Source organism: Macaca mulatta, chromosome 14 (assembly GCF_049350105.2).
Source record: "Macaca mulatta isolate MMU2019108-1 chromosome 14, T2T-MMU8v2.0, whole genome shotgun sequence".
Taxonomy (NCBI): domain Eukaryota; kingdom Metazoa; phylum Chordata; class Mammalia; order Primates; family Cercopithecidae; genus Macaca; species Macaca mulatta.
Window position 1 is genome coordinate 103444569 of NC_133419.1, and position 72089 is coordinate 103516657.

At 39.3% G+C, this 72089-nt stretch overlaps 1 protein-coding gene across 2 annotated transcripts; it reads right to left on the reverse strand.

Moving 5' to 3' along the window:
• Positions 1-2073: 2073 nt before the first annotated feature.
• On the reverse strand, positions 2074-56464 carry MMP20 (matrix metallopeptidase 20). 2 transcript variants are annotated; one of them, XM_077960541.1, is made up of 10 exons: positions 56201-56464; positions 43916-44163; positions 38601-38749; positions 36548-36673; positions 35581-35742; positions 33195-33336; positions 21588-21724; positions 20400-20556; positions 5691-5794; positions 2074-4121 (listed from the first exon to the last, which is right to left on the reverse strand). In XM_077960541.1, the coding sequence occupies exons 1-10, from the start codon at positions 56336-56338 to the stop codon at positions 4021-4023; spliced, it is 1464 nt and encodes a 487-aa protein (XP_077816667.1). In that variant the 5' UTR covers positions 56339-56464; the 3' UTR covers positions 2074-4020.
• Between the last annotated feature and the right edge of the window lie 15625 nt (positions 56465-72089).

Below are 72089 nucleotides of genomic sequence, written 5' to 3' on the forward strand. Positions count from 1 at the left end.
CTTCACAATTCTGCTTCTAGTTCAATTCCAAGGGTCTGGGTGTTGGGAGCAAAGCTGAAATTATGACATTTTGAGTATAACAGGATACCTTTTAAACTGGTTGTGTTGACAAGTCACTTAGGGATTGGAATGAGACCAAAGACAGGAGGCTTGGCAGATGACAGATGATCAGAAGATGCTGTTTCTACATTTTACCCAGACCTACTGGGGAGAAAAGCCGACGATCTTTTGGCCTGGACTCTTCTCAGCTCCATTATGGTAGTCTAAAACACCAACCTATTGGCCAGCAGTATGCATTTCCTCTCAAATGGCACTTCATTGGGTACTTTTAGCTATGAATATTCACAAAGAACCTTCAATATCATTGTCTGTAGAAGAAAACTAACAGGAATAAAGAAAAACATCTGGATAACATATAAATAAAAGCACCCTGAAGACCCTGTGACCATTTAAAAATATTACACGCAGAATTCTGAATGAAAAACTGCAGTTTGTTTGCCATTTGCTTTGTGAAATGGACATCTAAGACGTTTCCCAATAAACATTTGAAAAGAAACAGAAAACCCAAGACAAACTTAGGTCTTTCATTTAGGACTAGGCTAAATGGAAGAGGACTTGGTTTATACCAGAGAAAATTTAATATGGAGCTGTTAGGAAAGCTCCCCACCGAGGTGAATCCATTCATCCTTAGTAGCCTGTCTAGTGCTTTCAAAGGTCTCTGCCCACAAAGAGTCATCACTGAGGTTAATAGGATAATGCACAGAATTCATCAGGAAGTGAACTCTGTTTTGCTACCTCGTGATCCTCAAGGGAGTACTTCAACCACACTTTGTCCAAAACTGTTATTCAATGAGTCATGTTTGCACTCAGTTACTCGGAAGCCAAATGAGTAGTATACGTTATAAATCATTTCTGCTCAAAGTTCTTGTATCACATGAGGATAAATGCTCTATGTTATGATACAATCACCCCTTCTTGTGCTTTAGAGAGACTGTATCTTTCCAAAATACATAATAATTTTATATCTGAGAGCCAAGAGTTTTCTTTTTGAGACAGGGTCTTGCTCTGTCACCCAGGCAGGTGCGGTGGCACAATCTGAGCTCACTGCAACCTCTGACCCCTGGGCTCAAGTGGTCCTCCCACCTCAGGCTCCCAAGTAGCTGGGACTACTGGCATGTGCCACCGTGCCAAGATAATTTTCTGTATTTTTAGTAGAGACGGGGTCTCACCATCTTGCTCAGGCTGGTCTCAAACTCCTGAGCTCAAGTGATCCATCTACCTTAGCCTCCCAAAGTGTTAGGACTACAGGTGTGAGCCATTATGCCTGGCCTAAGAGCCAAGAGTTCTTTAACTTAACAAAAAATGATGATTCATAAGAATTATTTTTTGGAGATGGGGGATAAACATAGTATTTTTTAATTATTTGATTTAATTTGACATTTGGAAGAGAAAAATTTCAGGTCATTGATTATTAATTCTTGTGATATTATAGCTCATCAGATTTTTAGCTATCTTAAGGGATATGTACAAATTCTCCAAAATATCACAAAACAAAATGAACTCTAATGGCTTCAAAAACAACAATTATAGAGCCCCTGTAGAATGCCAGGGACTACTTTGCATATTTTGACTCACATATTTAAGCCTCTAAATATCCTTAGGAGATAAAAACTGCCATTATTCCATTTTTAGAAAGGAAGACACTGAGACAGAGAATGAGGATGAGGGAATTTGGTCAACATCACACAGTTGAAAATAGAAGATCTGGAGTTTGAATCCATGAGCCAGACCTGAGAGCATATGCTTTATTGCTTTCAGTGAATTCGTTGACTAGCGAAGTATCTTCCATATGCACAATTCTGGGCTAGTGCTGGACATGAGGAGGACATCTGACTGGTTGCGTGCAGCACTGAATGTCCTCAGGCTGGTGCTTCATTGTCATGTGGTCCCTGACACAGTTGCCAGAATGCATGACCTCCATGGATCACCACACTACTTTGATCTCCTTGTTTTTTGTTTTTTGGTTTTTTTAATGTAGCAGCTTTATTGAGATATAGTTAACATAACATATAATTCACTCATGTAAAGTGTACAATTTAATGGCTTTGAATATATTCACAGAGTTGTACAACCATCATCATCATCAGTTTTAGAAGATTTTCATTATTCTGAAAAAAAGAACCTCATACCCATTCGTAGTCACTCTTTATAAGCCCCTCTCCCAATTACTAACAAGCACTGGTCTGCTTTATGTCTCCATAGATTTTTTTTATTATGAACATTTCATATAAATAGAATCATACAATATGTGAACTTTTCTGTCTGGCTTCTTTCATTTAGCATGATGTTTTCAAGCTTCATCCATGTTATAGTACGTGTTAGGACTTCATTTCTGTTTATTGTCAAATAACATTCTATTGTCTGAATTTGCCACATTTTATGTATTCATTCAGTACTCAATGGACATTTTTCCACTCTTTGGCTATTATAAATAACAATGCTATGAATATTTGTGTGCAAGTTTTTTGTGTAGATGTGTTTTAATTTCTCACAGGTGTACACTTAGGAGTGAAATTGCTGTGTCATAGGGTAAGACTACATTAAACCTTTTAAGAAATTGCCAGCCTGTTTTCCTCCTTGCTTATTGATAGTAAGAAGTCCTTCTTAGCAGTTTTTGCAAAAGTGACTTTTCTCCTCTATAGAAGCACCTTGACATTAGAAGGCAAGGATGCCAGACCTTGTCTTCAACAAATATTCAACATCTGGTGGACTATAAGTGGCCACTTTTAGTAACAGAAACCAAATGGAAAATGTAGAATAATCTTGAGTAACTACCCCAACCCTTCTTAATATTAGGTCTTTTAAGTGACTGTATGAAACAAATTTAATAAATGATGAAAACAATAGTAGCATCTGTTAAACACTGTAGATGTATCAGGAGGTCTATGAAGTATTACAAGTATTTTATCATTCAATTTTAGAACCACTAAAATATTTTAGAATCTTTACATTCTAGAGAGTAAGATTAAAGCAAAATTATAAGAATGACAGAGCCATAGTTTTATCTATACTGATCACTAGGTAGCGGGAAAAGGTTTAGCTTGAAGTAAGAAAAACTAAAACAAAAAGATGAACTTCCCTGAATGGAAGACTATTCAAAAGACACTCACTTAGCTGGATCACTGAGGCTGTTTTCAGGAAGCAGGAAGTAGAATGAGTTACTGTTATCTTTTTCTGGGTCTGTGTACTTATGATGCTATCTTATGGTTTAATTTTTCTATAGGCACACAGGATGTGTGGGTGGCCAAATAAAGTATTACAGAAGCTGGTAAATATTAACAGAAAAAAGAAAAGAGGAACTGTTCTATTAAAACATTTTATTAGCTTTTGTTAAAAAATTTTCCATTTGCAAAGTGCCCATCTCTTGCCTACTATGAAAATTTGTTTGAATAGGTTTATCCACCTAAGCCTACATGAGAGACCAGTGAGTAGACACAAAGTTAAACACACAAGAAACAACTCTTATGCAGTATTTTGTTGTGACGTCTTTTAAGTAAAAATTGGGAAATTTATATTTATTATAACAAATGATGGCCAAATGATAGCCACGAAAGCCATTGCTGGCAAATAATTATAATTCATATGGTAATGACATTTCCTGTGAAAAGAATTACAATATATGTCGTGGGATCCACCACTAGTCTTCCTTCTGGAAATAAAAATCAAACTGATCAATTTGCTTCAGTATATTAGGTAAGAAAAAAATAATGGTGTCTAACTGCAGAGGGCGTTGTGTTGATTCGGATTTTGTATAGAGGTGTCCATATAGAAACTTTCTAATGTGGATTCTGATTATACAACTATGAAAAAATTTGAAAGTATTATTATTCTCAATGAATTCTAATTTGATTTGAAGGCCATGGGAAGAATCCCTGTCCTACATTCTGCTTTAGTCCTTAAGATCCAGTTAGAAGCTGCTTGCAGTCGTCCTCATTGCTTGGGAAGACTAGGCTTTTCTATTTAGCAACCAATCCAGGAACTAGATTTCACCACACTAACCACATCTTCCTTCTCTGTGTCATACTTGTATGTTTTTGGTCCTGAAAAGAAGTAAATGTAGCCTAAAAGAGACAAAGTTGAAATTGTGGTTACTGAAGATGACCAGCACATATATAAATGGAAGGATTTGTCATTGTCACTTTCTTAAGGTGTCACCAAAGAGGAATTGTGAATTTGTCAGGTGGCAGTTAGCTTGTCTTCTGTCTTCATGCCCTAGAACCCGACTCCTCAACTTCTCAGTCATTTCTGAGCTTTCTCCTTGTTCCAGCTAGGGTAAGGCCTTCTCGTTGGGGTCATCCAATGTGTCATGCTCAGTTATGTGCTATGCTTCTGCTCAGGCTGTTCTCCAGGAAGCCCCTCCCCTTCTCTTTGCCTAGTTAAGCCTCTGGCCAATCTTCAAAACCCATCTGAAGTCTCACTATAAAATTTCCAATGATTGCTGCCGATTCTGATCTTTTAATTCTCAGATCGGCTCTTGCAATTATTGTGAGGTCTACCACATGACTCAATACTAAATTATAGATGGTCTGTTTTCCAGTCATTTCATCTGTGTTGGGTGAACCATTTTGTGAGAGCAGAGGCCACGTCTGGAATGGTCTTTGCACTTCTGAACAGTGTCCAGCCCTGTGCTATTTTTTTTCAGGAAGAGTGTGCTGACTGATTCAGAAGATTCAATTAAATTTATTCGACAAAGTTCTATTCAACTTTCCTAGCTATGTGTTAAATTGCAGGAATTGGATGATGGAGTGGGAAAAAGCACTGAGAAGCTTGAGAATATTTTTTTTTTTTTTGAGACAGGGTATCACTCTGTTGCCCAGGCTAGAGTTCAGTGATGCAATTACAGTTCACGGCAGCCTTGACCTCCTGAGCTCAAGTAATCCTCCCATCTCAGCATCCTGAGTAGCTGGGACTACAGGTGTGTGCCATTATTCCCAGCTAATTTTTTCGTAGAGACAGAGTTTCGCCATATTGCTCAGGCTGGTCTTGAATTTCTGGGCTGAAGCGATCCTGCCACCTCACCCTCCCAAAGTGCTGGGATTACAGGTGTGAGCCACTGCCCCTGGCCAAGACTATGTGTACTTTAAAGATAGAAAAGGTAATCTTGACCCAGGTAGACTTTATGATCTAGCTGACTAATTGATTGAAGCTATACTTTAAAAACTTTCCGTTAGGTGGTCAACATGGTGAAACCCCATCTCTACTAAAAATACAAAAATTAGCTGGGCGTGGTGATATGCACCTGTAGTCCCAGCTACTTGGAAAGTTGAGGCAGAAGAATCGCTTGAACCTGGGAGGCAGAGGTTGCAGTGAGCAGAGATTGCGCCACTGCACTCCAGCCTGGCCACAGAGCGAGACTCTGTCTCAAAACACACACACACACACACACACACACACGAAAAAAACAAAAAACAAAAAAGGTTTCCATTAGGAAAAAGAGAACTACAATACCAGAACTTTTATAGTTACTCTTTCTAGTGGATAATCTGTTTAGATAAACTTATGAAAGGACCTAAGACCAAATATAAGAATCAATGACTGCCACTTGGAAATCCACTTTCTGTTGTGTTAAAGCAGAGCCCAGACTTCTTATGATAGTTTTCATGAAGAAAGTTTACAGTGGAAACACTCACCATTTAATTCTACAGCAGCATCTATTTGGCCATTTACTCCTGAAAATTCTTCTTCAGTATTCTTTGGATAGTCTTTTTCCATTTTCCTTTTCCGTTCATCGTAGCTAGAAAAAGTATTATTTCATAAATAATATTACTAAGAGGTTTTTACTGGTTGTAAATGACACTCTACTGATCAGGCATATGCACACTTATAACTTATTTAGGTTTCTCCCTCTGTCATATACGCATACACATGCACTTATGTTGTTGTTTGTTTATTTTTTCTTTGTTGTGTTTTTGTTTCTTTTGAGATGCGGTCTCACTCTGTTGCCCAGACTGAAGTGCAGTGGTGCCATCATGGCTCACCACTGCCTTGACCTTCCAAGCTCAAGTGATCCTCCTGTCTCAGCCTCCTGAGTAACTGGGAATACAGGCATGTACCACCACACCCTGGATAATTTTTTTTTTATAGAGACAAGGTCTTGCCATGCTGCTCAGGCTGGTCTCAAACTCCTGGTCTCAAGCAATCCTCCCACGTCAACCTCCCAAAGTGCTAGGATTACAGGAATAAACCACTGGTCCTGGCATTTGTTGTTTAAATTGGGCTCTTAAAATACCTAAAAGAGATTATAGACCTTTATCACTATGCTCACATGTCCCTGAGATTCTGGTACCACAAGCTTGGAAGTCACTTGCTTAAAGCAGTCTCCAAAAAATTTCCACATACATTGTTTAGAATTATTCATTCTACATATTATAGCAACATGTTCTGTTAACTCAAAAAAACCTTGCCATTTGAAAGGAACTCTCTATATTTTTTATTGCCTTATTTATTGTTGTAATTAGTTCTCTCTCTCAATTCCTTGGTTCATCAAACAATTGAAAGCCTTTCATAGGGGCTTTTATTCATGAACTTATGCTATGTATCCATGCAGAAAGGGTTGAACAAATAATGCACATTGAACAAATAAACAAATGTGTGAACAATAAGTAAATAAGAACCAAGTAAATATGTAATAATTGAACTTCTGCCTTTTAAACCAATTTACTTGAATTTTGTTGCTTTTGTTTCCTGGAAAGCTTATATGACTGACTGAATAGTAGACCTGATTTCTTTTTCTGGATCAGCAACCAGCATTCAATGATAACTCTGAAGATTGATTAATACATCTCTTTGTGATCTAAATTACTCATTGTTAAAAAAGACTGTGACCGTGTGAGTCAGCATGACTTGTATGAGAATCAGACTTCATTTAAAGTTTGAGAAAGTCCCTTCTTCATTAGCACAGAGTTCCAAATGGGGACACTCCCAGGTGGACACCCCACTCCTTTCCCACCAAAAGGTCAGACAATTTCTCCCAGTGCCTGGGCTACTGAGAAATTTCCTGTGGCAGCAGATCCCACCCACCGTCTCTTGAAATGTGCCTTTTGTGTGGCTATGACTACACAGGACAGGGACAACTCTCTAGTGATGTTGAGCCGGAGGCAAACATTGAAAAAGACATACTCAGGCTGAAACTAAGTGCAAGTCTGAGCTGCTCTACAGAATGTTTGGAGCTAGGGGTGGAAGCTAACTGTCCCAGCATATTATCCATATTAACTATAACAATTAATGTTTCATGTGGACCTTATGTATAGACATTATGCAGTGGCCTGCATAACAAACACAAGGTTGCCTACTTTTCATTTCACTAAGTGAGAACATTACCATTTAACCTTGATTACCTTGATTACCACCTGTTTTCATAATCCTTTCACAAAGAAAAAGAAACGTTAACACCAAAAAGGCAGAAAGGACATAAACTCAGAATAAAAGATGGTTTTTGCCAATAATCTGTTTTTATGCTGACATAGACTGCAACTCCCTGATTTATAATATTGTGCTGTTCTTATTTAGCTGTGAACTGGTGAGAACTTTGTGATGATCTAGCCCTTTGTTTCTGGAAAGATATTTAAGGATTCCTGTTACAGTCCAAAGAGCTCAACATGTACAGTCTGATGGTACTGGGTTTGAATTTCTGACTCTGTTACCTGCTGACTCCGTGATCAGGAGAACGTACTTTGAGCTCTGAACCCTGGTTTTTCTCATCTGGAAAACAGTGGTCATGAGGGTAAGAGACAATTTACACACACACACACACACGCACCACACACACACACACACGTGGCACATGTAGCACCAAGAGCAGGCCCAAGCCAGCCGACTTTATCGTTTATTTTGGCCCCAAGAACAATTAACTCTGACTTGTCAATATAAGGTTGAGTGAACTTCGTGGTTTGATCTGGGATCCTAAGTCATTAAGGAGTTTAATCTTTAAACTTACTTTACAAGGTAATATTTGTGGTGGTAGGCAAGGTTGAGAAGGAGTGAAAAAGGAGGGCTAAAAAATGTGGGAGGCAGTCTGGAGAAGCAAGTCAGAGAGGGGATTAAGATGAAGTAGGTCTGCTGGTGTGGTGAGGATTTTGCTGAGAGAGTAACAGAAAAGGAGATTATATGATAGGATGAAGATCATGGGCATTTTGACTAACAACAAATAAATGATGAAGAGAATTGAAGAATGAACATATGTGGTGGTTGGGAAGGCCCACTGAATTTGGATTCGGAGGACACGAAATGCAGCTTCAGATGGACCACTGCAGGTGTGTGATCTTGAGTGAATCATGTAACCTCTCAGAGACACAATGTTCAATGGAAATAAAAGAAATACCTACTTCTCCAGATTGTTGCAAAGGTAGATGGGACAAAGAGAGAATATGAGAAAATGCTCAGCATGATTCCTGGCACATAGTGAGCCGGTCGTCAAGAAATAGTAACTGAATTTCAATATTAAGGAAATAAATGCAATTTTTATTGAGAATCAACTATATCTTGAGTATCTGCTAAAATCATTGCATATATCCTCTCATCACTGAGGTCTTATTTGTGAAACCTAAATACCAAACTAGAAATAGTGATCTGAATTATGTTTATTTCCTTTGTGGGCATTTGTTACATCATTTAATATTGATTCAAGGTATTTACATTTAATATATATTAAATAAATCATTGCCTACAACAGATATGTGATGTAGTTTTTCAAATATGTTATCTTACTCTCCACAATTGTATTCTAAGGACTCAGAGTCTGTTTTGATAAAGTGCCTGCATTTTTGTTTAACCTCATCTGTATGCTTAGAATTTAGATTTGTTAGGTATTTTTGGTGTTTTGATTGTGCTGATTTCAGTCATATGTCAAGGGCATAACTGACTCCATTCCACCCTCTTAGAAGCACTAAATGGGGATCTGAGTTTGCAAAAGGATGCTTAAACAGAATGCAAGAAAGGGCGGCAGAAAGGGGAATTTACTGATAAGGTTTCTGAAATGGTTTCAGGGAGTTTTCTCAAGGTGACCTTTCCAGTGTGGGTCAGGAGGGACAGGGAAATAGAAATCTGAAATTCCAGTTTGAAGTTAATGATTTCAGCCAGACATCACATGACTTTCATGAATGAAGTGGCCTTTGTGATCTATACTAGAGAAGGGCAGGTAGGAGAGTGATCGAGAACGAAGGGAAGGCAGGAGAGGAGGAAGTTGCCATGTACAATCCCAGATGAGAGTCCGGAAACAGGACCCCATGAGGAAAATGATTGTGAGGAGATTCTGGGACAAATAATTTATAACAACATAGAAAAATATGTATCCTACAATATTAAGTAGAAGAATGTCAGGACACAAAATTGCATATGTAATTACTTAAAAATGGGGAAAACTGCCAGGAAAAAACTAGAAGAAAAACATTAAATGAGGATCAAAAGATGTTGCAGGTGTTGGCCATTGAAGAATTTCTTTCCCTTTCATATATTCTGTGTTTTCTGTAACAAACATCACGTGCTGCCCTTGGACTCCATCTTCCTGGGCAGGCTTATATCCTCACATGGCCTCAATCACCACCTGATTACATGATGAATTCCAAGCTTATCTTTCCAGCCTGAGTGCTCTTGAGTTCAAGACCTGTATGTCCAAATCTCTTTTTGATATTTTTCTTCTCAGTTCTCACCAGCATGTCAGACTCCATATGTACAAAATGAAACTGCTTCTTGTTCCCCTAAATCTGCTTCATTTCTTAAGTTTACTGTCTTGATAAATGCCAAAATTGAAAACCCATTTGTTAAGGAAATTACCCCCAACTAGTCAGTCACCCACACCTATGTTTTCTACCATTTGAAGAACAATCAAATCTACCCCAACTCCCAAACTCATCATCTTTGGCAGAATTCTTGCAATAGTTCTCGCTCTTATTTAAACAATTCAGTGGTTTTTTAGTGCACAGTCATTTGCCATATATTGACATTTCAGGAAATGACAGACCATGTACATAATAGTGGTCCCATAAGATTATAACACTGTATTTTTACTATACCATTTCTATGTTTAGATACACAAATACTTACCATTGTATTACAATTGCCTACAGTATTCAGTACAGTATCATGCTATACAGGTCTGTAGGAGCTATAGGAGAAATAGGGTATACCATATGGCCTAAGTGGGTAGTAAGCAATACCATCTAGGTTTGTGTAAGTACACTCTATGATGTTCGCTGATTGACCAAATCACCTAATGACACATTCCTCAGATCACAGCCCCACTGTTAAGCAAGTGATGTATGACTATAGTCACAGAATTGTGCTACCATCAACACAATCAATTTTAGAATGTTGCCATCACCCGCCCCCACAAAAACCTTATACCTTTTCACTATAAGTCCCCATATCCCACACCCCTCCATCTCAACCACACCTAGACAATCACTATCTACTTTGTCTGTTTAAACTTGCCTATTATGGACATTTTATATAATATGCAGATTTTCATGACTGACATCTTTCATTTAGTATAATGCTCTCAAGATTCATCCATGTTGTACCGTGTACCAGCACTTCATTCATTTTTGTGGGCAAATAATATTCCATTGTATGAATTTATCACATTTTATATATCCATTCAACACTTGATGGAGATTCGGGTTGTTTCCAGCATTTGTCTATTATGAATAATGCTGCTATGAACATTTGTATACAGCTATTATGTGGACTTATGTTTTTACTTCTCTTGGGTATATCCTCAAGAGAAAGTGGAATTCTGGGTCAAATGATAATTCTATTTTCTACTTTTTAAGGAGAAGGAGACTGCTTTCCAAAGTGACTATACTAATTTGCATTTCTGCTACTAATATATGAGGGTTTTGATTTCTCCATATTCTCACCAACACTTATTATTATCTGACTTTTTGACAATGCATTCTAGTAGGTGTGAAGAAGTATTTCACTGTGGGTTTCATTTGCATTTTTCTCATGACTATTGATGTTGAAGCATCTTTTCATGTGCTTACTGGCCATTTGTATATCTTTGTTGGAGAAATGTCTATTTAGATCTTTTGCCCATATTTTAACTGAGTTATTTTTGTTATTAATTGAATAGTCCTTTATATATTCTAGACACAAGTTCTTTATCAGATATATGACTTACAAATGTTTCTAACCATTCCCTGGGTTGTCTTTTTACTTTGTTGATAGTATGCTGTGAAGCAGAAAAGTTTTTAATTTTGAGTAAGCCCAACTTGTCCATTTTTCTTTTTGCTTATGCTTTTGGTGTTGTATCTGAGCATTCATTGCTAAATCCAAGCTCATGGAGATTTATCTTTATATTTTCCTTTAAGAGTTATGTCATATTAGCTCTTATATTTAAGAAATTTGATCAATTTTGAGTTAATTTTTGTATATGTTGTGAGGTAGGGGTCTAAGTCCATTCTTTTGCATGTGGCTATCCACTCCTTCCAGCACCATTTGTTGAAGGTACCATTTTTCTCCATTGAATGACTTTATATATTTGTCAAAAATCAGCTGCCCATAGATATATGGATTTATTTCTGAACTCTAAATTTTATTCTACTAACATATACGGCTATCCTTATGCTAATATCACAGTCTTAGTTACTGTTTCTTTGTAGTAATTTTTGAAATTGGGAAGTACGAATCCTCCAACTTTGTTCTTTTTAAAGATATTTTGGCTATTCTAGGCCTGTGAGTTTTGAGTTTCAAGAAAAACTTATGAATTTCTACACAGAAACTAGTGGTATTCTGATAGAGATTGTGTTGATCGATACAGATCAATTTGGGGACTACTATCATCTTAAAAATATCCTGATTCATGAACATGAGATATCACTCCATTTAGATCTTGCTTAATTTCTTTCAACAATGTTTTGTAGTTTTCAGACTACAAAACGAAATTTTCCATTTCTTTTGTTAAATTTATTTCTAAGTATTTTACTCTTTTTGATGCTATTCCAGGTGGAATTGCTTTCTTAATTTCATTTTCAAATTGTTTGTTGAGGTGTATAAAAATGCAGTTGATTAAAACATTGAACTCATTCCTTTCAACCTTTCTGAACTCATTTATTATTTCTAAAAGTTTTTTTAGAGTATTCTCTAGGGTTTTTCTATTTAAAAGATAATACCATATGCAAAAAGAAATAGTTTTACTTTCTTTCCTATCTGGATAATTTTTATTTCATTTATTCTTGTTTAATTCTCTTGTTTAGGTCCTCCAGTACAATGTGAATGGAGAGATGAGAGCAGAAATTTTTGTCTTGTTTTTGATTTTAGGAGAAATGCATCCAGTCTTTCACCACTGACTATGCCATCAGCTATGGGTTTTCATAGATGCTCTTTATTGATTTGAGAAGGGATTTTTTTATTCCTAGGTTGTTGAATGTTTTTTATTATGAAATAATGTTGAATTTTGCCAAATGCTTTTACTGCATCTATTGAGATGATTATATGATTTTTGTTTTTGTTCTATTGATATGGTACATTACATTAATTGATTTTTGGATATTAAACCAATCTCGAATTTCTGTGACAAATCCCACTTGGTCTTGCTGTATAATTCTTTTTATATGTTGCTGGATTTAGTTTGTTAGTGTTTTTGGAGGATTTTTGTAGCCATATTTATAAGATATTGGTCTGAAGCTTTATTTTCTTGTGATATTTCTCTCTGGTTTTGGTATAAGGATAATGCTGACTTCAGTGAGTTAGGTAGTGTTTTCTTCTTTTCTATGTTTTGGAAAAGTCTGAAAAACTGGTATTAATTCTGTTCTCTTCTAAGGTTTGGAGGACTTTGTAAAAAAAATGATATTAATTCTTCTTTAAATGTATTGGTAGAATTTACCAGTGAATGCTTCTGGGCCTGGGCTTTTCTCTGTGGATAGTTTTTGATTACTACTTTAATCTATTTTCTTATTGTAGGTATATTCAGACTGTGTATTTCTTTTTGACTCGGTTTCACTAGATTGTGTCTTCTTAGGAGTTTGTCCATTTCATTTACGTTACCTAATTTATTGGTATACAATCGTTCACAGTATTCCTTTATGACCCTTTTTATTTCTGTAACGTGGGTAGTAATGTCTCCTCTCTTATTTCTGATTTTAGTAATTTAAATTTTTTCTTTTGGCCAGGTGTGGTGGCTCACGCCTGTAATCCCGGCACTATAGGAGGCTGAGGCAGGCAGATAACAAGGTCAGGAGATTGAGACCATTCTGGCTAACACAGTGAAACCCCGTCTCTACTAAAAAATACAAAAAAAATTAGCCAGGCATGGGGGCGGATGCCTGTAGTCTCAGCTACTCGGGAGGCTGAGGCAGGAGAATGGTGTGAACCCAGGAGGTGCAGCTTGCAGTGAGGGAGCCGAGATCGCACCACTGTACTCCAGCCTGGGGGGGAAGAGCAAGACTCTGCCTCAAAAAAAAAAAAAAAATTGTTTTTCTTTTTTATTTGGTCAATCTAGTAGAAAGTTTGTCACTTTTGTTTATTTTCTCAAAGAACCAAACTTTAGTTTTGTTGGTTTTCTCAAATTGTTTATTTATCATCTATTTTATTTATTTGCATTATAATGTTTATGTTTCCTTCTTTCTTCTTGCCTTAGGTTTAATATGTTCTTGATTTTCCATTGCCTCAAAATGGAAGGTGAAGTTATTGATTTCAGATTTTTCTCCTTTTTAAATATAGGCATTTATAGCTATAAATTTTTCTCTGAGTTCTGCTTTCACTGCATCCCATAAGTTCTGGTATGTTGTATTTTAATTTTCATTTATTTCTAAGTACTTTCTAATTTCCCTTGTGATTTCTTCTTTGACTTATTGGTTGTTTAATAGTGTGTTGTTTAATTTCCACATATTTGTCAGTTTTCTAGTTTTCTTTCTAGAACTGATTTCTGGCTTTATTCTATTGTGATCAGACGAGATACTTGTATGACTTAAGTTGTTTTAAATTTGTTGAGACTTGTGTGGTGGCCTAACATATAGTCTATTCTGGGGAATGTTCCATGTTCACTTGAAAAGAATGTGTATTCTGCTCTTTTTGGGTATAGCATTCTATAGATATATGTTAGGTTTAGTTGGTTTATAGTATTGTTCAAGTCTTTTATTCTTTGTTGATCTCTCTAGTTGTCCTATCCATTATTGAAAGTGGGGTATTGAAATCTTTATTATTGTTTCATTATTGAGTTCTCCCTTCATTTCTGTCAATTACTGCTTCATACATTTTTGGGGCCCTGTGTTAGATGCACATATGTTTATAATTATATCTTCATGGTATATTGACTTTTTGTCATTATAAAATGTCCTTCTTTATTGCTAGTAGCATTTTTTATTTCAAAGTCTGTTTTGCCTGATAGTATAGCCATTCAAGCTTTCTTATGGTTGCCATTTACATGACGTATTTTTTCCATTCTTTTACTTTCAATCTATTTGTATCTTTGAACCTAAAATGTATCTCCTATAGACAGCATATAGTTGGGTCTTGTTTTTTACAATCCAATCTGGCAGTCTTTGCCATTTGATTAGACTGTTTAATTTATTCACATTTAAAGTCATTGATAAAGTTGGATTTATGCTTGCCATTTTACTTTTTGTTTTCTATATAACTCATGTCTTTTTGGTTCCTCTATTCATCCTCACTGTTTTCTTTTGCATTAGTAAAAATTTTCTAATGTAACATTTTAATTTCTTTTATAATTGTTTAACTATATTTTCCTAAGTGATTTCCTTAGTGGTTGATGTAGGGCTTGCCATATACATGTTAACTTACAAAAATCTTAAGACTTATACTAAATTAATTCCAGTGAGATATAGAAACATTACTCCTATATAACTCTATTTCTCTTCCCTTCCTTCTGTGTTATTATTGTTATACGTATTATATCGATATACATCTGAAGCCCCAAATTAATTATTACAATTATTATTTTATATAATTTAATGTCTTCTAAAGAAGCTGAGAAGAGAAAAGAGAGGATGTATATATTTGCAGCTTTTGTTATATTAATTGTCTTATTTGCCATTTCTGGTTCCGTTCTTTCGTTCCTGTGAAATTTAGTTACCATCTAGTGTCATTTTTTTTTAAGTCAAATACAGTTTTGCTCCCACCTACTTCCTTCATGTTATTGATAAATATATTTCTTTCTACATGTTGTAGCCTTAACAATACAATTATGCAATAATATGCACATTGTTTAATATAATTGATTTTCCATTTTTAAATTAAGAGAATAAAGAAGAAGAAATGTGCATTTATGCTATCTTTTACATAATTACACTTACTGATGCTCTCTGGATATTTGTGGGGGCTTGAGTTGCTATCTAGGCTCACTTACTTTCAGCCTAAAGAACTTTCTTTAGTATCTCTGGTTAGGCAATCTGCAAGTAACAAATTCTCTCAGTTTTTGTTTCTCTGGGAATGCCTTTATTTCTCCTTCATTTTTGAAAGATAACTCTGGTGGATGTAAGATTCTTGGTTGAGTTTTTTCTTTGAGAACTTTGAGTATGCTTTCCACTGCCTTTTGGCCTAACTAGTTTTTCTGGTTTCAAGTCTCATTTCCCTCTAATTCAGTCGCATTGCTGGCAGAGTGTTATTTTTATAACATGAATCTTACTGAGTTTCTCCCTTGTCGAAGATATTTAACATGTCCCTCTTCTCTGCAGAATAAACACTGATCTCCCTAGAAAGGCATTGACCCTACCTGATCTGTACCCTGGTTTCCTTGGGCCACCGTTTTGATTTTAGTCTATATTCTAGTCATACTGAACTGCTTGAGGTTTTCCCCATGCTCACATGCTATTTTGTGCATCAGTGCCTTTGCTTTAACTGCTTTCTCTGCCTGGAAGCCACCCACCTGCACCTCAGCCTCTGTCTGGGAAACTCCTACACAACTCTCAAAATGGAGCTCAGCCATCACTTCCTCTAAGAATTATTTCCTGATAATTTTGCTAAGTTGGCCATATCCTCTTTGTTTTGACCCACTGATCTCCTTGAAGTCTTGAGTCAGGGCACTTTTGGCACTTGGATTTCTGTTAGTTATTTATCTGTATATTTACCCTCAACTGTAAGACCTGTTCACCCAACATGAACTGAATGCTTATTATGTGACAGGCATTTCACATTTTTCTCTTTCAATGCCATAATTCTAGGAAGTGTTTAGTATTTCTACCCCTATTTTGCAGATGATGAAACTAAGGCAGAAAGGTGATCCAAATTGCCAGATGATTGTTGATAGAGTTAAGATGAACACTAGGACTCTTTTACTTCTGCCCATTCTTAACCAGCAAACTCTACACCTTCTCTTGAATATCACTAGTACACAGGCTGACACATAATATGTCTAATAAATGTAGGTTGAATGTGGTAGTTTAGTCATAAATTTTTTAAAATTTAAAACATGAAAAAACAAGATTTTTTTAACCCTATTTCATCTTACTTCTTTTTGTTACTTATTATTTATTTATTTATGGTGACTATAAAATCCTCAAATAAAAACATCTATTTCTAGTATTTCTGAGGCATTCAGGAAGGAGAGAATGTGGAAGACATATTCTACTTTGCAGCAATGATGTCCTCAGTCTGACTGTATAGAAAGAGTGATTCAGGGTAGAGGGGCAATATGATTGAAAAGGGGTAGGACCTGCAGATTTGCAAGTCACTTTGCATAAAATTCAGAAATCATTGATTATCTTGAAGAATTATGGAGGTGTTGACATCCCCTTCCCCCAGAAATCCATTGATGTAGCCACTGCTGTGCTACTGGTAGGCGAGGGAGAACATCTAAAAGAAGAAATTAGCCATAGGAAGTGGAAATAATGTAAAAAATGAAAAACTGATTGAACCATTAGGGCCTGCTAGAAAGAGAAAAGGAAGGAATAAAAGTAAGGGGAAGTGGCTCTAGTTGGCAAAGTTTAACCAATATGTCATTTGCTGATGTAGCATGTAATGGCATCAACATAGTAGAGCCTCCTATTTGGATTTGACATTGTGGTCCTCTGCGTGCTGCTCCCCTGTAAGTAACCACCACACAGAGACATGGGTTCTCCCTTTTAGAGTCTAATCCAACCTGTCCTCAAGCCAACCTTCAATCCTCTGTGGAGGAAGTTCCTCAGTCATTTCCTCATGGCATTTCATTCACTAAAACTGGGTCCAAACTCTGGGAGTTCTTGGAGAATTTCCAGAGACTTTTCTTCCCTTGGCACATTCCTCTGTCACAGACTGAACTAGCATGAGGGGCAAGGAAGAACCTGATAAATGTCTAAGATGAGTAAGACCTAACACACTTTCAGTGGATGTCAATGTAGTGAAATTCTTATTCCGTAACTTGAGGCTTGGGACCTTCCATATTTTTTAGTGTGGCCATGTGCTTACCTACAAAACTTCATTTGTCTCCTTTGTCCTTTCTTTGCAGTTGCATCCTTCTACAGTAGGGATGTAATGACTAAAGCTCCCCTGGCCACCACGAGTCATGAGGCAACCATGAGAATGGAAGTATGTGTTAAGAATAGCAGAGCAAAATGTTTAAGGGAACTTGGGTCCCTGGTGATCACCAGTCAGCCATACCAAACTGTCAGACTTTTTACATATATGAGAAAAACAAACCCTCATGTGTTTAAGCCACAATTATTTTGGGGTTTCTGACACTAATGGCTAAATTAAATTTCAAACCAATAGAGGACTTCACATGACAATAAGATGTCACACATATGAGGCCCTGTAAAGCACACTGTGCAGAATTCAGGGGTGTTTATGAATAGGGCCAGTACAATAGCTTTCTCTACACTTTTGAGCTATAGGTCAGGGTTGTCTTACTCCTTGGTGCATACACCAGTGTGTGTGTTGGAGTGTGTAAAGTAGAAGATTCCCATTGCTGATGGGAGTGTCTATGTTTTGCCAAAAGCAGCAATTTCAGTCCAATGTTTGGGGCCTTCAGTATTTAAAAAGGAAATTCCCTTTGATGAGATTTTTGACTGAATCGCTGCTCAGAGAAATATTGAGGTTTAAGCAATTTGCTAAGCATCACAAGTTGTTAAGAAATTATTTGTTAATTACCATATAAGTTCCTCCTGTTGCTGAAGAATAACTTTTTGAGCACCTACTTTGTGCAGACACTGCTAGGTGTCTGTGTCTGCATGCATTGTATCACTTAACACTCTCCATAACCTGGGAAGGTTAGAAGTGCCTACCATGGTTTCCTTTCTTAACCAGAAAAATGAGCTTGTTAACATTTTAGTTAATGCTCTAGACCAACTTTTTGGTGAATCTATTTATCTAGATTATGAAAGACTTCTCCTTAGTAGATACTCACAGAGAGCCAGTTGGAAAGGTACAGTATGATTTTCTCTGGGAGCAATGAGCATCACTAAAATCAGAGAGCCTTGACCTCCCCATCCTAAAACTTACAGAGAATTTTGAACCTCTGCCCACATCTCTTAACTTAGCTGTTAGGCTTCAATCCAGCCTGACTGAAGGTATATGCTTTACTGCAGGTGCTGGTGGGTGGTAGATTAGACCAAAGATCAGGTGATAAATGGGCAAGAGAGACAATGGGAGAGTGGTTAATTCCCCCATTGAGAATCACACTGTGAATACCCTTTAAAACATTAACTGAATAATCCTAACATAAACGCCCTCATACTCCAACACACATGCTTACACATGCTTCTCTTGATTTTATTCTCTGAAAATTCACCAGGAGAATTGGATTTCTCAATACCTATCTTCCTGTATATCTGCTCTGTGACTACAGCCACCTTATCTTAAAGAAAGACTTTAGAGAATCATATTCTGTCCTGCAGATATTAGGGCCTCAATAAGTGATTTCCTGTTATCACGTTTTAAAAAGGAAGGTCTGAGAGAAAAATAGCTGGCCTAGTGGTTTAAACACTGGTCTGGAAGTGACAGCTCATGACACCACATGACACTGAGCAATGCTTCCATGGCTCTCAGTGGCCCAGAAGAGTCAGCAGAGTCCATATTTGTTTGCAATTCTTTCTTTATACAAGAAATTTGTTTTCTTATGAAATATATGTGTGCCTCACTTATATTATTTTCTCAATTCCAAATTGGGGAAGAAAATATGAATCAGAATAAGATGACAAATATCTGTTTTAAAATTTCTTTTATATCACAAAAATGGTTATTTAAAATATGTGATAGGAAATAAAATGAAAGCTCTTGGAACAAAGTTGGGTGCTCTCCTGTTTTCTTCAAGACCCTTTCATGAGCCTAAGGTGTCTAGCATTGTCACCTGCTTAGAATCTGCTTTTGCTTTTCTCTTCGGATGTTTAGGTAAACAGGCAAAAAGAGAAAACTGGGAACAGAGGGAAGGTGTGCAGAGGCAGGGGTGATCTTTGAAGGGGCTCCACTCGTTCCTCAACATGAGTCAACTAAGGATAGAAACTCAGTAGCTAAGATAAGGTGTGACCCTATGTGCAGTGATTGGATGACAGATGACACCTGATTCAGATTTGCTCATACAAAGCCCCTGAGGATAGGAATTGAAATTATATGGTTTCCTTTGGATAAGATGGATCCTCATATTCTAGGCTGGATAAAAGGACTAAGAAATACGGCCTTTTCCTTCCAGCAGAACTATACTTCAAAGAGACCCACGGTCAGGACCATCTCCATTTTGCCCTAAATCATGGAGTATTGTGGAATGCATTTTATGCTCACATAATAGCAAAGTCAGGCATTCTCAGAAGGTACTTAGGGATTTGGTGATGCTGCATCTACTCTTTTAGGCCACTAGGTGTCCAGTTAATGAGTGCATTGAAAGATCGGGATGTGTCATGTCCTAGAGATCAAACAATGGGATTGTTGAATGAAGGTTTCACTCATTATTTGGATGATTCCATATCTTGAAGACAGTCAACCATCTGTCATTGGCACCCCAGTGGCTGAAAAGAGTCAACGGGCCTATTGCAAACTTGCCTTGCACTGTTTCATGGAAGGGTTTTGTGGTTTTTTTGTTGTTGTTGTTGTTGTTGTTGTTGTTTTTTTTTTTTTTTTTTTTTTTTTTTTTGAGACGGAGTCTTGCTCTGTCGCCCAGGCTGGAGTGCAGTGGCGCGATCTTGGCTCACTGCAAGCTCCGCCTCCCGGGTTCACGCCATTCTCCTGCCTCAGCCTCCCGAGTAGCTGGGACTACAGGCGCCCGCCACCTCGCCCGGCTAGTTTTTTGTATTTTTTAGTAGAGACGGGGTTTCACCGTGTTAGCCAGGATGGTCTTGATCTCCTGACCTCGTGATCCGCCCGTCTCGGCCTCCCAAAGTGCTGGGATTACAGGCTTGAGCCACCGCGCCCGGCTGTTGTTGTTTTAATCCTTCTCATTGAATACATATAGACAGTCAAAAGGAAAAAAGGCATACCTGTAGTATTCATCTCCCACAAAGAAAAGGGTCTTCTGTGGCTCCCTGAGGTAGACAGCAGCATCTATTTGCTGCACGTGCCTTGGAAATCCAAAGTCATAAATAGTTCGAGGAGGACCTTGCATTTGGAATCCTCTTGTTATCCAGTAGTGGGGACCTGAAAACAGAAATTAAAGTTTATGAAAACTCTGCACCACATGTTGATGCACTTCTCTCATAAAGATTTCTATGAAGGCTCATAAATGGTGTTAGTTTATGGGATATTTGCCATGGCTATAACCCAACAGGAGATATAAGCTTCTAACTACTCAGTTCAGTAAAAGACTTCAAACTTCCCTGGAGGCAAAATTCCCTAGTTATGCCTTAAGAAAGCAATAACATTGATACAATTGTGTTTTACATTTAACATGTTATGTCTTTCAAGATATCCTTCATTTATAATCTCATTTCACCTTCAGAGATCTACGAGAGAGAATGGGCAAGTGACATGCAAATGCCATGATTTTTACTTAAACTGGCACTTGCTTTCTAACTTTATCTCTCCGTATCAAGAACATATAAGCTGAAACTGCTAGTTATTACCTACTGGATAACTTCCATTGACTAGCCATTGTCACACCACATCTTCAAGGTTTGTATTGCCATAATCACTTTGCGGAGGAAGAATTGGAGCTCAGAGCCATTAGATAACTTTGCAAAGTCACTCAAATAGTAAAGGCTAGAGCCAGAGATTGGTGTGTGTATCTACCTCCTGAAGTCAAAGGTGTCCTCGTCTCCTGGCTGCTTCTGACCACAGCATAGAAGGAAGGGTATTGTTTACCTCCCACTGAGTTCCGCGTTGGCTTTTATTTATTAAAGTGTCCCAGTAGAGTATACGCTGTCACTCTGAGCAGAGGTCCTGTGTGGCAGGGACCAGGTTTTTAGCTCTCTGGGCGCTATCACCTAACACAGTGCCTTACTAGCCTAACAGGCGTGGTTCCGAGAAGCTTAATGGCCACTGCCATCACTTTCATTGTTACACAATGTCGGGTATAACAAATGTAGGTGGCATTTCATACCCAACCTGAGGACAAAGAGCAACTGAAATGTGCTCCATGATGACTGGAAAATGCTGGCAGGGCTAGATATGCCAAATGGAGGGGGCACTGCAGCCCTGCCATTTCTTTCATTGAGAGATCTGGAGGGTACCTTTGAAGAAGTAAGCAGTGCCCCTCTCAGCCACTTCGTAAGCTGCATCCACATTGGACATGAGCTGGGGGAAGGAGCTGGTAATAGTGCTGGGCCGAATTCCTGTCCGCAAGTGAACCTGCCGTCTCCAGAAAATCCTATGGGACATATCAAAAAAGAAAAAAAAAATCAAGATCAATGATTGATATACATATAAAATTACACTTGAACTGAAATGTACTCAGAGGCCACTTGCTAAATGCCCTTTGCCCTCGCCTTGCCTTGTTTTTTTTTTTTTTTTGGGATGGAGTGTCTCTGTGTGACCCAGGCTGGAGTGCAGTGGTGTGATCTTGGCTCACTGCAACCTCGGCTCACTGCAACATCCACCTCTCCAGTTCAAGCGATTCTCCTGCCTTAGCTTCTGGAATAGCTGAGGCTACAGCTGTGTGTCACCATGCCTCGCTAATTTTTGTACTTTTAGTAGAGACAGGGTTTCACTTTACCACGTTGGCCAGGCTGGTCTCGAACTCCTGACCTCAAGTGACCCACCTGCCTCGGCCTCCCAAAGTGCTGGGATTACAGACATGAACGACCGTGTTCAGCCCACTCTTGTCTTGTTTTTAAGGAAGAACACAACTTTTTGGACCTTGGTAAACAGTTTCTACTCCCTTTTCATTGTCTTAGCATTTCTGTGATCCCCTCTCCTTCATTTATTTAAGGATGTTCAAAATAATGAAAGAATATAGCAAAGTAATAGTATCAGTTATTTACGCATTTAAGTTATGCATCCCCCCCATTCCAAATATCACCTGATATAAATTTCTCTTTCCTTTTCTGATCTTTTAAAAGTTAAAATCTTACAAAGGTAACTATGATCCGGAAGGTGGACATTACAGATAGTATGTAAATGAACCAGAAGTCTGTGGTTGAGTCATGCTGATTAGACCCTGTAAAAATAACAAAAACATTAATAATCATAAATTATGGTGTTGCCTACATAATTGTCTTCTGGAAGTGCTTGCATGCATGAACCTGATATCTAGTTAACAGAAAATCTAGTACACACATATTAATTTAAGGTTTAGCAATTCATCTATCCAATTACCCAATATTATAGTCATAAATTTGTGGCAGTATATCTGTGAGGGTACATTATTGAAACTGACAATGTAAATGTGCTCTATTTTATAGTTTGAAGATGAAAATCATTTTGATAAAACATGAATAATTTACTTGGCTTCTTAGGAACCCAGAATTAATGCACAGGATTGTTTGGGAACTGGGAAACTGTAATAAAATTTTGACATTGAACTTTCTTAGTGGCTAGTTTAGGAATTCTCCAAATTTTATGCTGAGTTTTCCTATTCAGTTAATCTAACAAATATTTATGGAGCACCTATCATCAGGCACTGTGGTGGACATCAAGAATGAAACACTGAGGAAGATGTTGGCCCTGCCCTCAATATGTTTGCACTCTAGTAGTAGAGACTGATTAGTAATGATCAGAGTGATTGGTGCTACAAAGAGTTAAGTTCAGGATACTCTGAGAACACACAAGAAGGATATATGCCATTGCATTTAGGGGCTTAATAAAGGTATCCCCGATGAGGCAACTTAAGCTGATGATAAAATCAAAAAGGGGATATATTGAGAAAAGATAAATATTTCCTCATGTTTCATAAGAGGCATCATGGTGCAGAAGGAAAAGCACATTGTGTTTCAGAAGATGTGGACTAAAGTTTTAACTCCACTGCTAACCAGCCTCTCCAAGCCTCAGTTTAATCATCTTAAATGGGAAAAATAATTTCCTGGCCAATATCATGAGATCATTGCAAGGACCAAATGAGATAATGAATATGAAAGTGTATTATAAACTGTAAGGTGCCATATGGATAGATACCGTTTGTTTGAAAAGGTATTATTTATTTAGGCCTTAATTACCCACTAATTGGGCACCCACCATAGTTGATACACAAGCTCCAAACATCACAGCCTTATCTAAAACGCATGTATTAACTGATGAAAAACTGAGATCCAGAAAGGCTGCTGGGCCCAAAGGTCACCAGGTGGTGAGGGGGCAGACAGGGCCTGGCTCAGGCTTCAGCTGCCTTGATGTTGGTCACATGTCTAATCTCACCCACTTGCTCAAGCTCAGTGTTGTGATCTCTGGTTTTTCTTTGTTTGTACTTTGACCCTTTGTCCAATCAGACGTGGACTTTTCTGAAGTCCAGAGGGACCACTTCCCTTTTCTCTTTTCTCTCACCACCTCGTAATGAACACAGTTTTGGGTATCCGGAATTCAGCAACTACTTCTTGGATTAATTGAGAACCTGGGATGAAACCTGAATAGCAAATGTGTTCCAATTAATGCAGTTCAATACACAGCTCTGAAATGTTGTCTCTTATAAGTTGCTGTGCTAAGACACAAAGTGTGCATTTCAGAATATTATAATGATGAGGCCATGTGGGGAAAGTGGGGAGGTAGAGGAGCAGATATGTCTTCCCAAAACTAGGCTCTGTCTGAATGATCTCTGATGAGGTATAGTTGACTTCCAGCTGCTTTCTCTTTGATCACTCTAAAGCCAGATGCATTTTCTTTCATTTCTCACTTAGAAATCAACAAGCAACTCTAGGCAAAGCTAAGTCCTACTTTTTATTTGAAGTTATGGGACAGTGATGTCCTGAATGACTCAACGTGAGAGGTAGTAAAGCGTAGTAGTTAAGAGCTCAGGCAAAGGGAAATCGTACTCTTGAAACTTTTCACAAGTGGTAGACTCTTAAATTCCTCACTAAAGAAACTTTGATGTAGGATATTGTGAGGACTAAATTGAAGTAGTCATTCTAAATCAAGTGTGATTTTGCACCCCGGGGTACATTAGGCAATATCTGGTGACAATTTTGGTTGTCATAGCTGGGGATGGGCAGTGCTATTGGAGTCTAATGCGTGGAACCAGGGATGCCACTAAACATCCTAATGCAAAGGACAGCTCAACACAACAAAGACTTATCTGGTTCGAAATACCAGTAGTGTCAATGTTAAGAAACCCTGCTTTAAACACCACTATGACGTAGTATAATGTATATAGTGTGCACATAGGATAGAAATAAATGCTATCCATCACTTATATAAATTATCACAAATTTGTTTCTTTTCTTTTTTTGAGATGGAGTTTCACTCTTGTTGCCCGGGCTGGAGTACAATGACGTGATCTAAGCTCACGGCAACCTCTGCCTCCTGGGTTCAAGCAATTTTCCTGCCTCAGCCTCCTGAGTAGCTGGGATTACAGGCATGTGCCACCACGCCTGGCTAATTTTGTATTTTTAGTAGAGATGGGGTTTCTCCATGTTGGTCAGGCTGGTCTCGAACTGCCTACCTCAGGTGATCCCGCTGCCTTGGCCTCCCAAAGTGCTGGGATTACAGGCGTGAGCCACTATGCCTGGACAAATTATCACAAATTTCAAAAATAATCTGTAGTCATGAAAAACTTCAGTAAACTAATGAAAAAAATGATGTGGCAATAAAACAGTAACATACTCAGAGAATTTGCATCCTTAGAGCTATAGATTGTAGTAATAAGTGAAGTAAAACTCATAAAAACAATTATAGCAAGTAACTTCCTTATACATCTGTGAATGGATTTAAAATATAAACAAAAAATCTATAAACCTCTTGGAAAAGAACAGCTGCAGGATGTATTGGAATGAAAATAAATAGATTATATCACTAGTCCATAATTTGATCTTTGATGAGGAAGGCAAAACAATGGAGTTTATTGATGTTTTAGATCTGCTGATTAGACATTTAGCTGCATTATTTACCTTCATGTACCCACATCTAATGCTGTGCTGGCACATAGTCAGGATTCAATACATATTTGTTGGCTAAATGAATGGGTGCCAGAGAGATGACTGGAACTTACTTGATCCGTTGATTTTTCATTCAAAGTTTCATATTCTTTGAAATTTTAATTCGCTTTTACCAAAGAACAGTAACTAACTCATCAAATTTGAGATTCGGTCTCTGGTAACTTTCACCTGGCCTCTTGCAGCTCTTTTCTAGTTCCTTGAACTCCTCCTCCAGCATCATGTGTTATTCATCTTTTTATCCTTGGGCTTAGCATGGTGCCTGGTGTATCCAGGGACTTGATGCATGTTGTCAAGCCTTAAAGGTCTTCTTTTGTTATACCCAGCCATCATTCTCCACCTACCTAAGCTGATCCCATTAGTCTTTCATTTTCAGGAGATGCCTTCACCCTTTATTTGCTGGACAATCAAGGCAACTTAGCACAAGCTGAATGAATGGCCCACTTTTCATCCTCTTTAGTCTCACACTCTCCTAGATTCTGATCTCTGTCATCCTCTTTCCTACTTGTGGGAAGGGGTGTCTTTTCTCCACCTTTTTTTTTTTTTTTTTGAGATGGAGTCTTGCTTTGGCCCCTAGGCTGGAATGCAGTGACGCAATCTCAGCTTACTGCAACCTCTGCCTCCTGGGTTCAAACAATTCTCCTGCCTCAGCCTCCCAAGTAGTAGGGACTACAGGCACGTGTCACCACACTTGCCCAGCTAATTTTTGTATTTTTTTCAGTAGAGACGGGGTTTCACCATGTTGGCCAGGCTGGTCTCGAATTCCTGACCTCAAGTGATCTGCCCGCCTTGGCTTCCCAAAGTACTGGGATTACAGGCATGAGCCACCACACTGGCCTCTATCTTTTTGATGCTCTATTTAATTACTGCTCACTCCCCTGAGATCAGGCAATGTGATGCAGTGAACAAAACAAGGAATGCTTGAAGCCTTGTTTTATAACTGGCTGTATGACCTCGTGTGAGTCATTCAATTTTTCTGAGACTCAATTTCCTACTGTCAGATAAGAGTAAGAATAATATCTGCACAAATACTTCAAAGGATCATCTGAGATAAAGCATATGAAAGTGTTTTATAAATTCAGGACTACCCTTATTTGTAGATACTTTAAAAAGACATGTTTTTACTCTACAAATTTATTAATAGGTGATATGCAGAATATAAACTTAGAGTTTATCAATATAGCTAAGTTTCCTTCTTAGTTTTTTTTCGCTGGAAACTTTGAAGTACAAACTGTCATGTCATTGGCTGAGAAGCCATTCATTCTGTGGGACTCATTAACCAGGGTTGCTTAGTTCAGGATGAATCAGAATCCAAGAAATCAATCATGCATCATCCATCTCACAGAACCCAAGAAAAATATAGCTCATACAACTAAAAACCCATGTGTAGCCAGTGGTGTAGATTAATGGTAGTCAAAGCTGTGTATAGTGTCCTTAAATTAAGAGTGTTTGTACCCATCTGAAGAGCCTGTGAAAATCCATATTCATAAACCATAACCTGTGAACATGTAAAGGGCCCCTCCTCTCTCAGAATCAGGTGGTTCAGAAGAAATGACAATGAGTCAGGGATCTTAGTTGACCTCTGCTTCTTTATCTGAATTATTAATAGATCACAGAGAACTGCTCTAAGTAAACACAATGCCATTTGTTGGCTTTCAGGGAAGCAACCTTCCAGCCAGAAAAGACACATCGCCAGGGAGAATGAGAAGGAGGAAGACTTCCTCCTGTTCCATGGTGGGCTTACCTCAAGCCCATGGCATCCTGGAAATTCCCAATTTCAAATCTACTCTCCAGAAATAGTGGTTACTGTTATTGTTTCCCTTCCTGTAGCATCTCGTATTTGTTTTTCTCCACTGTCTTCAAACATGAACAGTTTCCTCTTTGAAATCCTCTCTTGGCCCTGCTGTTACTGCCAACTATTATGTTAACTTCTTTTGTGGTCAACAAGCTTCTCAAGTGAATGCTCTATCTCAACTCTTTTGTTTCCCCTCATTTGCTCTTATTTATTTATTTTGAGACAGGGTCTTGCTCTGTCACCCAGGCTGGAGTGCAATGGTGCAATCTCAGCTCACTGCAACCTCCTCCTCCAGGGTTCAAGTGATTCTCCCACCTCAGCTTCCTGAGAAGTTGGGATTACAAGGCACCTGCCACCACACCTGGCTAATTTTTTGTGTGTGTTTTTAGTAGAGATGGGATTTCACCATGTTGCCCAGGCTGGTCTTGAACTCCTGACCTCAAGTGATCCACTTGCCTCTTTCCCAAAGTGCTGGGATTACAGGTGTGAACCACCGCACCTGACCCCATTTGCGCTTTAATCCTTTTCCATGATCTGCTTTCTTCCTCATTGCTCTGCTGTGACTACATTCTAAATTATCCTGGCCACTCAGTCCCTTTTCTTCAGTCCTCAGTCTGGTGACCTTGGCAACATTTTCCACTGTTGATCACTTAAAAAAAAAATACACCTTTTTTCCCGAGATTTATTTGGGATTCCACTACAGGCATTTTGTCTCTGATATCAAACAGAACTAAGTTATAATTCCAGCTTAGGACAATGGCAGTGTGGATTAAATGAGTGAATGTCTGTAAAATGCTTAGCACAACACATAGCACATTGCAAATTACCATGAAGTGTTGGCTATTATTATTGTTATTATTTTTGGAGTGCTGAATCTCTCTGGTTGTTATTGAATCTTTTTCTCCCATTTCCTAGGCTCATTCTTTAGACTTTTTTTCTTTCTCCTCATTCTCTCTTCAGAGCTGTTTTTCATCTCTACATCTTTAACTATCTCCTTTATGTGGGAGATTCAAAACTCACAAAGCCTCCAACTATGACCTCTTCCCTGAGCACTAGCTTATTTCTATGAAACTCCGTGAAAATTGTCATTGCTTTAAATCTGATACATCTCACCCTGAGTTTTACATCGTGTTCCCAACAAATCCTCTCAATTTTTCTGAGAGAACAATGCTGTATATTATACTCTCAGCCATGAGGCTTCTACCTGCTTTAACTCTTCCTTTTCTATTGTTCTTCTCACCAAATTAGTGTCCTAATCCCGCTGGTGAGTCCTTAGAATGCCTTTTATTAATATATCCATTGTTCTCTCCAATTCCTACTTGCATAACCCTTAAAAATGTTTTTCTTTGCCTTCTAATTTAAGATACATAACATCTTTTGAAATTTGACAATTAGTTACAGATTAAAAAATATATAGAGAATCCTATTTTGAAAAAAAAAAAACAAATGTGAAGAAACATATTAGACATTCTTGGGAAACCTAGATAGTCTATGAACATCCTCCTCTTTGTGGTTGGTTACCCCACCTGCAAGCAGAGGGCGTGAAAGCAAAGGAACAGCTTGAAAGTGCTCTTCCTACTAACTCAAATGCGTAACAGTCAATGGGCATATGTTCATTCAGGTTAAATTTCAGTGCTTTTCTTGGTAGTTCCATTTCATAGGCAGAAAGCTTTCTATATTAGTGCTAGGATAGACTCTGGACTGGAGTCAGAAGACCTGGGTCTCATGGGAGGGTCTGCTAGGGCTAAAAGACCTGTGCCTATTTTCCTTATCTCTACACTGAAGGACTTGGACATGATCGACCTTTATGCTTACTCTATTTGTAAAATCTATTGTACCTCTAAGATTTATAGATGATTATGTGTGATATTCTTGATTTTACCCTTAAAATTATATTGGGCCAAACGCAACATAATATAATAGATGCAAATATAATTTTGGTATGGTTACAATTCCAGTCATTTCTCTCTTATTTTCCCTAAGTGACTGAGGAAATCTGATATAGCCTTAATAATTTTGTCACCTATTATAAAAAGTAAGTGTGTGTTCATTAAGTCTGTCTATCTATCTATCTATCTATCTATCTATCTATCTATCTATCTATCCTTCAACTTATTATAGCTAACACTTATTTCCCTTCACACGGAACGTATGAATGTACGTTTACACGCTATGGAGAATATCTGACAATCTCACGGTTACTTTAAAAGGTACTGCATTCCATCTTGCTTTGGAAACAAACCATGTGGTTATTATGCTCATAGCTTGAAATGTCCCATCAACAGACTATTGTTGGTGACGGGGAATTCCAGGCTGTTGAGTGGGAGAGAACAGACTGGGAGCTCTTTCATAATCAGTGGCTCCCTGGTTGCCATTATAACTGTGGCTTGAAAGAATTCTTTGTTCTTTGTCCAGGCTTAGCAAGCACTCTGGGACTTTTAGCGGCAGCTGGTAGGGGATCGGAGCTAAAAAGTCATGGGATTCCAGCTCTGGACAGCATCTTAGGAGGTAGTACAGCAAGGTAGTTAGGAGCACGGGCTCTGAAGTCTGCTAGTTTGGGTTTGAATTCCAGCTCCACCCTTTACTAGCTGTGTACTCTTGAACAAGTTGCTTATCCTTTCTATCACTTGTAAAAGGAATGATATTTCAGGCTTCACAGGGGAATTGTAAGAATGTGATAACGTAGTGCTTTGCATAGTAAGCACTGAACGCTTTGCATAGTAAGTACTGAACACTTTGCATAGTAAGTACTGAACGCTTTGCATAGTAAGTACTGAACACTTTGCATAGTAAGTACTGAACACTTTTAAGTCACTATTAGTAACAGAAAACTCCCTCACTTTATAGAAAAGGAAGAGAAGCTCCAGGTGCCACGGTGAGTTAGTGGTCCAGCGCTGGAAGGGACCACTCCTGACTCCCCATCCTGCTTATAGCTTGTGCTAGTTCTTTGGAATCATCTGCCCTACCCCAATAGCTCATTGAATCTGAAATGGAAGAAGATGAGAAGGTGGTGACTAAGCAGATACATACGTGGTAGCAGACCATCTCTCCTTCTGTAGCCCCTCTGCTGATTTTTTGTTTCTAGACGTCTCTTGCACCAATGCCTCACTTACTAGTCTGTTACTACCCTCAGTATTTATGAACAAGACTATGTCAAAAGATGTATCGACTTCAAGTTGTCATTAGTAATTGCTAAATGCTCACAGTTTGATAAACAGAAGGCTTTTTTTTTTTTTTTACTTTTTTAAGAAAACAATGATCATTGAATGAAATGGTATCATATCTTTGACTTCACTGTCTCCTTTGCCCCCACAACCTCTGATATTTACCAGAAGAATAAGCTACACCCTGCATGATGGCTAGCAACTCACTGCTTTATCACTGAATGAGTGCTACATGCTATTTCAGTGTCTGGGAGAGTGGAGCCTGAATGATATCCCTTAGATGAAGCCAAGGTTACTAAGATCTGTGCTCCAAGCTCCTCCTGCCCTACCTGGTCTACTACTTCTGGGTCGTTGCCTACCAGTTCCATTTGATGTACTTTTTGGTAATACTCAAGAAAAAGAACATCAATGGTCAGTGTCTTAAAAATAAATAATCATCAGAAAATTAATAACACAAAAGAATCAATTGGGTTCTCTAAATACCTGAAGCTGTTTATAAGCCTCCCTGCCATTATAAATATTTTTTGATTCCCACTCTTAAGAATAGTGACTGCCATTTATTGACACTATGTGTCTGGCATATTACTTGCTGGGGATCACCTCATCAGTAAGCGGTAGGGCCAGAACTTAATCCCACTGACTCTGCTGTGAAAGCCTGGGTTCCTGGGCCTGGCTCTAATTTGCATTTGAAAAGTGAATGTCTGTCCATTGTCAAAGATTTAGTTCAAGCTCTTTCTAATTTTTAAAAATTAGAAATAATCCAGTATGGGACTGATTAAATAAGTAATGATATATCGAAGGATGAGAATTAAAATTCATTGACAGGAAAAAATAAAATTTTGTGAGTGAAAAAACTTTATAAATCAACACCACTAGTAAAATTCTATTTTTGTGGAAATCATTGCACCCCACTCCCATATGTACAATATCTAGCTCTCTATCCAGAGAAAACGTCTGGAGGGACACACAACAATATGGTTAACAATGGGAATGCTCTGCGTTATGTGCCCTCCAGATTCCTATGTTGAAGCCTTAACCCCCAGTGGGATGGTATTTGGAGATGGGGCCTTCAGGAGGTAGTTAGGGTTAGTGCTAGAAGAGAACATTCCTGACTCATGAGGTCATGAAGGTAGGGGCCCCATGATGGGACTGGTGCACTTATAAGAAGAGAAACTGGAAAGCTTGCTCCCTCTTTCGCTGTACACGAAGAGGTCGTGCGAGCTCACAGCAAGATGGCGGCTGCCTACAAGCCAGGAAAAGAGGCCTCAGAGTGAAACTTACCTTGCAGATACCTTGATCTTGAACTTCTTACCCTCCAAAACTGTGAGGAATAAATTTCTCTTGTCTAAGCTACCTGGTCTATGGTATTAGAAAGCAGATCAAAGAGAGCAAGTAAGTTTCCCAAGGTGACGGTTAAATGGCTGAGCTAGGACATCAGCCTGAATTGACCTGATGTCCACTTTATCCCTAGTGAGTGTGCATAGCAAATGCTCAATAAATATTTGGTGAATGAGGGTTGGCTAGCTGGACGGATGGACAGATAGGAGACTGGATAAAAGGATGGATGGGTATCAATCCCGCAGACTGATACACTCCAGGTGGTGGGATTCTGGGTAAATTTTGCTTTTTTAAAACTACTTTGTTACTTTCTGTGCGGAAGGAGCAAAAAGTATTCTTACAATAGTAGCTCAGCAATATATCCCCAAAAGCATACAAGATAAGGAACATCACATTTCTCAAACGTCACCTCCTTGGGAAACTCTCTCTAGATCTTCCCAGATACTTGCTTCTTGTTTTGTTTCATGGGCCTAACTTTTAGAGCTCATGTCTCACTATCTTGCAGGGCTTTTGGAGTCATATACCTGAGGGGTATGTAAAGGTGGGGGGCAGGTATCAATCCATCTTTATACCCCTAAAGACTACACTGCTTGAAAACCACAATGGGCTCCATAAACACTTTTGCAATATTGAAGAAGTAGAAGGAATAACGCCGCACATGAATGCTCCTGAGATGCCTCTGCCTATTCTGGTGTGATTGAATTCTGTCTCCAGCAAAGGGAGGAATAGGGTGAATGTTGCTGTGTTTCTCTTTGCCTCCATGGGAAGAAGTAATTAGAGTAACCAGCATCATGGAGAAAACAGCCATACTCCCCAAGAAGCCAGAGTTGGGGGAGAATAGGGATCTGCCTTCTCTGTGCTACCTGACGGGTGAAAGGCCCAGAGGCATTGAAGAGGAAGAGTTTCAGAATGTTGGCCTTGGAATTATCCACCCACTTATCTATCCATCTGATCATCCATCCCATCCATCCATCCTTTTATCCAATCTCCTATCTGTCCATCCATCCAGCTAGCCAACCCTCATTCACCAAGTATTTATTGAGCATTTGCTATGCACACTCACTAGGGATAAAGTGTTAAACAAAACGGACATCAGATCAATTCAGGCTGGTGTCCTAGCTCAGCCATTTAACTGTCACCTTGGGAAACCTACTTGCTCTCTTTGATCTGCTTTCTTTATGTGCACATTAGGGATTCTAATCTCTACAGTGAAAAGGGTTAGAATAAATATTGTCCATTTATGGAAATCACTTAGCACAGTAGCAAGACCACAGTAGGTGCACCACAAACAGTAGCTTTGGCAGTTCTCTATCTCCCCCAAAGACCCCTGCCTACCACCCTCCTGCTGCATAGGACAGCATTTCTGCATGATCTTCATACACGGCAGCAACAAGGACCTGTGGGACGACATTTATCTGGGAGTGGAGATGAGGCCCAACGAGAGTCGGTGGCGCGTCTGAGGCTTACCGGCCCTTGAAGAGCAGGAGCTCCTTCCCCAGCATTGTCACTGCGTCAAAGGATGAGCTGGAGTCACAGAGGTCGGGGGTGGATGGCTTGTGATGGGGGGCATGGGGCACCATGGGCTTCCCCAGGAATGGTTTCCGAGGTCCTAGGATTCAAAATGACTTGGTCAAAATGGTAACGGGAATTTGGAGTTCACACACTTCTGTTCTAGATAGAGCCCCAGGGGAGGTTGTACACTTTCACCCTGGACATGTGATCATGGCCATGGCTGTTGAGGGCAGGTAGACCAGGGTTTGAGTCCTGGCTCTCCTGGTTGCTGAGCCGTGTGATTTGCCGCACATTATTTAACTTTTTAAGCCTCAGCTTCCTCACTTGTTAAAAGGGAGGGATGAAAATAGTACTCACCTCAGAAGGCTGTTGTGAGAATTAAATAATTCCTGTAAAGCGGGTAGCAGAGTGCTTGGCACATAGTAAGTCTTCTAAAGATCATTATGTTATTATAGAACTTCTTTGATATCTACAAGTGTTCCAGATTAGAAATGTAATTTAAAAATTGGCATGGATTATTTCTTTGTAATTAAGTTCTCTTTTTCTCAATAAGAAAATTTTCTTATGTGTTTTCCTATTATTTTCATAGACTCCTTGGCATCCTGCCCTGTGCTTTTGTCTTTTACTAGGCATCCAGGAAAAACTGAGCGAATTCTTGTGGAATTGAAGTACACTGAAAGTGTTTGTTACTTAAAGGTATCTTCTGGTGGATCGTCTTGGAAAACATGGACCCAAATCTTGCGAGAGCTGTCAGTGAGTCTCCCCTCCTGCTCTGCATCTCTGAGGACCTTGCCCCAGCTCCAGAAGAATGAGTCTGCACAGCTTGGACTGTCGCCTCTGGCGGGTCCCTGCTCTTTGATGAGGCCTCGTCATAACCACAGGTGAGAGGGAAGGAATGAGGCACAGGGAAGGGAAAGGTTCCGGCCTCTGATAAGGGTCAGATGAGGTTTGAGATCAGGGATGGAGTAGGGTTAGCAGCAAGGCGAAGATCGGAGGCGGGGTAAGGCTTTGGGAGAAGATGGAAGCTGGAAATTGGAGAGGGTCAGCAGCGGCAAGCGATCATCTGGGTGATATGAATGCTTCCTTGTAACATAAACCCATGTTTTCATGTTTCATTCACCTGTGTCATAATAGCTGTGCCAAAATATGTGCTTTGCCTCCTGGCCGAGTAACAGTGGCCATCCGAAGGCAGTGACTTTCCAGAGCACAAGGACCTCTAAAGGCAAGTGTTTGAGCTCAGCCCTTCTCGATGGCCCACAGAAATTGCTTCCCATTGGAGCACTGCCACCAAGACTCTGGAGCTGAGTTTGTGACATTCATGGTGTTTTTCCTGTCCCTCAAGGGTCAGGCAGATCTGGTGCTTTCCCCCTCCTGGAAATGGATAGAGCTGGCTGAAGACTTCTTGGGATGAAATTTGCCTTTTGTGCCTCAGGTGAAATCTGACTGATTTTGAATGGTGTGCCCATTTCTGGGCTTCCCACCCTCCAGATCTCCTGGGGCCAGATTCCTAGTGCCCCAGGAAGGTGCTGGGGGATCTGGGTCTCTAGGCACTGAGAAGATGGGGAGAGGCTCTGATAAGCAGAAGCCTAATAACCAGGTCTCCAGGGCTCAAGGGAAAAGCAATTTCCTAGATCTTTTTGCCTTTTATCCATTAAAGAAAAATTGTCAAGGTCTAAGGATGTTTCAAGATTCCTTCTGATGGATTAATTGGTTTGTTTCCCTTAAGGAAAATTGGATACAGAGTTTCTAATAATCCCTCATTACCTTTTAGAAGAATGCTAATACTTGAGGTAGTTTATCTCAGGATACTTACTGCCTTTGAACCTCAGCTTTCTCAGCTATCAAACGAGGAAAACACTTCACACCCCACAGGTTAGTTGTGAGGCTGGTGTAAGACTACACACATGAACCTGTTTTGTAAACTGCAGATCGGCTACATGGCTGGGCGTGGAGTTATTTTAATCATGATTGCTATTTTTAGGGAGATAAGGTCACTTATCTGCAAATGGGTAAGCACCACGTATATGAACTATAAACTACATCCATCCTCTCCCAATTTGTAAATTCTAACCTGCACTCAAAGGAAAAACACAAACAGACAAATGACTATATTTTTTAAGGCTATCCAGGACTAATATGCTCTAAAGGAAAGGTGTAAAATTTAATCACACATCACACACACATTTATAACTGGCAAATGAGCTCTTCACAAGAAGGCATAGTTGGGGCTATGGTTTCTAGATTGATCTTTACCAATGCAGATAAAATGCACTTTCTTTAAGTTGGAGACTGAATGCCTGCCAATTTCAGGGTTAGTGGTCAAAGAAGGTAATAATCTTACCATATAATGCCTGGATCCCTTTCACATCATCTTTGGGGAGGTGGAATCCATAGGGATTCTGGTACTTATAAGTTGGGTACATCAGTGCTGATGGGTCTGTGGAATGGGCCAGGCCCAGGGCATGACCAAATTCATGAGCAGCAACGGTAAACAAATTAAAACCTAGACAATATGACAGAGAAAAAACAGTATCACCACAGGTTTTTGTTTTCTCCATCTTCCATCTTTATAGGATAATTTATGCCCACATCACAGTTAACTCATCTCCTTTTCCTAACTGGATTATTCAAATTTTGGTAAGTTATTCTGGCACTTAGCTTTGGTGACTTAAATTTTCCCCCTCTTGGCTAGAAGGGGGTTGGAGGTGGGGGAGGATGGAAATGCACATCAATCCATTTTGCTCATCATCAGTGATGTTTGGTAGACTGATAAAGGAGAGCCTTGGAGCAAATAGTGGCAATGATATTTGGGAATAATTCATAAATTTAGACCACAAATGCCTTAATAGTTCCCTGCTATTACAGCCTACACCTTTTGATCCACATGTTTCACACTGAAGATTTCCAGATGACCTGTATGATATTCTGGAACCTTTATTCCCATCCCCATCACACTTCTCAGGACAGTACTGATTCTCTTGGGTCATTTCTGAATGTAGCCTATTTCCAAGAACAAGTAAGAAATCATAAATACTAGGTTGTTGAAGGAAACGAGAGCAGTGCGTTGAAAAGGGGATGACCATTTCTTCAGATGATATGCTATGAAACAGATCAGACAAGTCTACAACACAATTTGGGGTGGATTTTTTTCCCTTATGTGATCCCTTTTGGATTTTTGGCTTACTTGTTTTTCCTAGCCAGCCCCCCTAGTTAAAGGGTGGCTTGGGACGTTGAACCTCAAGGTTTCATGATGGAGCCCAGAAGAAGGTACAATATTTTCCAGGTTATGGTGAATTGTGCATATATACCATTCGTTCCCATAGTCCACTTCTCAGCATTGTCGAAATGTGTATCTCCTCCCAGGCCTTCTCCAGGAGCAAATGCATGGGCTAGAGTCCCCCGAGGCCCATCGAATGGATAGGAATCCCCATGATCTAAACAAGTGGGGAGAAAGGCCAACAGGATTGAGTCCTTCTAGCAATTTTGAGGGCACATCATATTACAGAAAATGGACATTTTGAATAGCATTGACACTTCAATTTACTTTTCAGTATTTATTTGTTATAATAGGAAGTTCACTTGTCAATGAGTAACTGCCCATTGAAAAATAAAAGAGGCTAATTCATACTGCAAAGATAGTAAGCATTAAAAATAATAATTAAAAAACACCTTTTTTGGGTTATTGTTGCTATCACAACATCTGTTAACTGACACATAGGATACTGTGGACTTTGCACATGCCATGGATTACAAAAGGAGAACTAACCGGGGGGCATTGGATGGAAAAACCTACTCCACTGATTGAAATGTGAACCTGTTGGCAGAATGACCTTTCAAATTTGATTCAGCTGAGATAGTGATAGTGAATTGAACAAGTGTGTGCTTTTTGTTTCTATAGCACAATACAGTTTAAGAAAGTGTCAAAAATTTATCTGTAATTTTGACATACTTTCATGTGGAAAACTTATGAAAGTCATAAAGGCATTTATAAAATCCTAACTTTTGAAGCTTTTTTATGTTTTTGTTTAATTATCTGTTTTAATTAACAATTCATTACAGATTTAATAGAAGAGGAGGAGGAAGAACAAAATGAGGGTTATAGTTTACCACTTTAAAAAACCTTAGTAAGGATACCCAGTTTTAGTTAGTTGTTTTTTTTTTTTTTTTTTCTTTTTTTTTTTTTTGAGCCGACAGAACAAAGTTCTGGTATGCCATTTCTCAGGTTTCAGTGACATGCAGTCTACTCAGGTGCATGCACACAGGACTTCATGCAATGGCATCACAACTAAGTAGACTAGCACAGTCCCTGTGTTGGCTTATGTATTAGGGGACAGACTGCAAGCTTGAAAGATCAAGAGAGAGCCAGACATTCATTCCTTGGCCTTCAAAGCTACCCCAAGTCACACTGCCCTCCCTGCCACTTCACCAGGGGTGGCCTTTGTCCTTTGGGAGGAATAGGACCTGCCCTGGGCCAGGTTGCACCCAGGACCATTTCTAAAGGCTCTATTCTCAGAACTTGCTTGATCTTCTCTCTCCTAGCTCCTAAGCGTGCTTTCCCCCCAGTGACATCAGATTCAAATTAAGATCTGGACTTGAAATGACAAGGACACTTAGAAATCTTATCTGAGGAGGGGAATAGATAGTAGCTGTCACTTACCCTGACTATTACGAAGCTGAGAAGGAAAAGAAATTTCATGAGCCATTTGGCCCTCCCTTTATCTATTTCCTAGACTTGCTTCTCTGAAAAGGGATCAGAGCTCTCACCAATCCCTGTGCAAACTTACGCCTCTACTCCTTACCAGGGTGAGCAATGGAATGGAGAAGAAGTGGGAAAGTTGGAGGCAGACCTCTCACACATCTCCCAAAAGGTGGTCTGCAAGTGTGGGCAAGACAGGAACGACACTTTCCTAACCATTGCTGCAGGGGGAAAGCTGTATCAAGGTCACTGTGGAAGGTATTTCCTTCAGTGAGGATTCATGGTGGGATATTCTTGGCTAATATGGAGGGGGGTATATAAGTGATAAACACCATCATGGGAATGGATGAGGTCATGTGGCTAACGGGAAAGCAAAATCTGCAAGAATTTGTCCCCTAGTGGGGCAAAGTCATAATGAAAGTTTGTTACAGTGAATCTACTCTACAGCTGTATCTGATGATGACAAGACATGCTAAGAATTCCTATTTTCTTGATTCTATTTTCCGGCCAGAGGAAGATCATGGCTTTGTCATGGTCTTGGCCTTGGCCCATCACAGTACGGTGTGAAGGAGAAGTGTGTGATCACTCGAATTAAAGATGTAGAAGGAACAGTATTGGGACAACTCTCCTTTGAATTAGTAGATGGAATCCAAGTACCACAATACCTCCATTTTCAAAAGATATCATAATATCCGCTTCTCCTGAGTTTATTCTGACAAAGCTCAGAGGGACGGCGCTACTCCAGGCCTGCAAGGCCATCTGCACTGCTTTTTCCACCTCGGCAGAACTCATGGAGGTTGTGTATTTAGATACTCTGTGAAAACGGAAGAAACATGTTTTCTTTTCAGTAACTGCTCCAAAGAAGGCAAGAATTATATGTTGTATTCAAAAATTGTTAAATATAAATCTACAATTTAGATTTTTTCTCTGAAGTGATAACTCTTGTTTTGCTTTATTATATGTTAAATTGCTTTATGTGAAACAAGACAAATGAAAGGGAGAGATGAGAGAAGTTGGGATAATCTGGTACTGAAACCGTTTAACTTTCTTTGTTATTATACTACCTCTGACTTAAAAGAATAAAATTTGTGGCCAGGTACAGTGGCTCACGTCTGTAATCCCAGCACTTTGGAAAGCTGAGGCGGGAGGATCACTTGAGGTCAAGAGTTCGAGATCATCCTGGCCAAGATGGTGAAACCCCATCTCTACTAAAAATACAAAAATTAGTTTGGCGTGGTGGTGCAAACCTGTAGTTCCAGCTACTCGGGAGGCTGAGGCAGGAGAATCATTTGAACCCGGGAAATGGAGGTTGCAGTGAGGTGAGATCCGGTGATTGCACTCCAGCCTGGGTGACAGAGTGAGACTTTGCTCAAAAATAAATAAATAAATAAATAAAACTTGTGAAATGTCACAGGTAGTAAGTAGTCAATTTTTTTAAAGTTGTTTTCATTGAGAGAGGACCTCTTTTTCCCCAAAGGGACTGGATGTTTTCAATATGAAAAATAGAAATGTAGAGTTTTGAAGTTTTGCTAATTCTTATTCAGAGCTCATCAGGATTTCCCCAGGGCTGTTGGGGAAGATTTTTTTCCTCAGAATAATGCATTCTTTTTTTCTTCTTCTTCTTTTCTCTCTCTCTCTCTCTCTTTTTTTTTGTTTGAGACGGAGTTTTGCTCTTGTCACCCAGGCTGGAGTGCAATGGCATGATCTCTGCTCACTGCAACCTCCGCCTCCCAGGTTCAATTGATTCTCCTGCCTCAGCCCCCTGAGTAGCTGGGATTATAGGCGCCCACCACCACACCGGGTTAATTTTTATATTTTTGGTAGAGACAGGGTTTCACCATGTTGGCCAGGCTGGTCTCGAATTCCTGACTTCAGGTGATCTGCCCTCCTCTGCCTCCCAAAGTGCTCAGATTACAGGTGTGAGCCACTGCCCCCCAGCCCAAAATAATGCATTCTTTTTTTTTTTTTTTTTTTTTTTTTGAGACGGAGTCTCGCTCTGTCGCCCAGGCTGGAGTGCAGTGGCCGGATCTCAGCTCACTGCAAGCTCCGCCTCCCGGGTTTACGCCGTTCTCCTGCCTCAGCCTCCCGAGTAGCTGGGACTACAGGCGCCCGCCACCTCGCCCGGCTAGTTTTTTTGTATTTTTTAGTAGAGGCGGGGTTTCACCGTGTTAGCCGGGATCGTCTCTCGATCTCCTGGCCTCGTGATCCGCCCGTCTCGGCCTCCCAAAGTGCTGGGATTACAGGCTTGAGCCACCGCGCCCGGCCAATAATGCATTCTTAAAGAGGAAGGGCTAGCTTTAAAAGTGGAGGCTCACTGGAACTGAACAAAAGGGTGAGACTTTCAGCAATTACTGGTATGACGATGACACCTGAAGGCAGAAAAATGTAGTGCTTTTTGGACTGTGAGTGGAGTCAGAGTTGGTGATTGTTAGAACTTTCTGCTCTGAAGCCCAGGGTCTGGGGATTTCTGGCAACATACAAAGGAAAGGCAGGAAGGGCGACTTCTACCTGAGACCTTGGGCTGGGCTGGAATATGTTGAAAGTGAGAAGCTGTGTCTGTGAGAGCCAACCCCATGAGCAGGGACCGGCCCTGCTTTCTCTCTCTCTATAGCTCCTAGTCTAGTGCCTTGCACATAGCAAATGCCTAGCAATTGCTTGATAAATAAATGAATGAATTAAATAAGTAAAGCTAGCTGTTTTCGGGCCCACTCAGTGGCTCTCAAAGTTTAGGACCTGTGATAATTACCTAGGAAGCTTGTTAAAGATACAGGTGTGGTCCAGAAGTCTGTGTTTTGAAAGGTATCCTAGGTTATTATAATGCAGATGGTGCAATTTCAATGAGAAACCAACAGCAATAATGCTGGGGTCCCAAGTGAAAGGACGTGCCCACAGAAAGGATAGCAACTAGCTCAATTCAGGACTTGAGAGTGAAGGAACAAGGAGCTCTTCAACCCCAGGAGTTGGGGCCAAAAGAAGAGAGCTATAGAATTGAAGGGGGAGACCAGAAAGACCCTCAAAGGGACTATTTAATGCTTTCAAAATATACCAAGCCCACTGTGTAATATGAGTCTGCAATTTATCACAACTAGGTAGACTTACTACTTTGACATGCCCTCGCATTTTTGATAAGTCAGCTGTATCTTTGAGCTGACAGTGTGTGTTGGCCTGAGAAGACAGGGAAGGAGAGAGGGATAGCACCAGAGAAGAAGAGAACATGGAAAAATCCCCGACTCAGGGTCTGGAGCTTGATAAAGCAATAATAATACTAGCTAATATTCTTTGAAGTCACACTATGTGCTGTTGCTGCATACACTTTTTAAGTGGCATTTATTTAATCCTTACTATGACCCGTAAGAGGAAGATCATCTTCATCATCTACATGTTATGATTAATGAGGTTTAAGCCCAGTTCTGTCTGACTCCAAAGCTTATGCATATAAGCACTATGCTGTATTTTTTTTTTCCTTTTTGTAACCCTTTGGGTTATATTGTAAGAAGTTATTCTGAAAGTCAGTAGCTACATGGGCAGAGTACTGTGATAGCGTCTAGTGTCCTTTTTCATGGGGAGGGGACGGTGCAGTTGTTGGGGAGCAAGAGTGGATGGACAATGTGTGTGTTGAGGGGTTTTAAGATTGCCCACCTTATCGCAAGAATATTATACTTCCCTAAGTATCACATTATCTTGACCCATGCTTCTCGTCTTTGTTGTATGTACATAGTCATGGACTAAAATTCCGGAACACAGTTTAAGAAAACTATGAAAAGACTCTGTCGATGCATATACATTTTTCTTGCCTTATTCTTACTATCTCAGAATCACTTTTGTGTTCAACTCCCTATGAGGTTTTTCTTCCCCAATTGCTTTGATGTTTTTGTTCAGCCTGCCACCTTATGGATTTATTGGCTGATAGCAGGTAACAAATGGCCTAGGGGATTCATGACTGTTCCCTGGGTTCTGGCCCCTCATTTAATCAAATGGACTCACTGGTGTGCCGGAACAGTTTAACAAGTGGCTCCACAAGGAGGAAAAAAAACCCCTTGATTTGTATGACTTGCTGATTTCTGTGTTGTAAATATTCTCACTATGGCTAATTCAAGCTACCAATTTACCATCACTGAATGCCAGGTTGTGAAGAGATGAGCATGAATGAACCATTCAGATTATACAGATGTACATAGCCTCATGAGCAGAGAAGATAATAAAATGTAGTGAAATAAGAGGCAATATGTTTTTATTACCTTTGTTTTTAATATACTTTATTTAATATAATTATTTAATATAATTTACGAAGTAATTATAAATATTAAATAATATAAAATATAATATATTTTATTTATTGTTAGAAAATAATATATTTTAATAATATATTAATAATAAACAATATATTTTATTTATTACTATAAAATAATATATTTTAATAATAAATATAAATATTAAATAATATAATTATTTAATATAGTTTAATATAGTGTAATTTAATTTAATATAATTTAATGTGATTTATTTAATTGTGAATTTACATAATTCAACAATGGCTGTCTTAGCAACCAGCTCACAAAATTCTTGGGAGCTTAACAAGTGGCTGCAACCTTCCTGACATTTTAAGGATTGGCTTCAGTGAGCTATTAGGAGGCAGCTCTAGCACACCACTGCTTGGACTATTGCACAAGTCCAGCCTTTCCCCATCTCCAGTTATCATCTAGACGTGTTCATCTTAAAAGCGAAATCTGATCCCCGTCCTAGCTCTCCACTGCCCTGGAGATAAAGTCCAAACTCCTTAACATTACGCTCTAGTTGCCCTTAAAGCTGCCCCTCCAGCTTATTTCCTGCCATTGCCCTTCCTGGACCCTCTGCCGCAGCCGCATGCCCTAGGCACTGGTGGTGGGAATGCTGCCCATCAACATCCAGTCTGTCCACTCTCTGCTGCTATATGCTTGGTCTGGTTTTCTTCTTAGAAAACTCCTTACATGTGCAAGGCCTGGGGCAGGACCACAAAGAGTGGAGGTCACTCTTCTTTTCTGACCTGCACCCATCTGGCATGCGTGAGGCCCACGCAGGCAGGCACCGTCCACCCCTACCTCAGGCTGAGGGGCAGATACCATGCATAATTTGCCCTCGATTGTACCAACCTGGGGAGGAAGTCTGCCCTGGCCCCAGAATCAGGTCTGGCTCTGGGAGAGGGAATTCCAGCCTCTGTACCCTGAGCACTGCAGGGAGGGACAGAGGTTCTGGTTGGGTGTGTTCCCTTGGTTTACACAGGATGAAGTCAGAGGATTAGTTGGGGGAAGAAAGAGGGCAGGGAGGGTGTGAGGGGAGCTTGGGGCTAAGAGTGGAACTACTTCTACTTTGCCTTTGAATCAGGCTCAAATGTCACTGCCTGGTCCCTGGGCCACTTGCTAGCTCTCTCCATGTGAACTGTGGTCCCACAGTTCACTGCTTAGAGCTATGATTTTGCACGTTTCACACAGAGCTACAGCTGTCTGTTTGCATGTCTGTCTCTCCTTAAAGGACTGTGAGTTCCCTAAGGTCAACAAAGTTGACCTGTTCACCTTTATGTCCCTCAAATGGAATGCATTTTTTGAATCATCAATAAAAGAGTTTTGGAGTCAATGAAATAAATTACTTTATTAGTAAGTTACTTTTTTCTTTCTTATTAAGCAGGTTGTTTTAAGAAAACTGGTTTTTACTGCCAGGTCATTAATCCTAGACTAGATTAAAGATAGTTGTGTTGTTTCTAACTGATGAAATTGTTTGAAATGCCTAAAATAGCCAGTCATTATGATAATCCTAAGACCATATTTTCTGGTGAATTGCCCATTGTCATTGCCTGACAGATGGACGTAAACAGTTCTTATTCTTTCTTGCGGTTGTGAGGCGTCAGGATTTTTATACAGATGAGAAGGAAGATTTTTTTCAAGAAAAGGGAAAAAGAGAGAGGGGCTGTTTTTTCTCTGAATTTGGAAAGACTTGATCTCATTACCTGTATGTCAAAATATTTTTTTTCCATTTGGGTTCACCAGGGAAGAGGCGATAATTGGCCACATCAGGAACTCCACAGCGCGGCTTCTTGATCACGTCCATTGTGGTCTGGTCTAACTTCCCGGTGACTCGGAGGCCAAAGAACGCTTGTAGCTCCTTAATCTTCCTTACCATGGAATTGCCTCCTCTTGCAACCATCTCACCAATCTGGTGTCCTTCTTTATTTGTGTAATATTTGTCAAGATACGCCTGAAATGGAGAGGCAGGCTGACATGTCTACAGTGTAGTCTGGGAAATACTCATGCTCAGGTAAGGCAGGGGACAGCATTCCTGATGTATTAAAAGCAGTGTGTAGAGTATTTTCCCATTTATGAAAAAGGCAGACATATTTGTATACATATAGCTTAGCTATACTCCAAATTATTAACGATGATCGGTTTTGGGTAGTGGGGATTACAGATTATTTAATTATTTCCTTTCATCCACCTGCATTTTATAGTTTTTCTACAATGAATATAACAAATATGCATTTTTGCTTTAATTTTTTTAAAAGAAAAAAATTCAGGGAAGGAATCTGATGTGAACATTATTTCCGTGGATCACTTATTTGTCACTGAAGTTCTTTACCCAATTTGCAAAACAAAGGCTATCTGGTTTCTTTGGTAAGCAGTTATTGGTATCATCTTTCCATTGTACATAATGCAAGATCAGTATGCTTTTAAGTCTTGGAGGCATTGTATTCCAGCCTGTCATACTTTACAAAGGCAGAGGGTCCACCTGTTTTTCAGCTGAGGATTTTAATGAGTTCAGATGTGTTCAGTATGTGGGCTGGAATTTGTTTCCATGAGACAACTTTCCTAGGCAAGGCTCTTTGTCCCTTGAAGCAAATAAAATAAGCCATAAATTATAAGGCTTTCATTTGCACAAAAAGACATAAAGCCCCTCAGTATATATTGTTCAAAACACTTTTCTATGACTCATGGCTGGGATTAGGGTTAAACGAGTGACGCAGGGGCATGCAAATACAGGGTTGAGGCCTGCCTTTGGCCCAGGAATTTCACCTACCCAGCTGATTTTAGGAAAATAACCAAAGAGCTGCTAAGGGTTCAGTCATCCTTTCATATCCATGGGGGAATTGGTCCCAGGACCTCTCTCAGATACCTAATCAACAGATGCTCAAGTCCCTGATATAAAATGGCATAATATTCACATACGACTTAAGTACAGCCTCCTGTATGCTTTAAATCATCTCTAAATTACTTATAATACCTACTATAATATAAATACTATGTAAATAGTTGTTACACTGTATTGTCTAGGGAAAAGCTACAAAAAATGTATGTTTTGAACATGCCTTCCCTGAAACAGATGCAACCGTCGATTTTTTTCTTGAATATTTGCAATCCATAATTGGTTGATTCCATGTGTACAGATCCCATGGATACAAAGCACTGATTGTATTTAATTATCTACAATTTTGTATTTATATAGTATATATTTATTTATTAGATATAAATTACATACTATTCACCTATATATTAGCCATATATTACCACATATAAACTATGCAAATTGTTTACTTACATATCATGCACACGTATTTTTAACATATATATAAAGATAATAATTGGAAGTAACCTTAATGTCTTATGTCAGGGGATTTAGTATATATATTATCCTATATTCATATGAGGCAATACTAGGCCTCTAGTAAGATCAGTTTTGAAAAATAAATATTTAATGTTATGAAAGAATGCTCTTTATGTAATGGCAATATACTGAGAAAAGAAGAGAAGAAATCTTTATAAGGTTACAATAATAATTTTCTGAGTAAACCATACATATACACACATGCACACACACACAATAATAAAAGGAAGTCTGCCTGAATATTAATGTTGATTATGTCTGGGTAATGAAATTATGGATGACTTAATTTATTCTTTATTCCTTCCTATATTCCACATTTTTTTACAATGAGCATGAACCGTTACTGTTGGGGAAAAAATAAAAAGGAGTAAGTCTCACTCATATGTTTGGAGAGGATACTCTATTTTTTCACTGCAGGATCAGCCGATCCTTCACTCCCTGCCCTGCTTGTGAGAGAAGATCACTTTCCCTGTTGTTGTCCCTTATAAACACCTTAGGTGAGATGAGAAGCCAAGAGGAGGAAAAGGGAAGGAAACATGGGGTGCCCAGGCTCTGAAATCTAGCCTAGGTATTCTGAAACAAAACTGTGACTATTTGGTTCCATTCCACCTCTAGTTAGACCACCTTAAGTAAGTATTTATGTTTCTCATCCTTTTTTTTTTTTTTTTTTGGCAAGATGAGGTGGATTGGATGAATTGTTCCTGTCTGTGCACGTTGATGCTGTGATAATGCGATGCTTGTGGTAATGTCTGAATTATACTCCTCAGGGTTAAGCTCCATGTATAAGACCAGGTCCTCTGTGTCTCTGAGATCATTGATTTCAAATATTTTGTTCTCCTGTTAGATTATGTGTTACACTCTACGTTCTAGTTTTTGTCTCACAAAATAGGTTATATAAGGGAAGATGCGCATGATAAATTAAGTGGAAAACATGTTTGCCGTGTTTACCACTGCTATTACAGTATGAGCCATGTTTACAAACGTAAGTGATATCTAGTCATACCATCCCAGTCATATCACCAGGGCTGAGATGTGGCCAGTGGTGGTTACCAAAAACTCTGTAATCAAGATAATAATTTAATGCAGAATTAAAAAAAATAAAATCAATGCCAAAAAATCCGTGATAAACAAAATTTCAAAATTTTAAAAACAGGATGCATTTCCTGCCTAGGTTGCCTCACACTAATCCTGGCCTTGAATCATAGAAAAGTGTTATGAAAGATACAGTCTAAGGGACTAACAGTGGTTAAACCTTAATAATGGAGTTAAGATGATATATTTTTAAAGACAGGGTTTTTACTTTTTTTTTTTTTTACTACAAACCTGCATAATTTTTATAACCAACAGTTTGTTTCTTTAAAATATGCACAGGATGTTATTCTGAGAGCACGAAAGGTTTATGGCTGGTCATACAGGAAGGATTAAAACAGTACCTTTTAATGAAGTAAAAATAAAATTAGAAACTATTCCTTCTTAAAAACAAAAATTCATCACTGCAGTGATATAAACAAAATCTCTCCCTAGTTGGTGCTTCCATAAGATGTGATTCTTGTACTAGTAAAACACGTGTCTCATTGCACTGTAAACCATCACTTCCTACCAATTTCTTATTGCTCTCACCTGCTTGTTTGCAACCTCCTTCCAATCAGGCACCGTTTTGCCTTCACAGATACAAACCCTGTGTTTGACTCAGTTCTAGGCTCAGAGTAGATGCTCAGTTAATGTTTCAGCTCTATTTCTTTAGGCAAAATATGAAAGTGTGTTTCCTTGAAGAATTATCAGATATCCTGAAGTACTGAAAGCTTAGAACTCTGGGCACTTTCCTGCTAAAGTTACTGACAAGGTTTTGGCATACTTTTCACAGTCACAATATTCTATCAGGCACTTAGGTGTGTGCTTAGAATTGCTTTCATGTGATACCCTAACGCTTGCATACTGTTGGCTCAGCACTTATTGTTGGCGCTGAGACAAAGAATTCAGAATTTACCAGAATTGTCCCATTTCCTTCCAAGCTTCCCCACTTCCTCATTGTTAAAATTATAGAATATTGAGATCAATTATCAGGTGATCCTCTCTCCACTTCTCTTCCAGTATCTGACAGATAAAAGTACAGGAGGCCAGGGGTTCCATTCCTGCAGGCTAGCAGCTTAGGGCTCCCTCCCAAGCCCTCATTCAGTTCATTTCCTTAGTGTCTTTCCTGAAACTTAAGAGTTTAAAACTCAGTTTATGTACGCTCCAGGACAGGGTGAAACTTAAGGTACATTTCGTCAACATTTTTCTTTTTTGGCGAAGTCACTGTCAGGTTCCAGGGTCAGGTTTGGGGCCACCACTACACCAAATGCACTGAGTACACTGACATGCTCAGTGTCAGGTTCCAGCCCATGCTGAGGTCTGAGGGGAATGGGTGGGTGGCAGATAGCTGAAAGAATCCTCAGGGAGGGGGTGCGGGCATAGGCAGATGAATATGGTTTTATTCAGCAGCTCTCTCTTCAGCAGCTTTCTCACACTGTCCCCCCTGTTTCAGCTGCTAGAGCCGGCTGCTCCCACACACAGCTGCGTGGCTGGCGCGCCCTTCAGGGTCAGCAGCTTAACTCTTTCTCTCTCTGGGCACAAGCCGGTTCCTGGCTCCCCTCCACCCACCCGCAATATGGATAGCTTTGGCTGGCTCTCTATTTCTCTGGGTGAGAGGACTCCTGTACAGTGTCAGCAGGGCAATTATACCTTTTACAGACAATAGTGGCTTAGAGCTAAGTGATGGCCTTCCCCATGTTGTGGCTACACGGCTGTGATAACAAGTGGAGATATACGCCTGCACCCTAAACTCACCGAGTCACACAGAATGTTTACCTCGGCCTATGCCTGCTTGGCTGCAGCACAGCCATGTTCCTTACAGTCACACAAATAGATTTGTGCGAACTTTTAAAGCTGTCTGAAAAATCCTAGGTTCTAGTCCAGGCTGTGTCACTAACATGCTTTTGCAATTCTTTTAATTTCTTGTGGTTTCAGCTTTCTCATCTATAGAGTGGTTTCTGCCCTACTGGCTACACGAGTGTGAGGATCCAATGAGGTCCTCAATGTGAATGCTTTTAAATGTGTCAGAATACTTTAAAATGCCCTTTTACTCATTAAGTCCATGTCTGGAAACCTATCCTGAAAAAATAATTGTTTAAATTAGCTTGATGTACAAAGATGCTTATAGAAGCTTTATTCATATGGAAGTAATCTATTTGCCAAATAAAGGAAATGGTCAAATAAATTATAACTTATATTCTGGAATATTTCTGAGTGTTTAAAGTGATGTTATGAAAATAGTATAAAATCAAAATTTTCTTATTACATAATAGTTAGAAAAGTAAAAACCACATTTTGAAGACAATAACAATTTTAAAAAGTCTTTATCATAGAGAATAAAATGGTAGTAAAACTGCCTGAATTAACAGTGTGTATTTTCATTTTCTTTAGTTATGAGTTCATAATAATGGGGTAATTAAAATTTTTGTTATTTTTAAACATAATTTAAAAAATATGTTTTAAATGTCATATTAATACTCATTTTTTTTAAACAAACAAATCCAGAATAAAATCCTGGATTATGAAAATAGGTAAGCATTTTGCCGTCTCATCATTTTCAAAGCACTTATGCAAATTAGCAAATCAGAATTTAAAGGACACAAGTGACATTAAATAAATCAAGAAGCTGTTTATCTTCTCAAGTACAGATTTTTTGGTGGGAGGGAGAGGTGTATGGTGTTTGGAAACATGACCTCTTTGGTGTTTCCAGGAACCATTTGTTCTTTCTTAGCGAGTGACCTAACAGATCACTTAGCAAGAAGAGAGCATCTCTAAGCATTCTCTCTGCTTAGCGTGACCCAGGCCACCAGGCACCAGAGGACCCGCTGGCTTCGCCTGTCCTTGGGACCCTCTTCCCTGACCTCTTGGCTCTAGTCACATGGGCCTGATGATCGCATTCCAAGCAGCTGCTGTTTCCTCTGCCAGGACTGCCCCATCTCCGGGTCTTCATGTGGCTGGCTTTTTCATGCAGCTCAGGTTCATCTGAAAGGTCACTTCCTCTGAGCAGCCTTCCTGGACTACTTCATTTAAAAATACTCCCTCCCCAGACCACTTCCCCAGTCAGTAACTCTCTGTCATCCTGATTAACTGCTTTCCAATCTCACCGATCACTTTGTGAAATAATCTTGTGCACTGATTGGCTGACCTGTTTAGCTTCTCGCAGCACCTTCCCACCAGCTCCCTCGTCCTCATGGAAGCAGCATAAGAACAGCGGCTTCATTTGTTTGATTCCCTCATGCTTCTCCAGCACACACCACACTGGAAGCATTCAATACATGAACTTTTGCTGCCTATTTTACTGCTTTTGTTCGTGACTTTATGAGGCTGATGAGGTTGTTATATAACGTTTCTATAAATTATAAGGTAGGATGTTATTAAATACTTCTTTCTTGTCACTGTGATCCTCATTAGAGGTTCGGCCAGATCATTCCAGACTCCTACGGAGTGATGAGTGTCCCTGCCCAGAGCTGAGGGCCAGGGCCATTGCAGGCAGAAGGTGCTGTGTGCCAGGTGAGGAGATGTGGACAAGTTTCCCTGCTCCTTGGTCTAAGATCTTTCTAAGAGTATGTCATAAGGGAGACAGAGAAGGGCTGATTTATTTTGGAGAGGAAGAAGTAAGGAATCATTAAATGTCCCCAACATTCCCAGGCCATGCCATTGTTTCTAAAGATGCCCAGCTGACTCCTGACCAGCTAGAACAGCAAGAATGGCTCCACCCAAGAGTGTGTAGCCCAGGGATCCGCAGCTCCTGGGCTGCACGCAGGAACCCGTCTGTGGCCTGTTAGGACCCCGGCCCCACAGCAGGAGGTGAGTGGCAGGCCAGCATTACCGCCTGAGCTCTGCCTCCTATCAGATCAGCACAGGCATTAGATTCGCATAGGAGCAGAAACCCTATGGTGAAATGTGCATGTGAGGGGTCCAGGTTGCACGCTCCTTTTGAGAATCTTAAGCCTGATGATCTGAGGTGGAACAGTTTCATCCCCAAACCATCACCCCCCAGCCTCCTGCTTCCCATGTCCATGTAAAACTGTCTTCCATGAAACTGGTCCCTGGCTGGTCTAGCCTTATTCGTTCATAGACTAGTCAGGGGTGGCTATTTTTTTTCTGCAAAGGACAATAATTAATATTCTTTGCTTCTAGGCAAACCTCTGCCATTGTGGCACAAAAGCAATCCTAGACAATCTGTAAACTAAGGGACAGGGCCAACTGTAGTTTCCCTGAACCGTGGATTAGAAGATTCCCAACACCTCAGATCCATTCTGGCCTCAGCATGGCTCTCCTTCCGGAGGTCACAAAACCCCTTTAGTTTCAGAATCACAGTGGCATGAGGCAGGGTAGGGAAAATTACATTTGGGAAGAAGGCACCTAAAACTAGGTGGCACGGACAAAATACAATTGAATAAAGATCCCAGTATCCTGAGTTACTTTGAAATGAGTTCATCTAAAAGTGAGCTAAAGTCAAAGGAAGTTCAATTCAATATGGCTGTGCTGGGCATCGGCTGTGCTGTTCATCTGTGGAGCTGATATTTAAGTGTTTAATGACTGGTACGGCTGGGGAACTGACCAGTGAATAAGGATGAGTAGCAGAAACAATCGGTAGGGACATGCCATTGCACATGGGTGGAAATCAGCTCTATGATGCAGACAGCCAAGCGGTACACGGGTGCAGCCTGGCAGGCAAGAAAGCAGCCCTGAGGCAGAGCTAGTGATCACAGGTATGCTATAATGTTGGCAGACTCTTGAATAGGCCTGTGTACAAAAACATTTCCTCTACATATCTTTCACTAATGTTGGAAATTCCATCCTTAGACATCCATTTCTTAAGGTTAAGGATGCCACCCTTCTTTTAAAAACAAAAAACGCTTGGAAGCATATATATAATATATATATTGAATCATTTTGAATCAAGTAGTCTTTGCAAAATTTCTAATATGAATCATTTCTATCAGACCCTTTCCAGCAGTCATATAGGAGAGATGTTAAAAGAGGAAAATACACAAAGTTTAAGCACATAAACTTTGTACTTTGTACTTACTACATAAACTTTGTTATGTACTTTGTACAGAAACTTTTACTTCGTTGGGGAATATGCTTTAGGGAGAAAAGGCCCTCAAATGAGAAGTGGGTTGGCACCCAGGAAGAACTTAGTCCACTTTAAATTTTGATCAGGGTTACCTTGAATATAAGAGCCTTTTAAAAAGTGCAAACAGAGGAAATCTCTTCGTTGTGACTGCTAAAGCTTAGCACTAAATTCACAACCTGCCTCTAGCGTGTGGATTATTCCTCGGTTTTTATTTTTCTGCTTCTGTTTTTCATCCTACATCATTCCTGAGAAGTACTTGTTTGGTCCTTTTATATTGTATGGTTTTCACAAGCCACCTGGAATTCTTTATGAAGCAAGATAACTAGGTAGATATATATTTATGTATTTATTCAATCATGTAACATGATACACCTAATATGCACCAGACACCAATCTAGATGGACAGAAGATAGCATCGATCATACTTCAATGGACTCACATAAAATGATTTTAAAAGAACAATAGAATTTTTTTCTTATTTTCTCACTATGCCCTTTTAGGTTTTCTAGGGCAAAGGAGCAAGAAGGAATTGGGCAAAAGTTCACAAACCTGTGCGAGGCGGTAGTTGTTCCTCCAGGTCCTGGGGGAGGCTGCAACTAGGGAGGGGGCTGCAGTGGAAAACTTCAAAGCCATGATGAGGAGGACAGCAAGGCCAGATGCAGGGAGCACCTTCATCCCCTCACAGTAGCTTGGTAATTATATCAGCCTGGGGGATGGCAGACAGTGCACGTTTGCACTTCGACCTTGAGCTCCTTTTATAGAGTCAAACAGGTCTGGACCCTCTGAGCAAGGATGATTCATGTCTCAAACAGTAATTATACAGCTCATTTCTCTCCCTGATGATGGGGTAACACAACTGTACACAGAAATCAGGGAAAGCTTCATTTTTTTTTTTTTTTTTGTTATTTGCCAAGTGGCAAAAGGAGAACAACAGTCACTTTTAATGAAGTTTGTCAGCTAGTTAAACAAATTGAAGTAAACTTGATTGATTTGAACCCAATTCAGCTGAAACATTTGATTAGTCTTAATTTGGGGACCTTTTGCCATTCTGATTACAGAAAAGATAGATGATTACAGTATAATTGAATTTGTCCTCCAAGTAATCCCAAACTCCCCATGCATTCAACTCAATCGCCTCTATCTTCTGCATTCACTTCAAAATTTTTCAGTAGCAACTGCTGTTCATAATGACGGCTCTGAGACACATAAGATCCTGAATCATCAAGGCAAGATTACATTATACTGTGCTGACGCAGGGTGGAAAGCGAACCGATAACTGTTAGAAAGCCTTTGAATAAATTAAGACAAGAGTTATGTCTTAGTTAACCAAAACATTAACCAGAACTCCCCAATCTATGCGCACTCTGGTTAATTGGAGTCATATTGTTTTTTTCTGGTCTGATTAAGATGGATTTTGATCCAGAGATGATATGGTGAAATGGTGTCATATGGTGGGAAAAGCACTTAGAGTCAGACAAAGCAAAATTAAATTTTAAAAAAGATATTTCCTAGCTGTGTGATGTGGGGCATGTCATTTAATCTCTGTGAACATTAGTTTTTTGAAAATCTACAAAAGACTGACAATACTACCACTAAGTATAAACTTTTCAATGTTATGGAGTAACACACATAGCATGACATCTGCTAGCACCACTTGGCATCTCTTAGATGTGGATTCAAATCCTAATTTTGATTTTAGACTAGATTCAAAGTTATTCCTATAGTGAATATAGTGAATTCCTATAGTCTTTCTCACTCTGTTGCATTTTCATATACTTTCTTGTATGGAAGACAAAGTGATGGAGTTATAGCCAATGTGTAGTATCTAGTGTACAACCCCAGGTACTCAACAAGAGTTTGTCACATATTGATATGGTTTGGCTCTGTGTCCCTAACAAAATCTCATCTCAAAATGTAGTCCACGTGTGAGGAGGGAGGTGATTGGATAATGAGGGTGGTTCCTCCATGCTGTTCTCATGATAATAAGTGAGTTCTCAAAACATATGATGGTTTTATAGGTGAAAGTTCCTTCTTTGCTCTTCTGTCTCCTGCTGCCTTGTCGAGAAGGTGCCTGCTTCCCCTTTGCCTTCCGCCACAATTGTAAGCTTCCTGAGGCCTCCCCAGCCATGTAGAACTGTGAGTCAACTAAGCCTCTTTCCTTGATAAATTACCCAGTCTCAGGTATTTCTTTATAGCAGTGTGAGAATGGACTAATACACACATGCAAACAGAATTTCTGGCATGTACTGTGAGATACACAAAACATGTGTTTCAGAAGAAGAAAAAAGAAAACCACAGATTAGATTAATTCAACTAACGAAATTGTAAGCTCTTTGAAGATTGTATTCTAAAAAATGTCACTTAATCAAGTTTGTTAAGAAAAGAATGAATCAATGTACAAACATATACTAATCGTCGCTTTTTGGTTTCAGGAAAGGAATAGGATATTGCAATACTTTTTCAAAATTTGTGTTTATTTGGTCTCCTGTCTTCTAGAGCCCTATCTTCAGCAGCTGCCAAAATTGAAGAACAAAGAGAATCCTTGAAACTTCCCTTCAACTAGTCATCCTCTTCCCTTTTTTTCTCCTTTAAACACTGTTCCAATTCATTATGAGGGCCCCAATGCAAAAAAGACATGGAAGTGAACATTGGAGTGAAAGTAATGATGGTAAGAAATTCTGGGGCCAATAGAGAGAAAATATTCTCACCTCTAGGACTCTATAGAGTAATCTAAGTTCTGTTTTTGGAAGCACATGGAAGTTTAATAACTGCCTGTAGGGTGTGATCTAGATACTTCTAGAAGGTTCCAGTATCCACTTTTCTAACACATAAATGCAATCAATCCCAATATTCCTAAGTGCAACATTTTAATTATCAAGTGCAAAACTTTTGAAGAGGAATAGCAATTTATGTTCTTATAAGTCATTTATATATTAGTGTGACTAAATTTCACCTCAGAGTCAGCCCTAGGCAACATCTTTGACCTTTCCAGAGAGAGGATAATAAAGTAAATGTCTGGTAGTTCCTCACCATGATTTTCCTTTCCTGATTTTTCTTTCTTCACAGGGGAGCAAAGGTCTGCTTTTTTTCTATCATTCTTGTATCAACTCTAAATTAAAACCCAAATCACTGAAGTCTAAAAAATCATATCAAAGCAAGTCAATGACTAAAAGAAAATGAAATGAGAGATCCTATCAGAGAAATATGAAAGGGAAAATACCACTGATTAAATAACAGTTAGGGGAAAAATAAATCATTATACCATTAAATGTATATGTTGACATACTATATGTTGTTATGTGCTTATTGTCTTTCACCAGTAGAATGTAAGTCCCATAAGGGTAAGAACTCTATATATTCTGTTCACAGCAGCATCTCTAGTGCATAGAACAGTACCTAGCATAAAATAAACAGCTGTTGAACAAACGAATGTATAAATGAGTGATTAATTGAATGATTAAAGATAGAAAGAAGAAAAACAAGATTGTCCTTAGAGGGATAAATTTTAAATCAACCCATATAATGGATCAAATGAAGGTGTATAGCATCACTCTAAGAAACTAGAACCTTTATTAAACTCACATTATATGCCAGACATGTAGCCAAGTACCTTATGTACATTTTTCACACAACTTTGTGATGCGCTATTTTTCAAGTAAAGAAATGGGCTCATGGAGGATAAATGATTTGTTAATTTCACATAGCTATTAAGGTGGTGGCTCCAAGATTTTCACCCAGTTCTGTTAGACATCGAAGCCTGTGTTCTTTACAGGAAGTGTACGTTGGTGCCTTTGTGGAGCAGTGCCTTGGGAACATGGTATTTCAAGTTGGCTGTCAGGGAGATCCCTAGGCTTATTCTAGCTCCCCGGCAGCTCCCTGGCACTCCCGTGTATCTGGACTGAGCAGAAGTTGGGCCAGCTAGACCGTGCAAGCTCCCTGGCTGGTGATGATGTTTCTTATTGCAAATGACTCCTATGTTACTCTGGTTTCTGTTTTTCAACCTTTAGTGAATTTAACTTTCATAAATGATTAAATTTCTGGATTTCCAAAGAATTCAGTTACAACCTGGTAAATTTTTCAGAATAAGGGATGCTTCTCATTGAAGCAGGATTCTGAGTGATCAGTCACCAGCTACATTTTATTCTATATCCAACCTTACCATGGCCATCCTTTCAAATGACTCCAGTAAATATATGCCACTTTGAATGGCTGACTCTAAAAAATGTTTATTTATGAATGGCTGACTCTAAAAATTGTTTATTTACATAACTTGTATATCACATCATATTCTATTTTGTAATGGTATTTTTTAAGTTTAGAAATTTATTATTAGAATACAGAATAACATGAACCATATTCTGAATTTCTAGAGCACACATATTCTAGAATCAGATGGAATAAAAATAGAGAAAAGAAAAAAGTGTATTTAAAACCAAAGACTACCCCCAGAATCTCATACAAAAAATGAGTGAATGATCTTACCTCATTTGTGAGAATGAGAAGCTCAGAGAGGACCTTGGCAAGCTTATATCCAGAAGCCAACTGGTTTATTTTCACCAAGAACAGAAAAAGAAAGAGAAAAGGGAAGAGAAGGGAAGAAAAGAAAAAAAAACCCAACATCTACTTTGTACTGTAGGTAATTTTGGTTAGAGAGGAAGAAGCAAACAGCCTTCTGATTCGGCAATCATTAGCATTAAAATGAGCTATTAAAGAAGGTTGTGAGGTTGCCTTCAGCAGTCTTTGAGTACAGGGTAGAGCATCATGCTTTTAGAAAAGATTGGGTTCAGTGGGGTTCTGCCTGTCTGCTCAGGCTTGGGGTATGTGCACAGAACTTAGATTAGATTGCTCTGCCAAATTTTATTCATATATATATACACACACAAATATATATAATTTATAAATACTTATTGATATAATTTATATATACACAATAAGTAAAATATCTTCATATTTTCAATAAATATTTATTAAGTATCAATTATTTGTTAGGCACCAGGAATACAGAGATATGAGACACTGTTTTAACACTCTGGGAGCTCAAAACTTACTGCTGCAATAAAATTGAACTTGGAGTAAAATCTTAGATAAAGATCGACTGAATCTTAGTGACAAAAAACATGTCTTTACATTACAAATTGGTAGAATCCTTCTAAAGAGCTATAAATGATTTAGCAATGTATAAAATATTAAAAGGACAATTTTAACCAAAACGGCAAATAAAAATTACACAACATTTGATTCTATATCTGCTAAAGAGAAGTATATAGGAAAAAAAAAAAAAAGGGAAACCTGGGGTAGAGAAAACAGTAGTGTGAGAGTGTTAGGGCCTTACACCTATAATTCTTATACAATTTCCTTTAATGCTACCATGCATTTTTTCAAAACAGTAAGTGAAAGTGTGAAAGACTGTGTCAATGTACCCTTTATATTTGTATTTGAGTAAACAGAAGACATAGATAACGAACCCACTGGCATATTTAACTCATTCATTTGTTCGGTTGTGAGTCTTCTTTCTATTTACTCAGTCTAGAACTCTTGTATTTATTCTATATGCTGGCACTAGGCTTAGTCCTGGAGGTACAAAAGGCAAATAAAACCTGTCCTTAACCAGAGTCTTAGAATCTCCAGGGAGAGGCTCAGATATAAACTCAAAATATGTTACAGTGTAATTAGTAACAAAAGAAAGGTACTTAAAGGTCCAAATGAGGGCAGAAGAGGGAAAGCCATCTCTGCCTGAGCAGTTGAGAATGAGAGTAAAATGGAAGAAAGTAGGGGCCAGGGTGGACTTTCCATGGGGATGAAGCTTTAGTTGAGGGCTGATTGCCAATGGAGTTAGAACTCACCTGCAAGAAGGGTGAGGTGAGAAGGAAGGAGAGTGACAGGTAGTGGGGAGGGGGAAATTCCAAGCAGAGGAGTCAATGAGGAGATGTTAAAGAAGAGGTTAAAGAAAAGCCTCTGTTCTTAAGAAACTGAAGATATTTCTACGTACAAGGCAGTTTGGGGGCAGCCAACAGGAGGTAGGCGGAAAAGAAAGGCAGAGACCGGTCTGTTGGAGGACGCCTCTCACCCACAGTTCCAGGTACTGACACAGAAAAACAGAGGCCAGGAGTCATTTGCTGGGTGAACCTTGGTCAAAGGGAAAGCCAGACAGCAATTTCCAGCCCAAGCTGCAGATCCAAAGGGCAGGACTGACATGAGGCTCCAAGGTGCAGAGCTGGAATGTGGTTGGCAAAACAGAAAAGGCAGTAGATGGGCAGAATGGCATGGAACAAATCCGGAGCAGCCACAGTGCAGCAAAGGCTTGGAGGGCTTGTGGGGTTTTATTTAAAGGGCCTGGAGAGGAGTGTGCTAGGTAACGTCACAGGCGTCTTGTGTGCCAGGCTAAGGCATCTAGACATTAATGGTTTGTGATGGGAAACCACTGGAGAGTTTCTTCCCCAGCAATGACATGATGAGGTTTGCATTTACAGAAAGATTGCTCTGAAAAGAGCATGCGGGATGGATCGGAGGAGAGTGAGGATGGAGGCTGCCAGGGGCACCAAGGGGAGGGTAATAGGAGGTCCAGTCAGAGGGCTTACTGTTACGTTTATCTTAGATCATGAACTGTGAGAGACGAGCTGTCAGTATAAATAACGTTTATTCTTGTAAAATCTCTGGACTGTATTGCAATGATCACCAATGTGAGCTTTTGAGATTGGATAGTAAATGTGTTTACAGCTGCCTGTGTAGAGGGCGGAATGTCAAAAGTCCCATTAGAGCACATTCCACTTGCCCATTTTAGTGAGTCAATTTGCTAAATTATAGACTTATTTCAGCATACAAATCAGCAATTCTGGAAACTGATAGTTTGCCTGGCAGCTTCTTTTGAACATCTCCATTTTTTCCTAGAGTGTTGTCTACAGGTAAAATCAATTTAACTATTTTGAAAGATCTACCATATCCCCAGTGCTATCATCTGAATGTTTGGGTCCCCCTCCAAATTTATATGTTGAAATTCTCGCTACCAAGGTGACAGCACTAGTAGGTGGGGCCTTTGGGGTGTGATTAGGCTATGAGGTTGCAGCCCTCATGATTGGAGTAAGTGTCCTTATTAAAGAGGCTCCAGGGAGCTGCCTTGCCCCCTCCAGCAAGCAAGGACACAGCAGAAAGGCACCATCTATGTATCAGGGAAAGCTCCCTTGATCTTGGGTGTTGCAGGCTCCAGAACTGTGAGAAATTAATTTTTGTTGTATATAGGCCACCTACTTTATGGTATTTTGTTATAGTGACCCAAATAAACTAAGGCAAACCTGCAGCATATTGTGGTGCCAGGTAGTAGAATGATGAAGGAATGTTTAAAGGACACTATCCAGTTTTTTGGAGCCCCCTCTGGCCTAATCTAAGATACTTTGAGCATCAAAATCCATAATGATAGTAATGGGTGTGGTCCATTGAATGAAATAACTCATGAGTCTGTACTGATATAAACAAGCAATAATGGGGAGAAGAGAAAGCACTTCCTTATGGTAAAAAGGTAACTAACAAATACATGTAGAAAAAGTGAAGGCTTTAGAAAATACGCATTTGGTCAGCAGGGAAGTGCAAACCAAAACCACAGTGAGATATCATCTTACCCCAGTAAAAATGGCTGTTATCAGAAAGACAAAAAATAACAGATGCTCATGAGGATGCAGAGAAATAGACAAGCTAATACACTGTTGCTGGGAATGTAATTTGGTACGGCCACTATGGAAAACAATATGAATGTTTCTCAAAAAACTAAAAATAGATCTGCCATATGATCCAGCAATCCCACTGCTGGGTAAATATCCAAAAGAAAGGAAACTCATATGTTAAAGGGTTGTCTTCATGTCCATGTGTATTGTGACTATTCACAATAGCTAAGATATGGAATCAACTAACGTGTCCATCAATGGTTGAATGGATAAAGAAATGTGGCATATATACACTATGGAATACTATTCGAGTGTAGAAAAGAATGAAATCCTGTCATTTGCCACAACGTGGATGGAACTGGAGGTCATTACCTTAAGTGAAATGAACCAGGCACAGAAAGACAAATATTACCTGTTCTCACTCCATAAGTCGGAGCTAAAAAAAGTTCATCTCACAGAGGCAGAGATATATGCTCTGGAGGACATTATGCTAAGTGATATAAAGCAGTCACAGAACAAATACTGCATGATTCCACTTATTAATACATGAAATACTTAAAATAGTTAAACTCGGCCAGGCATGGTGGCTCACACCTGTAATCCCAGCACTGTGGGAGGCCGAGGTGGGAGGATCACTTGAGGTCAGGAGTTTGAGACTGGCCTCGCCAACATGATGAAACCCTGTCTCTACTAAAAATGCAAAAAAATTAGCCGGGCGTGGTGGCGCGCGCCTCTAGTTCCTACTACTTGGGGAGCTGAGGCAGGAGAATTGCTGAAAGCCGGGAGGAGGAGCTTGCAGTGAGCTGAGATCATGCCACTGCACTCCAGCCTGAGCGACAGAGCGAGGCTCCGTCTCAAAAAATATTAATAATAAAAAGCTAAAAAATAAATAAAATGGTTAAACTCGTAGAAACAGAGCAGAATGCTGGTTGCCAAGGGTTGGGTTGGGGTGGGGGAGAATAGAGAGTTGCCGTTTAACGAGAATATAAATATCACATATGTGCTGATGAAACCTTAATTTTTATCGTCAACTCAGATTTTTGTTTTAAGATATATTCAAAGGTTTCCTGCAATCTCTACTTGAATCTCTCCCCACAGGGACTGTGAAGTGGCCACCTACTGTACTGTCTGCTTAGAGTAGCCACACTGGTCCAATGGGAAGCTATCCTTTCAAGCATGTAATTTGAATGAAACTTCTTATTGGCTCTGTCTCACTGAAAGAGAGGGAAATGCTCCAGGTAAGAAAGGCCCCTGACCTGTGCTGGGCCAATCATAGTTCCTCATTTTCCTGGCCACCTTCCATTGGTCCAAGAATGGGCCAATCAGTGACCCAACTGGATTCATTAGACTGGTGTCCCAGTATTACTGAATTTGGGATTAGAGATTGGGCTCTTTCTGGGGATGGAGAAGTAAAGCGCTTGAATCACTTGTGGTCATGTTCCCTGCTCAGTGGAAATGCCAGCTGGTAGTAGAAGAGAATGAAGCAGAGATGAGAGAAAGAAAGAGAAAGGGAGACTGAAAGCGTTTCATCCTCAGTAAGGCTCAGTAAGCATTCATTTTCTGCAGTTATGTGAACCTCCCAGTAAATTTCCCCTTGACCTAAATTAATTCTAGTGGGATTTCTGTCACTTGCATTTCACCTTCAAATTGAGGTCAGTCCAGAATAAAACCTGCCATCTTTTGCAACATGCCTTTTCTGCCCGTTCCCCCACCACCTTCCCCACTTATTTCTCCTCTTACATTCTCCAGTTTAGCAATGCCACTAGCCTTAGCTGATGTGTACTGGTAGAACTGTCATGGTTGCTCATGGGCTTTTGCTGTGTCAGTACCAATGCCATGCTGTTTGAAAAATACTTTGACTATTACCCCTGCCAACGTCTATCCAGAAACCAGGAATTTATTCTTGATTCCAGCTTCCCTCTACCTCTATGTATTTTTCCTCAACTTTTGAAATATGAAATACTTTACGTATTTGATGTTTACTACTTTATTTTTAAATTTTGCGTTTTGAAATGCTTTCAGGCTTACAAAAAAGTTGCAAAAATTGGCTGGGCGCAGTGGCTCACGCTTGTAATCCCAGCACTTTGGGAGGCCGAGGCGGGCAGATCACCAGGTTAAGAGATCGAGACCATCCTAGCCAACATAGTGAAACTCCATCTCTACTAAAAATACAAAAATTAGCCGGGCGTGGTGGCACGCCTGCAGTCCCACTACTCGGGAGGCTGAGGCAGGAGAATTGTTTGAACCTGAGAGGCATACTTTCAATAAGTAATATACTATTATTTTCAAATGAACTATTAAATATTAATTGTCAATTTTAATTTACAATATGCTTAATGTGACAACTATAGCCAGCCATAAACAAGAGCTTCTGGGGTTCTTAATATATTTTAGAAAGGCAAAAGGATCGTAGGACCAAAATGGTGAGAACTGCTGATCTAATTCATGGACTCAATTGTCTTTCTAATTTTTTTTTTCTTATCTGGGATCCAATCCAGGATTTTACATTGGATTTAGTCATCATGCCCCTTTATTTTCCTTTAGTTTGAAACATTTCCTCTTTCTTTATCATTCTTTATTTGTCTGTCTTGATACTTGATACCTACTCTTGATATCTTGATACTTTCAAAAAGTACTGACAAATCCAAAAAATAAATAAAAAGTATTGGCCAGGCCAGGTGCAGTGGCACACGCCTGTAATCCCAGCACTTTGGGAAGCTGAGGCAGGTGGATCACCTGAGGTCAGGCCTAGCCTGGCCAACATGGCGAAACCCCGTCTCTACTAAAAATACAAAAATTAGCCGGGCGTGGTGGCATGCACCTGTAATCCCAGCTACTCGGGAGGCTGAGGCAGGAGAATCACTTGAACTCGGGAGGCGGAGGTTGCAGTGAGCCAAGATCACATCACTGCACTCCAGCCTGGGCAACAGAGCAAGACTCCATCTGAAAAAAATAAAAAAGTATTGGCCAGTTATTTTAAAGGATGGTCCTCGATCTGGAATTTTTTTATGCCTCCTTGTGGTTAAATTCAGATCATACATTTTTTATAAGAATACCACAGAACCTGTGCTATGTCCCCTTGGTACATCACATCAGGAGACAAATGATATCAATTTCTTTCATTACTGGTGATGTTAAATTATAACTTGGTCCCCGTGATGTCGGTCAGATTTTTTCACCTGTTGTTTTCCCCTTGTGAGAAGACACTATGAGACTTACAGAGCTATTCTGTATGTCATTCATGATACTCCTGTCCACTGATTTTAGCATCTGCTGTTGATTCTTGCCTGAAACAATTTTTCCAGAGGTGATTTTCTATTTCCTTTGTTCCTTCTGCATTGTTTTGTTGGAATTCAGTGGTAAGGAAGTGCTTTTTCTTCTCCTTCACCGGTTTACTTATTCATTCCATTATAACAGTTATAGAATCAAGGATTCTCATTTTATTCTCTAGATTATAATCTGTTGGCATGATTATTTTGTTTATGAAGTGTAAAACAATGCCACTCTTCACAACCAATTTTTTTGAAAACAGTTATTTTTTACAAAAATATGTGACATGAACAAATAATGTATTATTATTTTAAAATGAACTATTAAATATTATTTTTCTATTTTAATTTATAATATGCTTAATGTGATAACTATAGCCAGATAAACTTGACCAATGACTGTCCAGACTTGGCTGACGGAGGCCCCTGTTTCCATTTAACATGCCTCCAACATTTTGTCAGGCACTTTATTGTGTTCTGGCATCACAAGATATTTTGGGCTCATCTTGTACTTACCCTGGCTCATCCCTGGAATCAGCCATTTCTCCAAGGAGCTCTATTTCCTCTTATTGGAGAACATTATCTAGAAATCAAAATCTGGCTGGCTGTGCCGAATGGTACTGTGCTGCCTTTACTTATTTTTAGTAATTATTTTTTGTTATTACAAAATTTATGCAAGGCGTCTGTTAATAATTTATAAGAAAACAGATTTTTAAAAGTAAGGAAATTAAAAATCACCTATAACATTACCACCTAATAATAACCGTGTTATTTAAAAATAACTGTGTTATTTAAAAATATTTTTAATATGATTTTAAATATATATGATATTTTGTATATATGATAAAGAGTAACAACTCAATTTCTAAATGGTTTACTAAGTCCTGTGGAGTCTAGTTTTGTAATGTCTTTAGAGTCTGTTTACTTCTTTCCTCTTTCACTGCCTCTGTTCAAGACCTCATTATTTCTTACTTGGATTCCTAAAATAGCCTCCTTACAGTCTCCCACCATCAGTCCTGTTCTGATGCAAACTTTATCCTGTTACCAAAGTAACATTTAAAAAAATAAAATATAATCATGTCACCCTGTACTTGGCCTTTAAGAACATGCCCATCATCCTTTGCCTGACATTGTTCTCATCTTGCAGTCTCCAGCCTCTTTTCCCACTCTCCCTGCTTGCAGCCTCTGCTATGGCTGTAATGAACTCTTTGTCGCCCCTGAATTGTGCCACGAACTCTAATCCCGCCCTGCCTTTTCAGTGTTACCCTGTCTGCCAGGGACACTCTCCTCCACATCCTGCCTAGCCTACCTGTCCCTTGAGACTCAGCTTAGATATCATCTCTTTATCTGTCGCCTAATACTTCTCATGCTATTGGGGAAATTGTCTTTCTTTCTATTATGCTTTGAGCACCTTAAGAAAGGAAATTTGGCATCAAGTAAATATGTCTGTTGAATAAATTATAAACAATTTAAAAAGTGAACAAAATATATTTGTTCAAGCAATTAATGAAATGACTTGATTAAAAAATGGAAATAGAACGAAGATTCAGTATGTAACAAGAATATCATATAGTAGTTTCTTTAGATTCCAGAAAAAGGTTAAACGTAATGTTGTTTGGAATTGAAATATTTAACAAATTAAGTTTTGTGGTACCTTTGTCAAAGTGAGGATTTGTCTGTTGTCATAGATCGAGTTCCCCCTGGAAGCCAACTCTGAGAGGGACACGAGAGTGTAGGAAGTTATTGGGCAGTGCTCTTGGAGCACCACATGTAGATGGGAAGGGAAAGGAAGCAGGATATGGAGAGGAAGAAGATGGACTGTAATGGAGTCTCAGGATTGTCTCAGTGTCCCAGGGGTTGGGAGCTGACATAGCCCTTGTATTAGTCTGTTTTCACACTGCTGTAAAGAACTTCTCTGAAACTAGGTAATTTATAAACGAAAGAGGTTTAATTGACTCACAATTCTGCATGACTAGGGAGGCCTCAGGAAACTCACAGTCATGGCAGAAGAGGAAGCAGGCACCTTCTTCACGAGGCAGCAGGAGGGTAAAGAGCCAGTGAAACCACCACATAAAACCATCAGATCTCATGAGAACTCACTCAATATCATGAGAACAGCATGGGGGAAGCTGCCTCCATGTTCCAATCACCTTCGTCCTTCAACACATGGGAATTACAATTCAAGATGAAATTTGGGTGGGGACACAGAGCCAAACCATATCAGCCCTTCAGAGTTGTCCTGGGTTGGAGCATGGTTGAAGGGCCTTATTACCCCTACATGGACCAATTGTTGGATGTGGTCTGCTCTGGATAGGGGATACGGCCTGGGGAGAGGTAAATTCTCTTCAGTTGAGGCAATTCAAAACTGGAGGAAATAAACTCTTTAGTCCAGCGTGGGGAACATCTAGACATTGTACCATAGCATCCACTACATCCACAAATACTATGAGCTAGGTGGATTGGACTCCATTATTACTCAGTGTAGTCACTAGGGAGGGTACATAGTTTCTTAAGTACGCTCTAGACTTCAGCCAGGGGCACAAATCTGGCCTTTCTATTGAGCTTGAGGGCAGTAAAACAACAACAAAATCCTCCAATTTGGAGTCAGGTGGGCAGAGCCTTTCTTTCATTGAGATCGCTATGAAGTAGGCATACTGGAAGCTATTAGTCAACTCGAAACATTTTCTATCTGGGAAAGAACAATGCAAGGAAGACGGAAGAGTACTAGGTCATACAATGCCAGAACCATCAGCCACAGTTTCTGTGAGGGAGGACATAGCAGAACTCAACAAATCTTCCATTGAGAACTGAATTGAAAATAAATTTTGATAACAACGACTTGAAACAATTTAATTGTTGCCTTTTAGTTTTATTGCTCATTAGTGCCCATTATTACAGTTAATGTTTCTGCTCAAAGAATATAAAAGGATTTTAAATATTGAATTCTGCAAAAGCAGCCATTTCAAAATTTTGAGACAGAGGATTTTAATAGAATTAAGAAGTCACTAAACATAAAGATTTACATTTTTAGATATGAAAAATGATGAGTAAAGGGCAATGTGGGTAGCAGTGATTTCAAAGAAGTATATATAAATAAAAATAGGTTGTCTTAAACCGCATAATCATGGTAATTCATGAGCACACAATGAAACAACCACAGAACTTCCTGCTCAGTGTAACCAGCAAATAAAAAGGTATTTTGCATTCATTAAGCTTCTTAAATAGTTTTATTTTAATCTTTAACAGTCGGAGCCCTAGATCTCTCTATTTTGTAATTCTGAAGTACTTACATCAATAAATGTCTCAAGACCCACATAATGGTTAAATAAAACCTCAATTTTGTTTTATAAACATTTCCCTAAAAATTTTGGGACAAATTTCAAGGAAACAATTCACTAGTTGTGATTCATTTATAATTAACCAGAATCTAAATAAAGGTAGCATTCCATTTTGAGGAAGAATTATTGGTGTGTTTGAGACACGGGTGATGTTTTTGTAAAAGACAATAGTATCAGCAAACTCTTTCCAAGAACATCTACTGTTTGAATAAGTCAGTTTATGTATGGTGATGGGAAATTTTAGTTAATTAATTTATTTATCTTTTTGATTATTTATACATATGTAAGATAGGTAGGCACTAAAGCTGTGTGGTCGTGGGTAAGTTATTTAACTTTTCTAAACTTTAGTTTCTTCATTTATGAAGTGAGGATATTAATACCTACTCTATCAAGTTGTGTGAATTAAATGAGAAAGTGTGTGTAAATGCTTGGCACAATGCTTGCAAAGTGAAAAGTACTGAATACATGATTGTTATTATTATACAGCATTATATATTATGTATACATATATAACAATTATATTTTAATATCGTAAATAGTCATTATTGTAATCATAAGATATAATTTATCTGCAAAGCGCTTCTCAACATCATTCCTTTTTGACTTGAACTCCTTCAAACATGCTTAGAACTGTGAAGCAAATGGCTACAGCTTAATGAGTGGTTATAAGAGTATCCTGTTTTTCTTCTCTTTCATACTTTTCTCCTTCCCAAACTTCTAAACATATCCTAAATTTATCTCCTCTACCCCTACCCAACCACCCACTCCACAATTAAAAGGCATTGTCTTCAAGGACACGGGGCTCACCATGGATTCCCTCCCCTCCCTTCCTTTCCCCTCCCCTCCCCTTCCCCTTCTCTCCCTCCCTTCCCCGCTTCCTTTCTCTTTTCCCATTACCCTCACAGTCCCTGGAACATTGCTTAGGAGGTTTTTGCCAGCAAACGTTGAATGAATGGCTGAATGAAAGTTTACAAATATTCTAGTTATTCACTTAACGAAGAGCCACATGCCCGGAACCAATGCTGTTGTAGTAAACATTGACCCACCCCTGTCCAGGTCACTAGCTGATCTGACAGACAGTCACACAAAAGTGCAATTACAAAACAGGGGTCAAGGGCAGAGATAGGATGTCATTGTTATGGGATTACTGGGACGTGAGAGAAGACTTTCTAACCATGAGAGGATGGGCAGCCCAAAAGCAGGCAAAGAAAAGTGGCATGGCAGGAAGCAGGTCAGATGAGGTGGCCTGGTTTGTGCAAGAACATGACAAACTAGTGTTCCTGAAGCCTAAAGGGAAAGTGAGACAAGGCAGAGGAGGTTGGCGGGGCCAGGTCACGGAGTCTCCTGTGCCACACTGGGAGTCCGGACTTGATGTGGAGGTGAGAGATAAGCATGGAGCGGTTTTGACCTTTCTTTCGTTTTTCACTTTAACTTCTTGATTTTTTTCCTGTTTGTATTGACTTCCCTCTATTGCCTCCAGTGTCAAGAATAGAATCATGGCTCTCCCTGAAAATGTGTATTCCTGAGAAATTGGAATCCACAGGGAACGGAAAGAAGCTATTGGTGTATTTGCTTCTCCTCCTGCCTCTAGGGCTGAGTTTACAGTGCACTGCTGGACTTCCCCTGGGGACGTGTGGGTTTCTTTTGGGTTCAGAGCTTATTTTCACTTTTTAAATGATCTATCATTAACTTTATTTTTCTCTACTCAAGTGAAAAGTTTCTAGATTTTATTCTCATGTTTCATATTAGTTATTGCTATTTTAAAAGAAAATTTCTGACTCTTAAATATGATTATTCTATTATTAAAGTGAGAAGGCTGGGCGTGGTGGCTCACGCCTGTAATCCCAGCACTTTCGGAGGCCGAGGTGGTGGATCACCTGAGGTCAGGAGTTCGAGACCAGCCTGACCAACATGATGAAACTCCGTCTCTACTAAATAAAAAAATTAGCTGGGCATGGTGGTGCATGCCTGTAATCCCAGCTACTTGGGAGGCCGAGGCAGAAGAATTGCTTGAACCCAGGAGGCGGAGGTTGCAGTGAGCCAAGATCACGCCATGGCACTCAAGCCTGGGCAACAAGAGCGAAACTCTGTCTCAAAAATAAATAAATAAAGTCAGAAAAACAATTATTCAAAGGCACTTATTTACTGTAATAAACAATTATATTTATTATAAAAGTGGCCTCTTCAAGAGCTACTGCAATAACAATGACAACTTGGACTTTAGCTAAAGTTATGTTTATTTACTCAATGAATTCTTTTTTCTTTCTTTCTTCTTGGAGATTGAGCTTAAGGGAAATTGAATCCTAGTTAATGCTTTCATTTTTCATTTTGTCATTGCTGTTGGCTTTGTTTTCTCTCAGAACTGGTTGTCAAATATCTATATATTATAGTCTTTGTCTGTAACTTCTTTTCACAGTTTTTTTTATTTCTTTTTTTTATTATTTGTTTGTGTATTTATTTTTGAGACAGAGTTTTGCTCTTATTGCCTAGGCTGGAGTGCAATGGCATGATCTTGGCTCACTGCAACCTCCACCTCCTGGGTTCAAGTGATTCTCCTGCCTCAGCCTCCCGAGTAGTTGAGATTATAAGCACCTGCCACCACGCCTGGCTAATTTTTATATTTTAGTAGAGATAGGGTTTCACCATGTTAGTCAGGCTGGTCTCAAACTCCTGACCTCAGGTGATCCACCTGCCTCAGCCTCCCAAAGTGCTGGGATTACAGGCGTGAGTCACTGCTCCTATCCTCTTTTATTTCTTAAAATAGGTGTTCCTGGTTTTTTTTGAGCATTGAATTTTTTAAAAAGCATTCTTGTATGTGTAATTTAAAATTCAGTGTCCCCCTCGTCACCCCTAAATTTTATTAAAAAGGAATAAGTAAAAAGTGAAACAAGAAAGAAAGGGCACCATGAGTGATTTCTATTTAATGTGGTTTCATATATTAGTTAAAATATATTATATTAATTAGGAAGCAAACTCAGCTGTGCTTTCAGATTATTAAGCAATATTAATTTTTTCCTTCCAGACAGTCCTTCAAATGTTAATCATTGGTTTATGATCATGGGATGAAGCTTATTTGTCTGCAAATAACCAGTTGACTTTAGTGTCTTTTGGTAGGAAGAGCAGAGGTTAGGGTCATCTATAGGCAAATAAAGATGGTCACTTTGTGGGGTTTCCAAGTCCCAAGGTCAAGCTGGTAGTGCTGGGCATGGCATAATTGCCGGTGGAGCTAAAATGATCTGAAGCATTTGCATTTGTTGCACCCCCAAGACCATCATCACCAAACCTAGTCAAAGGCATTCTGTACTTCTACAGACCATCCTGAAAAAGTGGCAAATTCTCTCTTTATAATTTCTTTCTTTCTCCTCGGTGTTCATCTTACCCCGATTTCATCTGAATGAAGTGGTGGCAGCAGTGGTGAGCTACACCTCCTAAGGGCTGACTTTTACTAGGATATTTAGTATCTTCTGACCCTTTTGATCCCTTGAAGGGTGAGACCATGCTTTGGCTTATACTGCAAAATAATCCGACAGCCAGGCTGGTGGCCCTTACGGAGTTACACTCCAACTTCTGGGCTCAGAGCCTTGTTCTTTCTCTTATTTGGCATTATCAGCTATTGTAGTATTTTTGGCTCCTTAAGGCTAGCTTGATACAGTGTCATATTTTGATATGAAAGATAACAGGATATGATAGTACGACAAAGGATAATGCTTAAGATTTGCAATGGATGAATTTTTCCTTGTCTCCAATAAGAATTTTTCATTAGGTAGCATTTTCACATAACTCCATTTTGATATTTATCTCTTTTATTTGGGCTATTTATTATATGTCTGTCCCTCAAACTAGATTATGAGTTTTCTAAAGGCAGAAAGCATATTTCACTCACCTTTGATTCCCCATTCCATAAGATCTAATATGAATTATAGAGAGCAGTTTAGCAATACTTGTTGTATCAATGGAATTACAGCAGTAAAAACACAGATATTGACCTGGAACCAGAATCATGTTCTGAATGCAGAAGTATGTACTTTCTTTTTCTTTCTTGAGAATGCAGGATCTTTTAAAAAATGCTAATTTGCAGTTTGAAGCTGTTTAGGTTAAAAAAAAAAAATACAAGAAGCAGCAGCAAAAGAGACCAAGTAGGCACTTTTGGATACTATAATTACATATAAGGCTTGTTTTTATTATAGTTCTTCAGGCTTAATCATGCTTTTGATTCCATGAAATGTCATAGAACCACAGGACTGAGAAGGTCTCAAAAGACCTTTTAGTCTCTGTCTCTAAAGAGACATGAGTTTAAACTTCTGCAAGCATTTGCTTACCCTATAGTTTTCTTTTAAAATATCTAAGAAAGAAAGGACACATAGAGGTCCAAACCATTTTTAAATAAATACTATTTTTTGTGCCTTTTCACTTATGGTTTAACCATCGGATATGCCTTTTTTTTTTTTTTAGTTCTTTCTTTTCTTGCCAATTCTGGGTGATTTCTTTCTCTGATCTCTTTTTTTCTGAAAAAATTTTTATTGTGTATATTTGAGGTTTACAACATGGTGTAAGGGTCTAATTTTATTCTTTTGCATGTGTAAATCCAGTTTTCCTATTGAAGAAACTATCTGTTCCTCATTCTGTCTTCTTGGTGTCTTCATCAAAACTCAGTTAACCGTATCTATTTAGATTTATTTCTGGGCTCTCTATCCTGCTCCATTGGCCTGTGTTTCTGCTTCTATGCCAGCACAATACTTTTTCCCTTACCCCCACCCCCCTTTTTTGTTGTTGTTGTTGTTTTGTTGTTGAGACGGGGTCTCACTCTGTCGCCCAGGCTGGAGTGCAGTGGCACGAACATGACTCACTGCAGCCTCTACCTCCCAGGCTTAAGTGATCCTCCCACCTCAGCCTCCCGAGTAGCTGGGACCACAGGCACATGCCACCATGCCTGGTTAATTTTTGTATTTCTTGTAGAGACGAGGTTTGGCTGTGTTGCCCAGGCCAGTCTCAAACTCCTGAGCTCAAACAATCCTCCTGCCTCAGCCTCTTAAAGTACTGAGATTACAGGTGTGACCTCTCACACCCAGCACTTCTTTGCTTACTATTGCTTTGCAATATAATTTCAAACCAGGAAGTGTGATACCTCCAACTTTGCTTTTCTTTTGTAGTACTGCTTTGGCTATTTGGATTTTTTTGTGTGTGGTTCGTGCAAATTTTAGGATTGTTTTTTCTATTTCTGTGAAAAAAGCCATTGGAATTTTGGTAGGGTTGCGTTAAATCTGGGTATTGCTTTGGGTAGTACCGACATTAACAATCTGGTTTCTTTTCCGCTTACATAAATCTTTTGGCTTTTCTTCTTCTCTTTTCAAAGAGAACTTTAAACTCCTCACCTTTCTACTATGCAGAACAGTTTAACAGACAACACTTGTTTCTTGAGCATGCACCAGCAGCATACGGGGTGAGTCTTACACTTGACCACTAGTTATTAATCAAGACATCTATTCCAGGACAAACATGGTGCTTTCCCTAACAGGGATTTGGGTGAATGAGATTTTTCTTCATCTCTTACATTTTCACGTATTCTTCTAAATAAATGATTCCCTTCCTTTGTTCTTTCAACATAGTGCTTAATTTCCAGAAATACAACGTTGTTTCCTCTCTTTTTCGTTCTCTGCTCAGGTCAACACCCATCATCTAGTTTTAGACCCACAGCTGATTACATGGTTCCAAAATAAGTCAGACTGCTCCAGATTGTAGCATTTATAGGTTGTTGAAAGTGCTGGTGACTCAGTTCCTGGAGTTTGCCAAACACCACCACTGGCAACACAAACTATATTTTGCCATCATCTTCATTATTATTGTCATCATCATCCTCATTACCTTTGGCTTTCCATCGGATTTCTAGGTTTCCCACTCTACTTATTTTGTTCTACTAGTGGGCTGTTCTTTTTTTGGTACTCTTTAAAAGAATTCTAAGGGTTAAAATAGTGTATGTGAGAGTTGCCTGATGGATTCACTTTGGCCTGTTCAAGGCATATTGATCATATAAAGGCTGATCATTTGGTTGTGGACTTCTTGTCCTGCTGTCTTAAGAAAGACTTTTGAAAAATGTGATGATAGAAGCACC

Bases quoted from the DNA above. Each gene is read 5' to 3' on its own strand.
- MMP20 (XM_077960541.1), bottom strand. From the start codon at position 56,338: ATGTTGGGTTTTTTTTTCTTTTCTTCCCTTCTCTTCCCTTTTCTCTTT. The intron at 21,725-33,194 runs GTAAGCCTCAGA...TATGTCCCATAG, and splicing joins CTCCTGCTCTTCAAGGGCCG to GATTTTCTGGAGACGGCAGG. The intron at 20,557-21,587 runs GTACCCTCCAGA...TTCTGTTTTCAG, and splicing joins CACTGCTTACTTCTTCAAAG to GTCCCCACTACTGGATAACA.